Source organism: Malania oleifera, chromosome 10, assembly GCF_029873635.1.
Source record: "Malania oleifera isolate guangnan ecotype guangnan chromosome 10, ASM2987363v1, whole genome shotgun sequence".
Taxonomy (NCBI): domain Eukaryota; kingdom Viridiplantae; phylum Streptophyta; class Magnoliopsida; order Santalales; family Ximeniaceae; genus Malania; species Malania oleifera.
The window spans coordinates 45857858-45929946 of record NC_080426.1 but is presented as its reverse complement, the minus strand read 5'-3'; positions in this window follow the sequence as shown (position 1 = coordinate 45929946).

The window sequence follows — 72089 nt, the reverse complement described above, 5'->3', positions numbered from 1 at the left end:
TTGACCGTAGCGGGAAAGTACCGCTCGAAGAAAATCTTCTTAAGGTGACTCCATGTCATCGCTATAGGATCCGACCTCTACTCCTCCAGTACTCTCACTTACCTCCCCTAGCGCTTTGCCTCCCCAGTCAATTTAAATGTGGCAAATAACACCCTCTGCTCATCTGTACATGAGAGGACTGCCAGTATGTCCTCTATGTCCTGAACCCAGTTCTCTGCTATCCGTGGGTCTGCTCCTCCAACGAAAGACGGGGGTCGCATATGCGTGGACTGCTCGATCGTGCAGCTTTGCTCCCCCGAACTCCTGGCCATCTTAGCCATCACCTGCTGAGTGACGCTACGCAAAACAGCGTTAGGGTCTGCACCACCCATACTGGAAGGTCCTACTCCATCACCTCCCACATTCGTGTTACTGTTCCTTGGATCCATCTTGCAAAGGAAGCAGCTAATCTCAGCGTACAATTACTACCACTCAACCCATACACCGCTATAACTCTTAAATTACTTTTCTATCCACATCCTTAATCCCCATTAAAGATTCAGTCCTACCACTCAAAAACAAGACCCAGCGGTAGTATCCATGGTTTTCTTGAAATCGTCACCCCAGGAAAAACACAGAAACAACCCCGGTACCCCTGTCTCTAAGTCGCAAGATCGGACCCTAAATTCTAACCTCATCCTCAAACAATCACCAACTCACATTTCAATCTACCCATCACCTATTTTCCTTAAAATCCACTCCTATACTTTGGTATTGTATTCCACTGTCTACTAAAGTCTACAGAACCTAGCAACCTAGGCTCTAATACCAAACTGTAACACCCCGATTTTCGTATAATTTTTTTTTTCATAAACAATAATAAGTAAATAATTTACACGTCATCAATAACATCCACAAATCGGCCACGTCAACAACCCTACTAACATTTGTACGACCCGACCCGCATTGGGTACTGAGTAAAAAGTCATCTTATTTATAAAACCTAACAAAGACAATGTATTTATATCATTTAGAATACAATATCCAGAGTATCCACATACACACATATACATCGTTATCATAAATCCAAAAACTACTCAACTCTAGAGGAAATTACACACCCCCTAATCCAAAAACTCACCCTGTGTGTCAGGGTCCCAGGTCCCTATGATCACGGAGCTCTATCACCTGGTCTATCCCCGTTCCCTAAAAAATTTAGATAATTTGGGTGAGACACATCTCAGTAAGACGGAATAAATTATTTACAGTGTGTGGCCATATGAGTTCAGTTATAATACACTTTACTTTTCAAACCATCGTTTCATCTGAGAAAATACACTGATATACACATTCCTATAATCATATAGATATACAACACAAGCTTTTATAAGCTTTAAAACCATTTCTTAAATTTAATATTTTCCAACACATATTTACCGCGAAGTTCTTGAGAATAGGGAAGGTTACCCGCCCATATAGGTAGCTTCCCTCTGTCCTAACACGTTAGGCAGTCAGGAATGGCTACATCTGATACCTATCAAGGCACTCACCTTAGTCAGTAAGCCCTCAAGTGGAGAGTTTCACTTTGCCTCAATTATTTATTTTATAAAACACACACTCTTTAATTTCTCATAATCATTTCCTATTTTAACTCATTACATATCTATGTATACATAAATTCACATTTATGTACTTTACATAATACATTAGATCACATAATTCATATTCTCAACATATTCATGATTTCCATACTGAGCATGCCTCCCCAACGACATCAGTAGGAATCTCACACACATACACAGTCTCCATACTGAGCATACCTCCCCAACGGCATCAGTAGGAACTTCACACACACACACACACATAGTCTCCATACTGAGCATACCTCCCCAAGGGCATCAGTAGGGACTTCACACATACACACACACAGTCTCCATACTAAGCATACCTCCCCAATAGCGTCAGTAGGGACTTCACATACACACACAGTCTTCATACTGAGCATACCTCCCCAACGACATCAGTAGGGACTTCACACACAATTTTCATACTGAGCATACCTCCCCAACGACATCAGTAGCAACTTCATAACATAATTTTCATACTGAGCATACCTCCCCAACGGCATCAGCAGGAACTTCATACACACAATCTCCCGACTGAGCATACCTCCCCAACTGCATCCGTAGGAAAGGAATACCACCCACTCGCAATTATTGTGCGGTATTGGCATATCATCAATCATGTTTCAGTAAATCACAATTCATATCAATATAAATATTCTCATCATTTTCTGTGCACATTTTATCATCTCATAATAATATATATCATATTTCATGTGTTTCCACATTTTCCAAAATACTCATATCAGTAATTTGTACAAACTCATTTTTTAAGCAAATAATCTCTACTCACGCATAAATATCACATTTCATTATTTTTCACTAATCACATCCATCATTTTCGTTTCAATATTTTTTTTCAGAAAATACACATCGTTATATTCCACATTTTTTCAATATATGCCACATATCACACCGTTTTCATTTAATATTCACAATTTAATATTAGTCACATGCCACACAATTTATCTAATATTTATATCATAATAACTTTCAAGCAAAATACCATATGCTCAATTTCACATATTAATTAACACAGTAATTATAAAAATACTGTTATAATTTATTCCCATTACCTGACTTACTGAGAGTCTCATTAGGGCCCAAATTCTACGCTCTTGACGCCCAAAATTCAACTCCTGCAATTTGCATTTTCCCTAGATTAATTAATATATTTCTCCAAAATAATACTCATCTAACCTTCCCTAGGCTCCATAAACCTCAAATTAATATTTAAACTAATATTTAATAGCCCCACTTAATTTTCTAAATTTTACCCGCGGGTCCCAAAATTACACCCGCGGCGCTCACCCGGACCCTAAATTTCAGAAATCCTACTTCAACTCCAGATGCTCAACATTTTAGCATTTCTAAATTAATCCTAATTAATTAAAAATGAGCCCCTTAATAACCCCGTACCCCAAATTTGGCGTTTTTCCCACGACGACCCCACGAGAATTTCATCCCGCTATACTTGTAGAGAATCATCCCTAGATTCTCGTAATGGTGTCCATTCGTCGATTAGGCTTATATTTTGCTAGAAATTAAAGAAAAAATAGAAATTGACTTACCCCATAAGATACGTTTACGCCGCTCCTACCACCGATCTGCTCCGGTAGAATTGACGACAACGGAGAATGGAGTCCAGTGGTATCTTCCAATTCTCAATCGGGCGAAAATCCGCCACGAAATCGAGGAGAGAGGGAGAGAGAATGAAGAGAGAGAGAGAGAGAGAGAGAGAGAGAGAGAGAGAGAGAGAGAGAGAGAGAGAGAGAGAATATTTCAGTTGGGGGGGGGGCTCTGGAACCTATGAAGGGAAGAAGATGAATTTAATAACAAATTTCATCCCGAAGCTTCTTTGAAGCTTCAGGATGTCAATAATAATAATAATAATAATTAATTAATAATAATAATAATAATATATTTTATTAATAAAAATAAAAATAAATTTTAATTATTTTTTTTCTTTTTTTTTTTAAATCTAATTAATTAATTAATTAATTTTTTTTTTTGGAATCAATCCACTAATCTTCTATATCCCTTTTTGAGGTTATTACAAGAAAGGTATTAGATGAGTTTATGCTGATGTTTTGATGGGGGAAATATAATTTCAGGGTATTGAGCTGGGAGCACCATGGGTGCAGGATAGGTTAATTTGTGGGTTTTTCAATAAGTCAGGTAAGGGGATAAACTAAGTCATAATTTTTTATTAAATTATTTATTCTACAACATTAAATTTCAAGAATATACATATATATATATATATATATTATAGAATTATGTTTGGGAAATACTATTATGAACAGTGATATGATTTAAACATGTTTTATTAGAAATTATGATTTTGGAATAGATTTTACATTCAGAATGTTACCCATTTCTATGCGGCATGAGTTTAGATTTCCATATAATTATGTATATAAGAATAATATGTTTTTCTCAGATCAAGTATGATATGATAGTTTTCAGAGCAATTATAAAACAATACAGGAATCATGATTTTATGAATATAATGCTAAATAGTATAGAGAAATCATGTTCAGTATATTATGTTATGCCAGCACAGATATCGTGATTCATGCCAGCACAGATGTTGTGATTCATGTTGGCGCAGATGCCATAATCATGTATGATAAGACATAATTCATGAAATATTATTATGTCAGATATTATTACGAAATATGAAACAGTTATGTTCGGTATATGAAATATATTATTTGTCATCAGAACCGGAATGGTATGGTTTAATTCAATTTCAAGAGCACAATACTGTAGCTATATGTTCAGAATTATGATAATGCTACCACACGACCATTAGTGTGGGAGATAACAGTCGATGTGGCATCAGTATAGAGTGGAGTTGTTTCCCTAACAGTCTAGGACTAGGAGGGGCACACCTATCGTACTTACAGACTTATGATTAATCTAACATGGTTGACCGACCATTTCTAGATCCCGCCTTCGGGATGCACAACCTAGTCATGTGGGGGTAAGACATGACATCGGCTAGCTATCCATCATGGGTGTTATTTCAGTATTGTATAGTTATATAAGATGATTCTCATGTACATAAATCTAGTATGCCTTATTATGACATGACAAATCATGTTTTACTCAGTTTTGCTACAGACAGATTTTTACCAAATATGCTTATTATACTTTTTATATGTATAACATTAAAATACTCATGATGCCACACACTGATGTTAGTTTATTTTCCTTATTGAGAGGTGTCTCACCCCAGCATTTCAAACATTTCAGGAAATCCAGGTAAAGGAGCAGATAGAGCTCCACGACGGTAGAATCTGATTGAGCTACCATGTTAGAAGGGTGAGTTGTTGAGCTAGGGTTAGATTTATTTTTGGGAAGTGGCCCTAGGTTACTTTTTGACATTTTGATGGATGATTGTATATATATATATAACAGATTTAGTAGGACTCTGGTATTGTGGTTGGTTGGATGACATATTTGTAAATTACGTTTCCCACTGCTTAGAAATCAGAGTTATATGACAGGTTTATCCTTGGTACCCACGGGTCTAGGTTGTTCATTATTACATCACTTTAGTAGGTGTAAGAGTTACTATGAGTATTTTTTATGAAAAAAAATATGGTAAATTCGGCAGATCTTTACAGTTTGGTATCAGAGCTTAGGTTGCTAGGTTTTGTAAACTTTTAAGTGCAGCAAAAACAATACCAAAGTATAGAAAAAGGATTTGAGGTTTTGTTCTGCAGTCTAGAGGTAGGATTTCTGTGATGGTTTCCGTGCCTTTCCTGGGGTGACGATTTCAAAAAAGTCATAGTAAACTATTGTTGGGTTGTGTTTCTAAAGTGTAGGACTAAATCTTGAATTTAGATATGAATGACAAGATAGAGAGATAATATGAGTTTTTTTTTTACGTAAATTATAAGGACAGGGTTTCTAAGTCATGTTCCTATCTTTTCAAGATGGACCTTGGAGGTAGTAGTGCTCATGCGAGTGGCAGTGATGGAGCTGGACCTTCGGGTGTAGGCGGAGGTGATCCAGATGTCGTATTACACATTGTAGCTTAGCAGATTATGGCTGAGATTGCACGGAGCTCTAGAGAACATAGAGGCTCGTCTGCAGTCCAAGGGTGCATGATAGAAAAGTTCACCAAGATGAATCCTCCGCCATTTTTAAGAGGAATTGATCCTGCAGTCACCGAGAACTAGATGTAGGAAATAGAGAAGGTTTTGGTGGTGCTGCAATGTACTGAAGAGCAGAGAGTCTTATACGCCACTTATAAACTGACAGGGGGGGCTGAAAGATGGTGGACTATGGTAGTATTACTGGAGAATCAGAGGGTGGTGCCTATAGAAATGACTTGGTGCCGTTTTAAATATTTTTTCTTTGACAGATACTTCCTAACCACTGTCAGAGAGGCCAACGTGGAGAAGTTCCTTAATCTGAAGCAGGGACAGCAGTCATTCCAACAGTACACGGCGAGGTTTATCGAGTTATCTCGCTTTGCCTTGTTTATCGTACCCGACGAAGCAAAGAAAGCAAGACAATTTGAAAGGGGCTTGAGGCGTGAGATCAACATGCAAGTTATGGTGTTGAAAATATAGGACTTTGCTGAGTTAGTTGATAGAGCAGCTTAGGCTGAGGCCAATGAGCAGATGGGTGCAGAGGAGTAGGGACAGAAGAAAAGGTCCACACCTTCAGCCTTCCAGCAGGCTTTGGTCGGGGTTAGTGGAGGAGAGAAAACTATGGTAGAGGTCAGAGGTAGGAGATTAGGGGCCGTGAGGTTTTGGGTGTTCAGACCTACCATGTATGTCAGATATGTGGAAAGAGGCATCTGGGGGAGTGCCGAGCAGGGAGAGGTGTATGTTATTGTTGTGGAGGATCGGGGCATCTAGAACGAGATTGTCCTACACTAATTGGTATCACTCATACTCCTAGGCTTTTCAGAGAAGGTTACTAGGCGCCTCGTGGAGGTCAGTAGAGGAATGTAGCCCCAGCGAGAGTTTATGCTCTAACACCAAGAGATGCTGAGACTGCCACAGACGTCGTGACAAGTACCCTTACTGTTTTATCATGTAAGGCTATTGTTTTGTTTGATTCGGGTGCTACTCATTCTTTTGTATGTACGAATTTCATTAAATTGTCTGGAAGCGAAACCCAGTTATTAGATGTAGAAATGTCAATAGCTTCACCGACTGGTTCAGTGGTAAAGTGTCATAGGGCGCTCAGAGGTTATCCCGTAGAAATTTAGGGGAGAGTATTACTTGCTAATGTAATTGTACTTGACATGCATGAGTTCGATGTAATACTAGGTATGGATTGGCTGACAGCTAACTATGCTAATATAGACTATTATTTGAAAGAAGTGATCTTCAAACCACTTGGCAAGCAAGAATTTAGGTTTGTGGGGTCACAGGTGTGTTCCCTACCTCAATTAGTGTTAGCTATGCAAGTGAGAAGGCTTCTCTTGGATGGATGTCAGGGGTTTATGGCTTTTGTAAAAGAGATGTCAGAAAATCATTCGAAGCTTGACAACACACTAATGGTTATAGAGTTTACAGATGTTTTCCTAGAAGAATTTCCAAGGTTGCCTCCCGACCGCGAGGTAGATTTCACTATTGATTTATTTCTAGGGATGACACCGATTTCTAAAGCTCTTTACCGAATGGCTTCAGCAGAATTGGGAGAATTAAAGGACCAGTTGCAAGATTTGCTGGATAAAGAGTTTATTAGACCTAGTGTTTCGCCCTGGGGAGTTCTAGTGTTATTTGTAAAGGAGAAAGACGGGTCTACGAGGATGTGTATAGATTATACGGAAATCAATAAGGTAACAATCAAGAATAGGTATCCTCTACCCCGTATAAATGATCTATTTTACCAGCTTCAAGGTACACGGGTCTATTCCAAGATTGACCTCACATCAAGCTACCACTAGGTGAAAGTAAAAGCAGAAGATGTCTCGAAGACAACCTTTAGGACTAGACATAGGCATTATGAGTTTCTCGTTATGCCTTTTGGTCTGGCGAATGCTCCTACTGTATTCATGGATTTGATGAATAGAATCTTTCACCGGTATCTAAACCAATTTGTTGTAGTTTTCATTGATGATATACTAGTTTAATCGAGGAGTTTTGAGGAGCATAAGGCATACTTATGGCTAGTACTTCAAACGCTTAGGGAAAAGAGATTCTATGCCAAGTTCAGTAAATGTGAATTTTGGTTGGAGAAAGTGGCATTTCTGGGGCATGTTATATTAGGGGATGGAATTTCAATGGATCCTAATAAGATAAAAGCATTAGTGAATTGGGTCAGGCCAAAGAACGTTCATGAAATCAGGAGTTTCTTGGGGGTGGCAGGTTATTACCATCGGTTTGTTGAGGGATTCTCATCATTTTCGGGGCCTCTGACGCATCTGGCCAGGAAGAATGTCAAGTTTGAATGGGATGAAAGTTGTGAGCAGAGCTTCCAAGAGCTGAAATAGAGGCTTGTCACTGCACTAGTGTTAATCATCCCGTCAGGAGGTGATGGTCATGTAATTTACAGTGACGCGTCTTTGAAAGGACTTGGTTGTGTATTGATGCAGCATGGTAGGGTTGTAGCTTATGTCTCCCGATAGTTAAAAGTGTAAGAATCCGAACCGTAATAAGTGGGTCTAAATAAATAAGAGAGGGTAAAATGGGTATTTGAACAGGCTTCGTCGACAAAGCCAGAGTTCGTCGACAAAGGCCATGCATCTCTCTTCAACGAAGTTCAGAGGCTCGTCGACGAGGAGAAGCCAAGGAGTTTCAGGGACCGGTGATATCAGGGTTCGTTGATGAATCCTCCGTCTCATCGACGAGAGAATTATAGAGCCTTGTCGACGAGGACACCATCTCGTCAACGAGTTTGCCCAGGTCAAACGGGCTATAAATAGAATTTTTTTTACTTCAAAGCTAAGAAAACTCAAATATATATATATCTCTCTCTAGAACTCTCCCTACACATCCTCTCTCTAGATTTCTTCACCGATCGTCATGAGGATCATGAATCTGAAGTTACCACGAGGATCATGGAAGGATTCTCTACAAGTTCTACGGATTGAAATCCCGTTTCGGAGATTTTCAGGTTTTGGCAAAAAATCGAGGTAAGGCTCGGTTTTCATTTCTGATCCGGTAGTTTTGTAAGAAATTGCCTTGTGAGTATATTTTGTACTATGAATTGTAGGTTTTGGAACTCGGTTCGCTATTTAGGGGCCTTGGAGTTCAGGATTTGTTATTCGGGAAAAAGGTAAGGGGAACTGTGTTTATATCGGTTATTTTTAAAATCGGACTCGGTGGAACTGTGGTTCACGGTCCTGTGTGTGTTTTGGCTACTCATTTGGGGGGATCTAACGGGGAAAATTATGGGTTTTTAATTATTACAGTTTTGGGAAAAAATGGGCGACAAGCTGCATCCCTGGTTTTGTTAAAAATCGCGTGTATTTGTTGATTTATACTAGATTATTGGGATGGCCATGCCTTGACTTTTTTAAACTGTATTTTTTTGGAAAATCATGATTTAGATTACCAAATGGGTATGGTTTGTTTGGTTATATGAGCATGCATGTGTGTGCGATTGTTGAAATGCTAGTAGGAACGGGGTTTCGAATTGTTCCAGGTACTGAGAGTGTCCGGCTCTGTATCTGAGGGCGTGTGTTTATTACCTGCCACGTAGGCAAGAGTGTCCGGCTCTATATCTGATAGCGTGAGCCTATTCCGAAATATCAGGCCGAAGGGTGTGGATCCACCAGTTAGCGTTGATACGATGCCATGGGAGTCAGAGACTAGCCATGTGTCGGTGGCGCCGTGTTCACGGGTTGGCTACGGGCCAACGCCATATGTCGCGGGCCGGCTTTCAGGCCGAAGGGTGTGACGACACCCGGATTGCTGATCATGTGTATGTGTGCGTGTATACACTATGTAAAATTAGTACTGGACTGCATTTAACTGCGTGTATATTGTATCATGATAACACTCAAGTGCCACACACCGATATAATATGTGTTCTTCCTTACGGAGAGGTGTCTCACCCCTGCTGTACGTATATTTTTACAGGTCCTTCGAGTAACCGGAACTAGCATTCTAGTGTAGGGAACGTAGTGGCCGATGTACTGCGGTTAGCGCTTGGGTAAGTGCTAGGACTGTATTTTGGTGGGTTGCCATTTTGAGATGTTTTTGGGCACTTGTTTGTACATTTTTTATAAAGCCCGTGTTCTGCTCTTGTATAGACTCTGGTATGATACTGTATATATATATATGGAATGACCTTTTCCGCTGCGTATATGATTGTGTTTGGATGTGTTTAGGGTGCCTGGGAACCCCACAGGATCGGACCCTCATCCTTTGTACTGTATCTTTGGATGTTTTAATCGGATACAGGGACATGTTAGATTACATTTTCACCCTCGGGTCTCATTTTTTGGGTTCCGGGCATGATAGAAAGAGTATGAAAAGAACTACCCTACCCATGATTTGGAATTGGCTATAGTGGTACACGCGTTAAAGATTTAAAGACATTACTTGTACAGTAAGAGATGCGAGATAATTTTGATCACAAAGGTTTGAAGTACTTTTTTCATTCAAAAGGAGCTGAACATGAGACAGAGGAGGTGGTTGGAACCTATTAAAGATTATGATTGTACTATCAGTTACCACCCAGGGAAAGAAAATGTGGTAGCTGATGCTTTGAACAAGAAATTAGTGGGATCAGCACTGGCAGCTATGGAGGTTCAGCATCCGATCTAGATGGGTTTGGAGAGACTCGGTGTGAAGTTTGTAGAGAGTGATCCTCAGGATTTTATTGCCAATCTGGTTGTGCAGCCTACTTTACAAGAAAGGATTAAGACCGCTCAGATAGATGACGCAAAATTAGGAGAGTTGATAACTAAGGTTAAGGGCAAACAAAGGGAGGAGTTCAATGTTTTAGATGATGGAGCTCTTCGGTTCCGTACTAGATTATGTGTGCCTGTAGATGTTGATATTAGAAGGAAAATTTTAGAGGAGGCTCACAAGTCCCTGTACACGGTACATCCCAGTAGCACTAAAATGTAAACGGATCTGTAGGAGTCTTACTGGTGGAGCCGCATGAAGAGGAAAATTGCTGAGTTTGTGCAGTAGTATCTAACGTGCCAGCAGGTAAAGACTAAGCACCAAAGGCCAGCAGGCTAGTTGCAGCCTCTTTACATCCTAGAGTTGAAGTGGGATCATGTATCTATGGATTTCATGACAGGTTTACCGCTGGCACCGCATGGTCAGAATGTTATTTGGGTAGTCGTTGATAGATTGATGAAGACAGCTCACTTCATTCTTATTAAAGTCAACTACTCCATAGACAGATTGGCGGAATTATATATTTAGGAGATAGTATGATCACATGGTGTGCCAGTGTCTATAGTATCAGACTGAGACCCACGTTTCACATCATGATTTTGGAGGAGCTTGCAAGAGGTTCTGGAGTCTCAGTTATCTTTCAGCATGATGTTTCATCCTCAGAAGGATGGCCAGACAGAGAGGGTGATTCGTATATTAGAAGATATGTTGCGGGCGTGCGTGCTGGATTTTGCGGGTAGTTGGACCCAGTATATACCGCTGATAGAGTCTGTATACAATAAAAGCTATCAGGCCAGCATCAGCATGACACCTTATGAGGAACTTTATGGTAGGAGATGTCGTTTTCCTCTTTATTGGGATGAAATTGGTGAGAGGGGAGTTTTGGGGCCAGAAATTGTGCAGCAGACGTACGATAAAGTTCGACTCATCAAAGAAAGAATCAGTGCAGCTTAGAGTCGGTAGAAAAGTTATGCCGATACGCACCATCGGGAATTGAAATTTGAAGTAGGAGATCATGTGTTTTTGAAAATTGCACCTTTGAAGGGGGTTATAAGATTTGGGAGGAAGGGTAAGTTGAGCCTAGGTTTATTCGCCTTTTCGAGATACTTGAAAAAGTAGAGTTAGTTGCCTACCGGCTAGCTTTACCACCAGCTTTATTTGAAATTCACGATGTATTTCATATTTTCATGTTAAGGAAATATGTTTCAGATCCCTCCCATGTCATCATTTATTCCGAGTTAGAACTCAGTAACACTTTTTCTTATGAGGAAACTCCGGTGCAGATTCTGGATAGGAGAGAATAGGAATTACGTAGTAAGAGGATTCCATTAGTAAAAGTCCTATGGAGGAATCATGCAGTGGAAGAAGCTTCATGGAAGCTTAAGGAAGGGATATGACAGAAATACCTGCACTTATTCAGTGGGGATCAGCACTAAGTATACAAGTAAAGTAAATGTGGTATGGTGTAATTTTATGAAAAGCAAGGTGATATATGTATGAGTAGTATTGTAAGTTATAGAATGAGTAGTATTTTGGTTTTGGAAGAATTTTTTTTTATGTATTATAATCTCCCAGGACCTTGAATGTAACCATGGTATTCCTTCGCCACAAGTGAGGGTTGTAATAAAATAAGTAGCCCATTTTCTTTAAAGGATGATGTCAATACAGATAGTAAATTTCGAGAATGAAATTTTTATAAGGAGGGGAGAATGTAGAGACCCAAAGAATTATAGTAATTAAATAATAAAATAAAGGAGAGAAAAAGAATTTAAAAAAGGGATTTCAGTAGGGTCTCGTTGACGAGTGAAGAAGTGCTCATTGATGAGCAGGGCTCTTCAGCTCGTCGATGGGAACTCGTGCATCGTTGACGAGAAATTACTGAGAGAACTTCTTCTAGAGCCTAAAACTTGTCGATGAGAAGAAGGTATTCGTCAATGAGACTATCGCTTGGACTCATCGACGAGGAGATGTGACTCATTGACGAGGCCACATGGACAACAATTCTATAAAAGGCCAAGAAAGCACTTTTCCTGCGAGAAAAATTTTCAGAAGCTCTCTCTCTCTCTCTCTCTCTCTCTCTCTCTCTCTCCTATGTCTCTCTTTCCTTCTCTCTTCGATTACGGCTCCATTTTTTGCCATTTCGATGATCTGATGCCTCCATGTTACTCTTGGAAAAATTCTCTACAAATCTGCTGGAGTGATTTGTTGGCTAGGCCAACTTGGGCACCATCCCAAAATTTGGGTAAGTTGATTATTTTAATATTTATTAAGGTATTTGATATTTCGAGCCGAGGAAAGGTATTAGATGAGTTTATACTGAAGTTTTTTAAGGGGAAATATAATTTTAGGGTGTTGATATGGGAACACCATGAGTGTAGGATAGGTTAATTTGTGGGCTTTTCAATAAGCCAAGTAAGGGGATAAACTAAGTCAGAAATTTTTCATGAAATTATTTATTATTCTACAACATTAAATTTTAGGGATATATATATATATATATATATATATGTATATATATATATATATATATATATATATTATAGAATTATCTTTGGGAAATACTGTTATAAACGGGGATATGATTTAAACGTGTTTTATCAAAAATTATGTTTTTGGAACAGATTTTACATTCATAATGTTACCCATTTCTGTGTGGCACGAGTTTAGATTTCCATATAATTATGTATATCAGAATAATATGTTTTTCTCAGATCAAGTATGATATGATAGTTTTCAAAACAATTATAAAACAATACAGGAACCATGATTTTATGAATATAATGCTAAATAGTATAGAGAAATCATGTTCAGTATATTATGTTATGCCGGCATAGATATCGTGATTCATGCCAGCAAAGATGCTGCGATTCATGTTGGCGTAGATGCCATAATCATGTATGATAAGACAGAATTCATGAAATATTATCATGTCAGATATTATTATGAAATATGAAACAGTTATGTTCAATATATGAAATATATTATATGTCATCAAAACTTGGATGGTATAGTTTAGTTCAATTTCAGGAGCACAGTATTGTAGCTATATGTTCAGAATTATGATAGTGCTACCACACGACCATTAGTGTGGAAGATAACAGTCGACGTGGCTTCATTGTAGAGTGGAGTTGTTCCCCTGGCAATCTAGGACCAGGAGGGGCAGACTCATCGTACTTACAGACTTACGATTGATCTAACATGGTCATCCAGTCATTGCTAGATCCCGCCTTCGAGCTGCACAACCTAGTCATGTGGGGGTAAGATATGACATCAGTTAGCTATCCATCTTGGGTGTTATTTCAATATTGTACAGTTATATAAAATGATTCTCATGTACAGAAATCCAGTATGTTTTATTATGACATGACAAATCATATTTTACTCAGTTTTGCTAGAGAAAAATATGCTTATTATACTGTTTATATGTATAACATGAAAATACTCATGATGTCACACACTGATGTTAGTTTATTTCCCTTCCTGAGAGGTGTCTCACCCCAGTATTTCAAACATTTCAGGAAATCCAAGTAGAGGAGTAGATAAAGCTCTATGGCGGTAGAGTCGGGTGAGTTGTTAAGCTAGGGTTAGATTTATTTTTGGGAAGTGACCCTAGGTTTTTTATCTTTTGATGGATGATTGTATATATATATATATATAATAGATTTAGAAGGACTCTGGTATTTTGGTTGATTGGATGACATGTTTATAAATTACGTTTCCTACTGCTTAGGCATTAGAGTTATATGATAGGTTTATCCCTGATGCCCACAAGTACAAGTTGTTCATGATTACATCACTTTAGTAGGTGTTAGAGTTACTATGAGTATTTATTATGAAAAAAATATATATGGTAAATTAGGCAGGTCTTTACAAATACTGTGCCTCCATGTGATCAGTTGTGAATATTTTGTTTCCCTATTAGGCATGTGATTATTTGGTTCCACTTGTTGTTTGAATAAACATGAATGCTTGGTTTCCTTTACTAGCATGTGGTTAACCGTAAATACTTTATTTCCATTATTGATTGAATAAGGATGTTAATTGTGAATATTTTGTTTCCACTTTTTTTTTTTGAATAAACATATCTGTTTCTACATTTTTGAATAAGCAAGTTAATTGTGAATATTTGTTTCCCTATTTTGGGATAAGCATGTGTGTCACGCCTCGAACCTGTAGATGGGTCCAAGGTGTGAATATAGTAACCTAACCTGTCTCTGTATCAATTAAAACATATATGATACAATACAATAAGAGCGTCCGACCCCGTGGGGTATACAAATGCCTTATACACATACACATATACATTCATACTCATCCAATACGCAGCAGAAAAAGTTTCATCTATCCATATAACATACTATACTAGAGTTTATACAACACTAGAATATACAACCCATAATTACAAAGCATACCCCGAGTGTCTACAAAAACCTTCACGACAACCCAGTTGCAAAAACTTGTACCTAAATAGGCACTAACAGCATCTAACGACACCCCTGCTTCCAAATGTTAGGATGCTAATTACGGCTACCTGAAGGACCTGAAAAGCATTTGTACGTACATTCGGGGTGAGACACCTCTCAGTAAGGAAGAAAGCAGGTTATATCAGTGTGTGACATACCAGTGTTAGTTTACCTAAAACATAACACTATATGATACGATACAGTTCTAAAACATTTCCATACAGTTCCATACAGTTCCGGTATTTTCACAATTCCATTCCAGTACATATGATACCCAAAACATACGGTCAGTGTCGTCACACTAATATGCAACTACACTATGAAACTTGAAGCTTCACAGCGATTACATTGCTAATATGATGTAGCTCACACTAATACTCAACTACTCCATGAAACCCGAGGCTTCACAGCGATTACAATGCCGTTACAGTGTAGCTCACACCCCTCGGTGACCAACTGGGATACAAAGGATATTTCACACCCTCGGATATAGAGTTGGACACTCTCGCCCACGATTTTGATGATGGTACATGGCGCAGCGTACAGTAATTAGCTGCCACATAGTTGTTTCGGTGTACGGTAATTAGTTGCCCCTAACCGATTTCATAAAACCTGGAATCATTTTGGAACTCACGTTCCTATACTCATTAGCATATGGTAATTAGCCGCCACATAGCTATTTTACAAAATACCTGGAACAATTACATACAACTATACATACCACACTTATTTGGTTTACAACAAATCATATCGTTTTCCAAATTCAAGTATACAGTTTATAGAAATATGGATAACAATTATCTCAATAATACAGTTTAAACAAAACAAATGGTTTTCCAAACAAAGCAAAGATGATACAAACATACTCTAAGAAGAACCGACGACCATTTATACGCAACCTCGTTATGATACATACATACATACATACATTCCCTTACTTATGGCGGAGGAATACTGTGGATACATACATACACGGCCTTGGGAGCTCACATTACTACAAGAATCTCCCAGAGACTAACCACACAATACTACTACGATAACAAAGTACTACATACAAACATAACCATACCGACTCTATAATAACCCCAAAAAAAAATAAAAAATAATAATTAATTAATTGGTTAAACACTATTAAATTAATGAATTAAATAAACAAATAAAAAGAAATTGTATGAAAAAAATTAATTAAGAGTAATTAGTAATTAATTAATTAATTAATTATTATTAAATTGATTTAATTAAGTTAAGTAAAATGGTGATTATATATATATATAAGGATAAGATACATATAAAAGTTAAGTTAAAAATAAGTTTAAAAAAAAAAGAAAAAAGAAAAGAAAAGAGATAAGGAAGTTGAGTCCTTCACCTGAGACTTTCAGAGAGAGAGAGAGAGGGATCCTACGCTTCGTCACTCCTCCGTCTCCGTCTCTCTTTCTTCTCAGTTTCTTGGCAGATATTCGACCGATCAAAAAACGAAAGGTATCGTTTCTTGCCACATCCTTACCCACATGTTGTAATCCTTGTCTGTTGTACATATGGTTGACAAATTTTTTGTGTTGTTTTGTACTTTCTATATCCATTTAGGCAACCATATCACTTGGCCGATGTTTCGAAAAAGGCCAATTCATTTGTGAAAAATTCAAATTTTATCTGCCAAAGTACCCTACTAAGGGGAAAATGGATCATTCCCGAGACAATTAATGGATAAGGTTTTTCCCGGACCTCTGGCCAAATGATTATTTAGGTTGCGTTGCCTTCATGCACCTCATGCATAATTTCACGCATAGCCATGTATGATATACTCATCATTGTGTCACCAAAATTCTAAGATAGCCTAAATTTAATTTATGATAGGTCCAATGGCAATTCGCAAAGAAGGAGATTGCGGTCCAGACTTATTCTGAAGCTTAGCTGAACCACCACAGGGATAGTATGAATCATAGCTCAGAAAATAAGTTGCTAGTTTGAGTCAAACTGGATGTTAAAACCAATGACCTTAAGGAGATAAGGAAAATCTGGATTGATTGGACAGTTGAAAGATTATTGCGTTTTTCAGAGTTGTATTGTCACATAGGCTTCCTGCTACATATAACTATCAATCGCGATGTAGTGAACGTCCTAATAGAGTTTTGGAACCCTCCTTACCACTGCTTCACTATGGAAGGGGTAGACATGGCTCCTACTATCTCTGCTGAACCTGCCAAAGACCCACGAAGCTTATGTGCCTAATCCCACTACCTTATTCAAAAAGGAGCTAAGTAGGGTAATTAGTGTTAAGGCTCAAAGAGTGAATGAAAAAGTCAGAAAGGACGCGAAAGCCATCTCCTAGAAAGTATTGAAAGCTCTGGTGAAACCGGAAGAATCAGAAGAAAGTCATATGAGCATACTAGCCCTCGCCATCAATATGTTGGTGATCTTCCTGAAAGAAATAGGGGTTATTGATTAGGGAGTTGTCTCTTTTGTGGCCCAAGTTCAAAAAGGGGTCAATCTGCTGCCAAGAATTTTAGCAGAAACAATCTGGTCTCTGGATTATTGCCGATCTAAGGGAAAGGGCCAATTGAAGTGTTCTGTTCCATTGCTCTATGTATGGTTCATGAGTCATGTGCCATGCAAGGAGAACCATTTTCATCCTGTATACTCAAGACTTCGAATTTCATTGACAGACTTTGAAAAGGCTTCATGGGAGCAGCATTCAAGCAAAGGAGAATGGGCCAAAAGAATACGCGATTGGAAAACTAAAGAATCTTCTGATATGGTCTACCGGTGTGGTAACTTCCCGTGCATCCCATTACTAGGCCCATAAAGAGGGACCGTGCACGCTCCCCCTCATGTTAAGGAGGCAAGTGGGTTCTAGCTAGTTCATATCAATGACTCATGGGTTAAGTGAATCAAAGTTTGATTACAAGTAGGAAGAAGCCCATAAGTCGATTGGAAAATTCGCTACTACATGGAGAACGGTCTACATCATCAGTTCAGGTGAGCATTTGATGGAAACATGGGAAAACTACAACAGCTGGGTCACCAACCGAGTCAATCCTCAAGTCGCAGGAATCCTGCTAAGAGCATCCCCAAGTCAACTTGGGCTAGAAGAAGGACTCATGAAGGTGGAGCTCATCACCAAAAGTGCAAGGGATGGGGAACGCCAGATAAACCTTTGGTGCCAAGAAGACGTGAAGCGAAAAAAGACTCAGTGCATACAAGCCGAAGGAAAGATAATAGCATGAAGAAGGGGGCTTCGAAATGAGGCTGAGATTAACTCAACGTTGCAAAAAGAGGGTCCTGTGCATAGCTAAAAGGGATATGCTTGCAATGGAAAAGGGGATAGGAAACTTATCTATGTACTCATTTTGTGAATTAAGGAAGGCTTTTTTAATAATTTTGGCAACTCAATCATTTGGTGGCATACATTACACAATTCATCCTAATTACATCCATGTATGGAACATTCATGACATTACATATTCATGCACACATTGTCCTAAAGCATGGGTTGTAACGCCCCGAACCCTTAAACTCGAGTCCGATGCGTTATACCTGATCATATCCTGATAAATCATAATCCATAACATACGCAGCGGAAAACATAATCATAATCTCTATATAACATAACACCAGAGTTTACTAATTCTATCCATAGACCAGAATATCCTTCAACACCTGCATTTCCATAATTACATATATCTCCAAAACATTTCAGTATGTTCTCAAACATTCTTTACTTAACAACCTTAAAACATAAAGACATTAAATATTAATATTTACATTCCCCAAAATTAACATAGAAATATACCCTTTTCTTTTTCTATTTCCCAATAATGCTATAAATACCTCGAGCTTTCAAAGCTCGATCTCGAGGAAATCCTGAAAAAGGTAAATTCATATTTGGGTGAGACACGTCTCAGTAAGGGAAGAAACAATATATTAAACTCAGCGTGTGGTCATCATGAGATTATACTTATCATTTTATAATATTTTCAAATCATTAACATAATACTGAAAATCATTTTCTGAACCTAACAATCACATGCAAAGGTTTACCCACGAGATTACCCAAGGGTAAGGGTGATCACCCGCTCATACAAGTAGCACCCCTCTGCTTTGATATTTAGGCAACCCAAAGGTCACAGCTACAACATATCAGAGCACTCACCTTACTCAGTAAGCCCTCAAGTGATAAATTGATCTCGTACTCACACAGTTCATACAAAAGTTTACCGGCGAAGGCCCTAAGGATAGGAAAATCTACCCGCCCATACAAGTAGGTTCTCTCTGCCCTAGTCATTATGCGGCTACTGCCACATCTGCAACTACTAGTGCACTCACCTTACTTAGCAAGCACTGAGGCAAAAGGTACGCCTCGCCCAATCGTAACATGTTCTACGTACATACATACTTCTAATATCATAATACATCATTCTTTATATCATTATTCAATCATACACATCTGTTCATATTCATAACTTAACATTTCATTGCATTTCACTTTAAGTGACTCTTTCCCATTTGTATCATTCATGTTTCACATTTCATTTCATTGCATTGTCATTCCATTGTCATTTCATTGCATAACATTTTCATTTCATTCCTTTATACTACAACTGCTCTTTAGCCATCATCAGTTAGTCCACATAGAAATGAGCTAGATCTGCTAACATGGTTGTCTTTCAGTTGTGTTACATTTACATGGTTGCATTTAATATACACAGGCAACATTGTTCATATCACATTTTATTCTCATTGTTTTACTTACTTAACTTGCATCTCATACATTTAACATATATTTTCACAGAATCTCATGCCACACAGTTTAGCAGTAAAATTCATACATTGCCTATAAAATAAGTCAACCAACATTTAACGTTTATATACTAAAAATACCTTTCATTCCTTACATAATTACCCTGAAAATATTTTTCCATTTTCATCCGTTCAATTTCGCATATACATATCTAATAAACAACCCTAAACTTGAAACAAATACAATTTAAACAATTAGCATTTTACCCATACCGAAACATATACACGTACATATAACACAATTTATTTTTCCATTAAATTCATAAAAATTCTGATTTAATATATAATTTTCCCTTACCTGATTTCTTGCACTATGCCAACAAGAACCCCGAAAAGATGCCTGCGGCGCTCACTCGGACCCTGAAATTAAATTCCTAATTCCAATAAATTATTCCTGAATAAAATATTATTTAAATATTTCCTAAAGCCATAATTCCTAAATAAATATTAATACCAGCAAATATACCCAAATTGCCAAATTTCCTAAATCTCACTCTCACTTTGGAGTAGGGCCTAGAAAACCCCAATTGAAAATTTATCCACGTCAAAATGACGACAACCGTGATTAGGACCACGTGGTGGTACCTGATCGTCGATTTAACCGCATATTAATAGCGAAATTGGGAAAATAGGAAAAAATTACTTTTCCCCAGGAGCAGTGTCTAAGTCGTTCCCATGAAAAATTTGCTCCAGTAGAAATGTCAACAGCGAAACCAGGAATCCAACGATACCTTCCGTTTTCCGATCCGCTGCAAACTCGTCGAGAAATTGAGAGAAGGAGAGAGATGGAGACGAACGCACAGGAAATAAAATTTAGGGGGTGGGGTTGACCGCCTCTTTTCTGTTTTTCTTCTTTCTTCTTTCTTCTTTTACTTTATATATATATATATATATATATATATATATATATATAACTTTTAACTTATACTTATTTTATATATATACATATCTTATTTCAATTGGTTTTTTTTTTAAATCCAATGTAAAAATGTTTAATTTAATAACTAATTATTTAATTAATTAATTAATCTTAATTTAATTTAATTTCTTTAATTTTAATTTTTTTCTTATTTTTCCCACTCCATTCCTTTTATTTATTTATTTGTTATTTTATCTATTTTTTTATTATTTTAATCATTTTAATTTTTCGGGTCTTAAATGGGTTGTTTGTGCAGAAGCAGGAAACAAGCCCTGTAGCAACAATTGAGACTTCCATCCACATGTATGATACTCAGAGAAAAAAGGGATCATGTGGAGTCAGTTGGAAAGCCATGTAAGGGCCCTTGAGTAGAGTCAAGATAGGATCTACCGAGAAATTCAAGAGGTGAAGAATCAGATAGATAAGTTAATGGAAATAGTTGCCTCTTTAAGAAAGACCACGCAATCTCCGGAACACGCAATTGAGAGCGAGCCTCCATTTCCACCTGTTAGTGAGCATCCATCATCACCAACAAAGTTTCTAGCTGGTCTGGGCCCCAGCTTGCACACATTTGTCCTAGAGACTCAGGACCCGGGTTTCCAACTGAAAAGGGATGTCCATGCAATGCCAGAAGGGAAAGTGGCTGAAGAAGCAAGTAAAGAACAAACCCCCATTCCGGAAGTGAATCATGAAAGGAAAAAAAAAAAAAAGAGTAATTGCAAGCTTTGCAAGGAACAAGTATGTTCGATTCAGTAGACACTGGTAACCCTGGTTTAGTGTAGCATTTGATTTTTCCTTTGAAGATCTGAATCCCAGGCTTTGATAAATTTAGTGGGACCAAGCGCCCATTTGCTCATTTAGGAATGTATCTCCAAAAGATGGTTGCGTATGCTGACAATGATGATATGCTCTTCCATTGTTTTCAAGATAGCTTAACTGGAAAGGCTCTAAGATGGTGTAGCTGAGTGAAGGTTCTTACATGGATGGATTTAGCTCATCTTTTTATTGCTCAGTACAACAATGATATAACTCTAGACAGGCCAGCTTTACAAAATATGGAGGAAAAGGCGAGTGAATCCTCATATCAAGGGAAAGATATGACGACACAGAGTTAGCCTCTGGTTGGGAATGAAAAAGAAGTTTGTCCATTTGATGACTTCTTCAATGACTCGTGCATTGACTACATCCCTGAAAGCACTCCACAAAACTTTTCTAATTTGAGAATCACCATAAAGCAGGTTGAAGGGGCAATCAATACTGGAAAAGCGGAGTATACAACGTCTGAGCAAAGCTTGTCCGAAGGGGTTTTGCAAAAAGAAAGATGAAGAAGCCCAAATAATCCAAGGTAGACATTGTTAGAAGAGCCAGCATCGTGGGCCTAGAAACAATTTCAGACCCAAAACTAACTGGATAGCATGAGCAGGTGCAACGCCTCTGATTATTTCCTCTAGGGGTACACTCACCCACCCGGACGTTCAGAAACATGGAAAGGGTCCTAATAGGATCAAGCCAATTCCTATGTCCTATTCGGAATTATTCCCTCAAATTCTTGAAAGAAAGTTCGTCTTAGTCATCCCCAACATACCTGAACGACACCCCCTCCCGCAGTGGCATGATCTGGATGTCCGATGCGCATTTCACTCCAACACCCCTAGTCACACCATTGATCGCTGCTAGATGCTTAAGCACAAGGTACAATCACCGAGAGATGCAGGGTGTTTGGCATTTGATGATGAAGAACCTGGTATACACAAGGGGTCTGCGACCTAACCATGGTGGAGGGCATGGTTAAGGCCATCGGATTGAAAGACTGTTTGGAAATGATGTTGAAAAATGAGTCATATGCTAAGAAGGGTGTTTCTATGGGTCCCTTTTGTTTTAATCATTTCAAAATTTGAATTAAATGAAATGAATTTCAGTCTCATCCCATCTCCTTGTTTCAAATTTTATCCACTTTTGCTTGCATTTTGTGCTTTGACACAGGAAATGATTTTACCAGAATAAGGGACTTGGAGCCTGTAGTTAGTTGATTTTGTGAATCTATTCAAGAAGCAAAAAACAAAAGAACAAGAAAAAAAAATAAAGAACAAAAGAAAGGTGAAAAAGAAAAAAAGAGAGAAAAGAAGAAAAAAGGAAAAAAATGAAGGAAAAGCCTCTGTTGGAATTGGTGCATTCCCAAGAGGGGGGTGAATTGGGAATTTAAAAAATTCTTCTTAGGTTACATATATTCAATTTAAAATCAACAATCGGTATTACACAAACCTAGGGTTTTCTAAGCAATTTGCAAATACCACAAATATAATGAAATGCGAATATTTAAAATAAGCACAACAAATCAAATATAAATATAAGTGCGGAAAAATAAAGAGAGAAAAAGAGAGAGAGGGCGCAAATACCGAATTTTAACGAGGTTTGGAAAAACTACGTACATCCTCACCTTGGGCAAAACACCCAAGGATTCCACTATTTCGCTCCTTAAAATTAGGCGGAGCATCCTATTACAATCCACTGCTTACAAGAGGCGCAACTTCCTCCTAATCCATTGTTCACGAGGCGTAGCTACCTCAATTGGTTTACAAACCGAATCATAAATTAAAAAAGATATCGAATTTAATGCGTACAAGAAAATGCTTCTTAACCAAGCTAATTTGTAAAAGTAAAAACCTTAATGCACTCTCAAATGATTTTCAATTGAAGTTTGAGAGAGTATGATAAAACCTCTTTAAAATATTTTGCAATTAATTGAGTGACAGAATGGAAAAAATGATTTTCACAATATGATTGACCTTATCAATTATGAGAAGCCTTCCAAACAAGAAAATATTAGTGAAATATTGCTCAAAGATTTCTTCAAAAATCCAAACAATTTTTCTCCAAAAATATATTTTCTAATGAAAGGAGTAGGAGAAATGATTTCCTTCAAAATTGACCTTTTAAGAAAAATAGCAAGAAGAATTTTCAAGCAATATATATATATATTCCCAAGCTCATGTCTTGCTTGTAAACCCCAAAATAATTTCTCTGAAAATATTTTCAAGAAGAAGAGTAGGAGAAAGAAGATTTTGATCTTCAAAAATAGAGTATAAAATATGTTTGGCAAAGAGAGAATATGAAAGAATGCTCCCAAGAGTTTTTTTTTTTCTTTTTTCAAGTGGTTTAGGCTTTTATTTATAGGAAAAACCCATTACTTTCCGTTTTATTATCGTTGGAGTATTAAAATATAATTTAATTTGAAACCTAGCCATTTTTCGGCCGTTAGGGCACTTTCTGCACTGACACCATTCGATTTTTCAAACATAACTTTTCCTATAGAACTCCAAATTTGACTTTCTTAGTACCAAAAAAAAATCTAAGAGAAAATATCACAACTTTAATGTTGAACACTTTTTAAGATAAGGAGTTTTCGATAGAGAAAATTGCTCATTAATGAGACAAAAGAAACATGAAAGGAATTTTTTTTACTGCAGACACCCTTAAGTATTTTGAACATAACGTTTTATATACAACTCCAAATTGAACTTACTTGGTATCAAAAGATATCTAAGAGAAGCTCCCACAACTTTTATGTTGAACACTTTTTAAGATAAGGAGTAATTGATAGAGAAAAGTGCTCATTAATGCGACAGAAGAAACATGAAGGGTTTTTTTTTTTTTTGCTTTTGAAAAAACTGGTTTTGGAAAAATGTTTTCATGAAAATTTTAGGCCCCTAAGGTCAATCTAAGATCTTGGTTGAGCTTCAATTTAGATCATATGATACGCATGCACACATTAAACCTAAATAATTTTTACAACTTAGAAAATAATAAATATGGTCATCAATCCTTGGAATATGATCGTTGATGTGCATTAAGGGCTTCCATTTCCCATCTGTTACTCGTACTTAGAAAAATGAACTTGTTCATAAACTTAGCACACAGATGAGATACTATTGTTTGTCATAATCAAAACAACAATCAGACTCAAAAGGTCAACAACCTCCAAGCTAAAATTTGTCAAGGACCTCTTTGCAAAATAGAGACAAGGAGTTTTATTGATTGAGAAGACATAAACGACCTATCAAGCTTTCCATTTGCTCGATGAAATCAATGAACAAAGTCTCATGTCTTCATTTTCTAAATCATGATCGGTGTCTTAGGAGCATAATAATTATATTCTGATAAAATAAGGGGTGGCCATCTTTGGTCGACCTGTTTTTCCATAAAAAACCAAACAATAATTTACCATTTGTTAACCAAGTTGACCCTTAATGTTAAACTAGATTTTTCTTAAAAGTTAGTTTGCCAAAAATTTAACTTGGGTTTGGGTCTCTTGGGGTTTGACAAGTCATTTGAGGCGATTGTCACTACCAAAAGCATGAAAGGCCGTCTTTTTGCTACCCAAAAAGAAATTCAAAGAAAAACCCCTTGCTAACCCTTTTGAGCCTTAGAAAAAATTCATTTTTTGATTAACCCGTCAAAGGATGACACCCTACACTGGGGCGGTCTTAAAAGGATTAGTCCTAAATTGAGTCTAGATGAAAAAGAAGCTGGGATCCCTCCATGAAAGGAAAAACAAAAGGTGCAGTAAAAGAAGAAAATGCCAAAAAAAAAAAAAAAAGAAGGAAAAAGATAAAAAGAAGGAAAAAGAAAGAAAGAAATAAAGGACATACATTATATGTGATTCTTGACCAATGATTAATCGTGATAAAATCGACAACTTTAAGCCTTATCTAAATCCTTTTTCTTCTTTAACCAATACCTTCCGGCCAATATTACGATCCAAATGAAAGTCCTGACCTGATTGATGCATACTATTGTTTCAAATGATTTTTTAGACTCAATGTTGAGTCTGAACTACGTAATGACCTGATTCTAAAATGGTACGTAGGCAGCTTGTTCAAATAACAAATTTGGTCAATACTTTGCAAATGTTTCACCATAAACTGGGGTAGAAAATTCCATTTAAGGGAATGGGTTATTGAGCCTTAGTTTCCTTTCTCTTGTTGAAACCTAAATCCCTAGCCTACATTTCATCTTGTGTCTAAAGTCCACCCCGATGTTGGAATATTGATTTGATTACTTAATAGGACACTAGTTCTAATTCAAGACAAAAAGCTTAAGATAAGCAAGAAAGAATCTATGGACGATGATGCAATGGAGGAGTTATGGTTAGGAGGCTGATATAAAAATAATAAGAAAAAAAGAGAGGAAAAAAAATAAAAAAAAGGGGGGGGCGTTTGTTCATTGACGTGATTCCTTGAGCCAGTAGCAAAGCTACAAAGTTCAGGTAAGGTTGTTTCCTATTAAACAAGCACAAAAAAATTAGGCAAGCTTAAGCATTCCATTCATATCCCTAATGAGATTGAGTTATCTAATTGCATGTTCATTCATTTAAATTTCAAATCGATTTTAAACATTAAGGATGCAATCCAAAGAAAGCCTTTGTTTGGAAAATGCAAGATGAACAAGACCCATCACAAAGTGCATCAACTGGGCTATATTTCATGTCAAGTTTTAGGAAAGCCTGGAATTTGAAAATATGGCCAGGATCAGTTATAGATGCATGTAACTGGGATAGTTTTCGTGTTGAGTCTAATTGGAGCTAGGTCATGTACCTTTATATCAGAGTGGGAATTGAAAACATGGCCAAAGTTAGTGCAAATAAATGCAACTAGGGCAGATTTATGAGTTTCAGTTGAAACCATTCAGATGCTTTCATATCAGAGTGGAAGTTGAAAATATGGCCAAAGTTAGTGGTAGATAAATGCAACTGAGGCAGATTCCATGAGTTTCAATTGAACCCATTCAGATGCTTTCATATCAGAGTGGAAGTTGAAAACATGGCAGATGAATGCAACAAGGGCAGATTCCATGTTGAGTGTCAGTGGAACCCATTCATGCACCTTCTTATCATATTTGAATGTTAAAATAGGGTCAAGATCAAAGACGAGATTGGTGATCATAGGCGCTGGAAAGGAAGATTCATGCATCATCATGCATTGCATAAAGAGAAAGAAGGAAAAAAAAAAAAAGCTGCATACATATCCTTTCATCATGTGGCAGGCATACAGATCATACATATAGCAACATATCCCTGCATTTAGGCATCATAAGTAAGCAACATGCATACATATAGCAACATATCCTTGCATTTTGGCACCATAGGTAGCGGCATGCATCACGTAGCATCATCGATCATATTTGACATATTTTTTGCATCTATTGTTAATAAGCAACTTATGGTTAAATATCAATAATAGGGGCAAAATCGTCTCAGAAAAGGATCTCGGGATCTTGCACTCGATTGTTCATCCCTAGTGGAGTAACGTTTTAGGGACTTAAAGCCCCATACCAAAGGACGTTTGCCAAAAGGTCTCGGGATCCTGCACCCGATAACCCTTGTTCAAACCCAAGTACTCATTTTCAAAAATCTCAAGATCCTGCACCCGATTGATCATCCCAGTGGAGCAACCTGTTTTTAAGGACTTTGAATTGCACACCTAAGGAAACTTTCCAAAAGATCTCGGGGTCATGCACCTAATTGGATTTCCCCAATGAAGTAACCATTTTCAAACACAAGATTTCATATCTAAATAACTGAAAGCTGTAGCTCAGGTCATCGAACCCGCTGTGGGTCGAATTATCACATCCCTAGCAAGTCATTTGAGGAAAGTGTTGGCTCGGGTCATCAAACCCGCCATGGCTTAAATTATCACATCCATATCAAGCCATTTGTGGAAAGTTTTAGCTCAGTTCATCGAACCCGCTGTGGCTCGGGTTATCACATCTGTAGCAAGCCATTTGAGGAAAGTTTTGGCTCGGGTTATCGAACCCGCTGTGGCTCGGATTATCACATCCGTAGCAAGTCATTTAAGGAAAGTCTTGGCTTGGGTCATCGAAACCATAGTGGCTCGGATTATCACAACCGTAGCAAGCCATTTGATGAAATTTTTGGCTCGGGTCACCGAACCCGCCGTGGCTCGGATTAGCATCTATATCAAGCCATTTAAGGAAAGTCTTGGCTCGGGTCATCAAACCCGTTGTGGCTCTGATTATTACATCTATAGCAAGCCATTTTAGGAAAGTTTTGACTCAGGTCATCAAACCCGCTGTGGCTCAGATTATCACATCTGTAGCAAGCCATTTGAGGAAAGTCTTGGCTTGGATCATCGAACCCGCTATGGCTCGGATTATCACATTCATAGTAAGCCATTTGAGGAAAGTTTTGGCTCCGGTCATTGAACCCACTGTGGCTCGGATTATCACATCCGTAGCAAGCCATTTGAGGAAAGTTTTGGCTCGGATCATTGAACCCGCTGTGGCTCAGATTATCACATCTGTAGCAAGCCATTTGAAGAAATTTTTGGCTCGGGTCATCAAACCTGTTGTGGCTCAGATTATCACATTCGTAGCAAGCCATTTTAGGAAAGTTTTGCCTTGAGTGATCGAACCCGCTGTGGCTCGGATTATCACATTTGTAGCAAGTCATTTGAGGAAAGTGTTGGCTCGGGTCATCGAAACCACGATGGCTCAGATTATCACATCGGTAGAAAGCCATTTTAGGAAAGTTTTGGCTTGGGTCATCGAACCTACTATGGCTTGAATTATCACATCCGTAGCAAGCCATTTAAGAAAGTTTTTGCTCAGATTGTCATACCCGCTACAGATCAAATCGTCACATTCGATGCACACCCTCTTCAACCCATTGTGATTCTGTACTTCCCATTAACTGTTAAACCCCGCTAACTTCTAGCCAAAAAAAAAACTGCTAACTACTAACATCACCATAATAAATGCAACCTCTCATTTAACCCTGTCTGCCCTCCCCCCTTCCCTGATTGACAAGAACAACACTCGATTGTCCCATAAGCACTAAACAGTTGTGTGGCTTGGTTCAAATAGGTGTCTTTTATTTTTGCAAGCTTATTGCTACAAATAACGTAGGAGAGTTCGTACTGTTACATTGAAACTACGAATCCTACAAAGAGGGGTAGTTGTCGACACCCCAATTTTAACTAGGTCACCCTAAGAAAACCCAACAAGAATAAAAGTTGATTTCGAGCCTCGAAAATTGGACGACCCTTTTTGAGAAACCTGATTGAGTCCCAGTATGTATTCTATGAGTCCCAGTGTCTTCAGTTGAGTCCCAGTGTTTTTGCCGAGTCCCGGTACTTTTACTGAGTTCTTGTGTGTTTTCAATGAGTCCCGGTGTCTTTACCAAGTCCCGATACGTTTTCACCGAGTTTGGGGCATTTTAGAAAAATGGAGGCCAAGTCCTTGTATTTTCGGGAAATTAAGTTTTAATTTTCGGCTGAATCTCTTTTCAGGAGGATGAAGTTCGACGATAAAAACACAAAAAATAATACAAAAAAGGAAGAAAAATACAAAAAAAGGGGGGCTATTATTATTATTATTATTATTATTATTATTATTATTTCCTGATAGCACAAAAGAAAACAACAAACAAAAAGAAGAAACAAAAATGCAAAAAAAAAAAAGATTCCTATAAGGCCACTGTTCACGCACCAGAAGCACAGGGGGGATTCATTTCAGTCACAGTTCATTCGTCACCCAGGCACCATCCACTCTCCGCAGTCTCTCTCTCGTCTCCCTTGCAAACCGTCACCATCACCTTCTCCCTCACGCTCCCATATCCACCCTCAATTCTCCTCCGGCCATCAACCCACACTCGCACACACGGGGGCTCTCCATTCATTCTCCCGCGCCACCATAGACATAGTGGGGCTGGTTCTCCATTTCTCTTAACTCTCACTCTCTCCCTCCCCATTCCCTAGCCATCCTCTCCGCCAGCTCCTCTCTCCATTCTCTCCATTCTTATTCAGTCACCCCCACTCACCCTCAGGTCTCTTCTTGCAAGCCATCTTCGGCTACCCCCCTGCCGCCGTCACTAACCTCTCCATCTCTCACCAACCAGCCACAGATCCGGCGGAGCCCATCTCTAGCCACACAGAGCTCTCCAGCACGCATCAACCTCACGAGTCCGACCACCATCTTCACAGCCTCACAAACTCGTCCGAGCACAACCCCCTGCTACGAGTTGTATACTCGGACAGCTCACTCCTACGGCAGCCGTGAGCTCCTTGACGACCTCCAGAGCACCGGTTTCAACTCCCACATGCCAGCATCATCAGACAACACCTCACTGTCCTGATCCCGCTCACTCGTATCCCCCACACCGGCGCCGTCCCTGCTTCCCATTTCACCTCACTGGCTTCATCCCTGCTAGCACAACTCCAGCACCGCCGAGCACCACACCACCATTCGCATCTCCGCTCTCCGTTCTCTGCAGCCCCTCCTCAGTGCGGCAGTGCGTCGCGAGTCATGCACAGCAGCTGGTAGGCTCCCTTGGCCTCAACTTAGTTTCTTGTTCTCTCTCACGTGGCCGAGCCTCTTTACGTATCTCCATTTTCTAATTTTTTCTTCCGGCTTTGGGTTCGTGGATTTCCATCGGGTCATGGTAGATTGGAGTTTTACGATGATTATTTCATTTAATTTAAACCACTTCAATCTAACACCCTCATCCTTGCATGCTCTTGAATGGTTTTGTTTTTTCTTTTTAAAGCCTACCACCCGTTTGATAAAATGCCCAAACCAGACTTGTCTAGTTTTGGTTCTATGATCTCCGCGTGATTGAAAGGGAATTTGAGTTGACAACATCAATTGGGGGTTTGGGATCAGAATTTGATTTGGGGAGTAAGTAGGGTGTGGTGCCTTTCTCACTACACACACCATTACACACACTGTTCACCCACTGTTTCACACACTTTCACAAACTAACTTAATTACTTTCTTATATATTAACTTACACTAACTCTTACTAACATTTACTTGTTTATATATTAACTTATACTAACTCTTACTAACATTTATTTATTTGCATATTAATTTATACTAACTTTTACTAACATTTTATTTATTTATTTGCATATTAATTTATACTAAGTCTTACTAACATTTATTTGTTTGCATATTAATTTATACTAACTCTTGCTAACATTTTTTTATTTGCATACTAACCCATACTAACCCCTTTATTTACTTGCATACTAATCTTTTTATTTATTTGTTCGCATACTAACTAATACTATCTCATTTTAACTCATTTATTTACTTGTCCACTAACCCATCTACTTATTTGTTTGCATACTAACTCATACTAACTTGCATACTAACATTTACTTACTTGAATATTATTGTAATGACCTCAAAATTTATATAATCATTTTTTTTTTTTTTTTTTATAAACTGATCTGATACTCCCTACCATAAAATTCGGGCCCCAAAAGGCGCCAGGGTAATCCTGTGTACAATCATCATACCTAAACAGCAGAAACATAAATCATACAGTCATATATACCATACAATACCAAACAATCAGACCATAGTCATATAAAACAACTCTCCCCAGTATCACCTATCTCAAAAATATAAAACTCATTCACAAACTCACCCTAAAACCAGGGTTATCAAGAAATCACTCTATCTGCGAGCCTGATTTGCCACCTAACTGGCTCACCTCAAAAATGGTAAAGTAATGGGGTGAGACGATGCTCAGTAAGTAGAAATATGCTATTACTTGTGTGTGGCGGCTGAGTCATAAAACTATAATAATAGTATGTAAAACTGCATGATCTAGTAAATCTGTAAAACACATATATCACATGTATAATAGCTTAAAATATATGTATCATCTAAACTTTCTATCATTCATACTGCTAATATCATACTATATACAACGAAAGCTGTAAAATTGTATACATATACATAACTGTGCTATATGCCTGGAACTCTGTATCTCATGATTTGACCCCTCATGATAGGGTTGTGCGGCCCATAGGCAAGATTTAACCTAGTCAACCCTCCAAAAAAGTCATTATACTCTACACTACCTCAGTCCGGTCAAACTGCATACTCTCTAGGCGCGGGACTGGCTGCTACCTCGTCAAACTGGCCCCCTCAACCCAGCGAACTGGGGAGCTGCATACTCTCCGAGCACAGTTGACCGTACCCACACACTATCTGAGATATGTGATTACACTCTATTTGTATTAGCAATGATACCGTGCTATATATTCTGTATCTATATCTATATCTGTCTATAATCTTTTCACAAGGATCTGATACTATATATATACATATATACTCTTTTATTGTTTTCATTATGTTTCCAAAATAATCATAACACTATTAATTTGTACTGTAAATATTGTAATATCTGTAACATCTTGATGATATAACCGTATAATATGTCTGACTTTCTTCTATTTGTATACTCTGTGTGTTATGGCATATAGGAAAACATAACTTTCTATATACGCTGTAGATACTGTTCTGAATAAATATTTGTATACTGTTATATATATATATATATATATATATATATATATATATATATATATATATCTATATGTGTAATCATCTGAATAAAACTGTATATGTATGCATATTCTGTCTGTACAAAATTTGCAAATATCTAACTATATCTGTATAACTTAAAATACTAAAAAACCGCATAAAACTCCATATCAATATCATGTACTCAGGCCATACATACTTTAAAAATTCATATTCTTTATAATATCTGGTATACATGCGTATATATATATATATATATATATATATATAATTTCTAATAACGTCAGTAAATCTCCTAGCATAACATATTTCTCTTACCTTAAATTTGAAAAGCCTCTCACTAAACTCTAGCCCTTCACCCGCAGGGTTCTCTACTTAACACCCTGAAAACAAAATCCCCCAAAACAAAATATCAGTATTTTCTTACCTACAACATTTCTTATAACTATAAGGAAGGCATATTCTGAATAAAATACCTTACCCTAGATTTGGGATGAATTCCAAACCGCTTCCACCAATGATCAGCTCCAACAGTTTGGTAGAGAACTTCGCCAAGAGCATCGTGGTGGCTTCAGATCTTCAATCCGGCGAGAAATGGGGTAAGGATCAAAGAGAGAAGGCGAGAGGTGCGTTTTAAAGAGAGAGAGAGAGAGAGTTTGCGCTGAATTTTCATAAAAAAATTTGGGTTTCAACTATTTATAGGGTCGGATTCATCAACAAACCTGCACCCTCGTTGACAAGTTTCAGTCAGCCTTAAACCCTCTCTCGGCATCTTCTTGTCGACGAGACGTGACTTCGTCGATGAGGCATCCTTATGCCCTCGTCGACGAAATCCTCGTGTTCGTCGATGAGGCCCTGTGTAAAATTTTTAGGGCTATTACAATTATCTTATTTACTCACATGTATACTAACTCATTAACTAAATTATGTACTAACTTGTTTACTTGCTTATGCACACATTTACGCACACACTCTCTCTCACACACACACATGCACGCATTAGTCCTTACACACATTCATACAAACATTTACACTCACAACCATACACGCTTTCATATACCCACATGCATATATACATATATCCATGCATGCGCACATACATCATCATCCATGACATTATTAATTCATGCATGTATGCATATGCATGCCCATTCACGCGCCATACATACACCATTCGGGAAATTGATAACTGCATAGAAAGACTCTAGGTTGCAAAATATAGTATGTAATTTGAATTTAACCTAAGAATATTTTTAATATCCAATTCATCCCCCCCCCCTCTTGGAAATACACCATTCCTATCAATTGGTATTAGAGTCTCGGTGCAAAAAGTTTAACCACATATGCTAAAAACACAATGGCTCTTAGTGGTGTATCCCCATTCGATGAGAAACAGTTAGTTACTAGGCCTCCAGTATTTTGTGGTGTCGATTACACCACCTAAAAATTAAGAATTAGCATATTTATAAAATCAATGAACTGGAGGGCCTGACAAGTGATTGTTAAAAGAATTTATATGCCTGTAAATAAAAATGATATTAATTTAATGCATTCAAATTCACATGTCATGGATTTACTGTATTGAGCTTCAGATTTTAATATATTTTTTTTGATATTATGGCATGTAAATGTGCGAGAGATATATGGGAGGAGTTAGAAAAGAGGTATGGAGGATCTAAGAAAGAAGAGACCACCACTTGGGAGGCTCCAAGTTCAAATGATCCAAAAGTGGTGAATCATCGGCTAAATGCTTTAGCCATGTAGGAGGTATACATATCTCGATTTCCTTTATTAAATTATTCATGTGATGCTTATTGTGAGGATTCTCGTGCCAAATTCTGTGTGTTAGACATCGTAGCCCATGGGATATATAAGTGTACCCCGCAGTGGATATACAATGTAGAGTTAGAGGAGGGTGAAGGACTCTTTTCGCGTATATTAAATTTCTCTACCAAATAAAATCTCTCGGCAAGATACAAGAAATTATATCACAATATAAATATAAATCATGTTGGAGATATAAAGTAAAGAGTGTAACGGAGCGAAAGAATAATACCAGTATTTTTATGTGGTTTGGCACCAAGCCTACATCCACGCCTTAGCACCCAGCCAAGGATTCCACAATCTACTATCAACGCTCCTTCCTCAGCAGAGTAAGCTTTACAACTTGGGGTACAAAACCTTATTTTCGAGAACAAATCCCTATTTTAGGGAATAAGATGATGGAAATACAAAGGATGCTCCACAAATGAGCTGATATAAATTACAAACCAAACCTTACACACTCTCTCAAGGATTGTATCAAACAAGATTGGAGAACAAGAGAGTTTGAGCACTTTTGAATAAATGAACTAAATGCAAAGTGCCTAGGTTTTGTCATCAAAGAGATTTTTCACTAAATGCTTGTATAAATCACAAAAACCATTGTTAAACAAGTCTAAGGACTTGTATTTATAGCAAAGTGGACTACTAACCATTTTATGGTCGTTGGCCATTTAAAAAAATAAAAAACTATGCAAACTAACCGTTTATAGCCGTTGGGGTGGAAATCCCAACGCAAACCGTCGACGGTATTCCCAAAACCGTCGATAGTTTTCCTTAAACCGTCAAAGTCATCAACATGTGAGTTGTGGGATTTTTTCTTAACTTTCCATAGACACCAATATCGCCCTTTTTGAATTTTTTTTTTAGCAAATGTTATGCCCCAAATACCGAAACGTGTTCAGGAAATTTGATAGGTGCATAATTGAGGTTTTAAACCCAACCAAAAAGTCTTTTAATCACTTAAAACATTCTTGGAAAAAATTATATAAAATATATAAAGTCTATTGAAGATTAAAACTTGTTCAAGTGAGTTTTTCCTTAAATATAAGATATGTTGATTTACGAAACACAATTTGAAGATCATTTGATATCTTATATACTTAGAATGTCCTTTTACAAAAATATACTTAACTTTCTTAAAGTTTTAGGACATTAAAGATGCTTTGACAAAACCGGGACCGAGAATAAAAATGTTCTTAAAGCTAAGATGTTAAAATTTTTCCCTTTGAAAACATATTTGAGTTAGGATTCATTTGACAAAAGCTTAAGTTTAACGTTGAAAACCATGAAAGTTGAGTTTGTGATTTTAGTATAATCCTATAAACTCATATGTCCTAGTATGCATGTGCAGTGCTCACTCTTGCTCAGAAATCATGCAAGAAACAAAATGCAAGAGTTACAACAAGTTCTTACCACACACACACAACCCTTATTACAAATAATTCAACAATAATCTTGGGTCCTTTCTGAGTACGTGTCCATTTGATCTTCCTACTCGACGTCAACTCAGTCTGATCTTTGCCTCTGATCTTAGTACTTCATGTAATTGCCACTGAACCTGTACTAAACATTATCTAAAAAGATGGAAAACACTAGAAACCACATATAGGTTAATATCATAAAAACACATAAATCATGATAGTGTAGCCACCAAGACTAACATTCTCTCCATTTTTTATGATGTTTAACCTATTACTATTTTACTTAATCTTTGCATTTGTAATTATAATAACCATGACTTGATATGCAAAGATAGGCTTACCTAAAACCACTAATGGGTTGTTATCATCAAAACAAGACAATTAAGTTTACATAGCCTCCAAGGCTAACACTCTTCCCCCTTTTTGATGATGGCAAACCCTTGGTGTTCTTTATAGGGTATAAGCTCCCCCTCAATTTACGCATATTCTCAAATAAGACTAACATTTGCTCCCCCTTACTATAGGCATATAAGATGTAAAAATATTTAACTATATTTTTCATATCTATTAGAGCTTTAAACATGCATACTATGAAATAGAAAGTTCATGTAAGATAACACAAGTAAGCAATTAGAACTTTCATATTATCTATGAATTACCACATGCATACCACACATGTATTTTCCATGCATTTCACTTCTCACCCACACATAACACCACACAACATTCTCTTAACAAAGAGGACACCAAAATATCTTCTCCCCTTTCATCATCATCAAAAAGAGAGGTACTAATAATTTTTCTAAAAAATAATTTCTTCCCCTTAATATATGCTTCCATGGTGGTGAGGTGAGTGTGTGCTAAACACATAGGCCAAAATAGCTAAACCATAACACTTGAAAAATCAAGAATGGCTTTCTTGCTAAAACTTGAATGATGATTTCTAATGATTATACCATATGATGTAGATCAATCATTCAATTCAAATTTTTTAGAAGTTGATATGATTAGCTTACATTAAAGCTCAAGTCAATGTATGAGATATGTTTTGCAATGCTCTTAAGAAATCTACTATATATCCAAGTTAGAGCATATAACATCAAAACACATCATAGCATGCTTTTGAAAAAGAAAAATCAAAACCTTAGAAATTCACTAGAGAAAACAAGGTTTTTCCAATTACCAAGCTTGGAGCAAATGTTATTTCATCCCATAAAGTAATAGCCAATATTTCAAAAGGAGGTTAACCAATTTTCAAGATAAAAACAATTAAAGCATTATATTGGTTTTAATCAAATAAACTCATTAATATTGGCATGATTCTCAAGAGATTTCCAGCAAAAAAAAAATTTAATACAAATTAAAATGCAAAATATAGAATTTTCACATTTTGAGCTCAATCCATAAAATAAGTGTTTTTAAGTTATCACAAATGACGATTTACTTGGTCAACACCTATTCATTTCACCTAGGTGTGGTTTAAATCTACCTAAACCTAATTCCTAATCCTAGGTCCTAAGGAAACAACTTAAAGAGCACATGTGTTTCCTTTTGGTACCCATTCCTCCTTGGGTCCCAAGGGGTTGATTTTTTTTACAACCCATTCCATTTTTCTTTCTTTGCCTCTAGCTCCTCTAAATGAGCAAAAATATCTAATATGACCATTTCTTTCACAATATAGACAAATCTTGTTTTCATGTGAGGGTCTTGACTTAATTGCATTTTTTTGCTTGTTGAGACATAATGATGTGATTTAGAAAAAGTTTTAAAATTCTTTTTGTAAGATCACTTTTCTTAGTTCCCAAAGAATTTTTGGAGTTTTCTTTCCCTCTTATAGCTTTGCCATGATTTTCAGCTTTATTTTTTAAGAAAGTATTTTCTTTCAAGATATTTGCAACTTGGTTTGTCAAAATTCCTACTTCCCTTTGAAGAATTTCATCGTCTTTTTGAGCTTTTTCCATAAGCTCCTCATTTCTCCCTTTTAAGAAGATATTTTCTTCTTTCAAGATAGAATAAAGACAAGGTTTCTTGCCTTTTGATTTTGAAAATTTTCCTTCCAAATTTTCTATCTTTACTTGCCCCTTTTCAGAATTTAAAACGGACTCCTCATTCTTCTTTTTAAAAGAATTATTTTCTTCTATCAATGAAGATTCCCTATGTTTGGACAAAGTATGCTCTTTCTCAATATTTTTGTTCCTTCTTTTTACTAAAACTAATTCATCATATAATTTAGCAGAATTTTCTATTACTTCATCATAAGAGGATGCATAATCCTCCTCATTCGAACTTACATCATCTTCTTGCTTGTTAGCCATTAAGCATGGATGTGCTTCTTTCTCATTTTTGCTTATTTCTTCTTTCCTAAAGTTTTTTTTTTCTTCAAGGAATTCCTAAAGTCTCTTATGAGTGATTCCATATCATCCTTACTATCCTCATTGTTTTCTAGCATTTCTTTAGATTTTGGACTAGATGATTTAAAAGCAATACATTTGTCATTTCTAGGCTTTTTAGGATTTGAAGTAAAATTTTTCTTAATTTCATAGGCCATAAGTGACCCAATCAACTCATCAAGTGTGACTTGTGTTAGATCCTTTGCTTCTTCAATGGCGGTTGATTTAGCATGTCATGACTCAGGTAAAGTTCGTAGAACTTTTTGGACATTATCCTCCATATAATAAGTTCTACCAAGTGTTTTTAATTCATTTATAATGTGCATGAACCAAGTGAACATGGAAGTGATAGATTCTCCCTCGTCCATTTTAAACATTTCATACTCATTAACTAGCATGTAAATTTTGGACTTCTTAACTTGAGATGTCCCTTCATAAGTGATTTCAAGCTTATCCCAAATTTCTTTACTGGTATCACAACCACAAACCCGATTGTATTCATTGTCACTTAAAGCACAATAAAGAAAATTTTTGGTTTCAAAGTTAGGCTCAACTAACCTTATTTCGGTGTCCGACATCTCCTCAAGTGTTTTTGGTTCACCTTTGGCATTTTTGAATTCCTAATTTCCCTCTAAGATGAAACACCATATTTTGAGATTAGGTTCTTGGATGAAGATGGTCATTCAATTTTTCCAAGCCAGGTAGTTTGAACCATTAAACAATGGCGGTTTAGTCACGGATTGTCCTTAGGAAGAGGTGCTCACCAAATACTCTATTTGATCTTTTACGCTCTGGATTTTACTCCGATAAATTCAAGTGCTCTCTCCGATACGACTTGTTAGACATCGTAGCCTGTGGAGTATATACGTGTGCCCCGCAGCGGATTTACAATGTAGAGTCAGAGGGGGCTGAATGGCTCTTTCTGTGTATATTGATTTTCTCTACAAAAAATACAAAAAAAAATCTCTTAGCAAGATACAAGAAATTATATCATAATATAAATATAAATCATGCCCAAGATATACAGTAAAGAGTGTAAGGAAGAGAAAGAACAATGCCGATATTTTTATGTGGTTTGACACCAAGCCTACATCCACGCCTTAGTACCTAGCCAAGGATTCCACAATCCACTATCAATGCTTCTTCTTTGGTGGAGCAAGCCTTACAACTCGGGTACAAAACCCTACTTTTGGGAACAAATCCCTAAATGCTCACAAAGAGCTTTCAGCTCTTATGAGATGATGGAAATACAAAGGATGCTCCACAAATGAGCTGATATAAATTTCAAACCAAACCTTACACACTCTCTCAATGATTGTATCAAACAAGATTGGAGAATAAGAGAGTTTGAGCACTTTTGAGTAAATGAACTAAATGCAAAGTGCCTAAGTTTTGTAATCAAAGTGATTTTTCACTAAATGCTTGTATAAATCAAAAAAACCATTGTTAAACAAGTCTAAGGACTTCTATTTATAGGCAAAGTGGGCTACTAGTTGTTTTATGGCCGTTGGACATTTAAAACAATAAAAAAACTATACAAATTAGTTGTTTATAGTCGTTGGGGCAAAAATCCCAACACAAACCATCGACGGTTTTCCTTAAACCGTCAATGTAATCAACATGAAAATTGTGGTATTTTCTCTTAACTTTCCATAGACACCAAGATCACCCTTTTTGAATTTTTTTTTTTAGCAAAAGGTTTGCCCCAAATACCGAAGCGTGTTCAGGAAATTTGATAGCTGCATAACTGAATTTTGAACCCAACCAAAAAGCATTTTAATCACTTAAAAATTTCTTGGACAAAAGTATATAAAATATATAAAGTCAAATGAAGATTAAAACTTGTCCAAGTGAGCTTTTGCTCAAATATAAGATATCTTGATGTATGAAAACACAATTTGAAAGATCATTTGATGTCTTATATACTTAGAATGTCATTTTACAAAAATATGCTTAACATTCATAAAACTTTAGGACATTAACCATGCTTTGACAAGCCAGGACTGAGTATAAAAATGTTCTTAAAACTAGGATGTTAAAATTTTTTCCTTTGAAAACATATTTGAGTTTAGGATTCATTTGACAAACTCTTAAGTTTAACTTTGAAAACCATGAAAGTTGAATTTGTGATTTTAGTGCAATCCTATAAACTCATGTGTCCTAGTATGCATGTGCATTGCTCACTCTTTCTTAGAAATCATGCAAGAAACAAAATGTAGGAGTTACAACAAGTTCTTACCATACACACAACCCTTATTACAAATAATTCAATAATAATCTTCCTTTGGTTGTGCTTGGGTCCTTTCTGAGTACGTGTTCATTTGATCTTCCTGCTCGACATCAACTCGGTCTAATCTTTGCCTCTGATCTTAGTACTTCATGTAATTGCCACTGAACTTGTACTATACATGATCTACAAAGATGGAAAACACTAGAAACCACATATATGTTAATATCATCAAAACACATAAACCATGATAGTGTAGCCACCAAGACTAACATTCTCCCCCTTTTTGATGATGTCTAACCTATTACTATTTTACTTAATCTTTTCATTTGTAATTATAATAATCATGGCTTGATATGCAAAGATAAGCTTACCTAAAACTACTAATGGGTTGTTATCATCAAAACAAGACAATTAAGCTCACGTAGCCTCTAAGGATAACATTTTCTCCCTTTTTGATGATGGCAAACCCTTAGTATTCTCTATAGGGTATATTTTAAAACTCCTCCTCAATTTATGCATATTCTCAAATAAGACAAACATTATCTCCCCCCTTACTATATCCAGAAGTTGTTATGATTAGCTTACATTAAAGCTCAAGTCAACGTATGAGATAAGTTTTGCAATGCTTTCAAGAAATCTACTATATATCCAAAAGCATATATCATCAAAACACATCATAGCATGCTTTTGAAAAAAAAAATCAAAACCTTAGAAATTCACTAGAGAAAACAAGAATTTTCCAATTACCAAGCTTAGAGCACATGCTATTTCATCCCATAAAGTAATAGCCAATATTTCAAAAGGAGGTTAACCAATTTTCAAGATAAAAACAATTACAGCATTATATTGGTTTTAATCAAATAAACTCATTAATATTGGCATGATTCTCAAGAGATTTCCAACAAAAAAATTTAATACAAATTAAAATGCAAAATCTGGAATTTTCACATTTTAAGCTCAATCCATAAAATAAGTGTTTTTAAGTTATCACAAATGACGATTTACTTGGTCAACACTTATTCATTTCACCTAGGTGTGGTTTAAATCTACCAAAGCCTAATTCCTAATCCTAGGTCCTAAGGAAACAATTCAAAGAGCGCATGTGTTTCCTTTTCATACACATTCCTCCTTGGGTCCCAAGGGGTTGGTTTTCTTTACAACCCATTCCATTTTTCTTTCTTCGCCTCTAACTCCTCTAAATTGGCAGAAATATCTAATATGACCCTTTCTTTCACAATATAGACAAATCTTCTTTTCATGTGAGGGTCTTGACTTAATTGCATTATTTTTGCTTGTTGAGACATAATGATGTGATTTATAAGAGGTTTTAAAATTCCTTTTGTAAGAATCATTTTTTCTTAGTTCCCAAAGACTTTTTGGAGTTTTCTTTCCATCTTATAGCTTTGTCATGATTTTGAACTTTATTTTTTAAGAGAGTATTTTCTTTCAAGATATTTGTAACTTGATTTGTCAAAATTCCTACTTCCCCTTGAAGAATTTCATGATCTTTTTGAGCTTTTTCCATAAGCTACTCATTTTTCCTTTTTAAGAAGCAATTTTCTTCTTTTAAGATAGAACAAAGACAAGGTTCCCTGCCTTTTGATTTTGAAAATTTTCCTTTCAAATTTTCTATCTTTACTTGCCCCTTTAGAAAATTTAAAACAAGCTCCTCATTCTTCTTTTTAAAAGAATTATTTTCTTATATCAATGAGGATTCCCTATGTTTTGACAAAATAAGCTCTTTCTCAATATTTTTGTTCCTTCTTTTTACTAAAACTAATTCATCATATAATTTTGCACAATTTACTATTACTTCATCATAAAAGGGTGCATAATCCTCCTCATTCGAACTTACATCATCTTCTTGCTCGTTAGCCATTAAGCGTGGATGTGCGTCTTTCTCATTTTGGCTTATTTCTTCTTTCCTAAAGTGTTGTTTTATTGAAAGAATTTCCTAAAGTCTCTTATGAGTGATTCCATATCATCCTTACTATCCTCATCATTTTCTAGCATTTCTTTAGATTTTGGACTAGATGATTTAAAAGCAATACATTTATCCTTTCTAGGCTTTTTAGGATTTGAAGTTAAATTTTTCTTAATTTCATAGGTCATAAGTGATCCAATCAAATCATCAAGTGTGACTTGTGTTAGATCCTTTGCTTCCTCAATTGCTGTTGATTTAGCATGCCACGACTCAGGTAAAGATCGTAGAACTTTTTGGACATTATCCTCCATAGAATAAATTCTACCGAGTGCTTTTAATTCATTTATGATGTGTGTGAACCGAGTGAACATGAATGTGATAGATTCTCCCTCATCTATTTTAAACATTTCGTACTCATTAACTAGCATGTAAATTTTAGACTTCTTAACTTGAGATGTCCCTTCATAAGTGATTTCAAGCTTATCCCAAATTTCTTGACCGGTATCACAACCACAAACACGATTGTATTCATTGTCACTTAAAGCACAATACAGAAAATTTTTGGTTTGAAAGTGAAGCTCAACTAGCCTTATTTCAGTGTTCGACATCTCCTCAATTTTTTTTGGTTCACCTTTGGCATTTTTGAATTTTTAATTTCCCTCTGAGATGACACACCACATTTTAAGATTGTGTGCTTGGATGAAGATGGTCATTCAATTTTTCCAAGCCGAGTAGTTTGAACCATTGAACAATGGTGGTTTAGTCACGGATTTTCCTTGGGAAGAGGTACTCACCAAATACTTCATTTGATCTTTTATGTTCTAGATTTTACTCCGATAAATTCAAGCACCTCTCTCTGATACCACTTGTTAGACATCGTTGCCCGTGGAGTATATACGTGTGTCCCGCAGCGGATATACAATGTAAAGTTAGATGGGGGTGAATGACTATTTCCACGTATATTGATTTTCTCTACAAAAAAAAAAAATCTCTTGGAAAGATACAAGAAATTATATCACAATATAAATATAAATCATGCCCAAGATATAAAGTAAAGAGTGTAAGGGAGAGAAAAAGCAACACCGGTATTTTTACGTGATTCGGCACCATGCCTACGTCCACGCCTTAATACCAAGTCAAGGATTCCACAATCCACTATCAACACTCCTTTCTCGGCGGAGCAAGCCTTACAACTCGGGTACAAAACCTTACTTTCGGGAACAAATCCCTACATGCTCACAAAGAGCTTTCAGCTCTTACAAGATGATGGAAATACAAAGGATGCTCCACAAATGAGCTGATATAAATTACAAACCAAACCTTACACACTCTCTCAAGGATTGTATCAAACAAGATTGGAGAACAAGAGAGTTTTAGTACTTTTGAATGAATGAACTAAATGCAAAGTGCCTAGGTTTTGTAATCAAAGATATTTTTCACTAAATGCTTGTATAAATCACAAAAACCATTGTTAAACAAGTCTAAGGACTTGTTTTTAAAGGCAAAGTGGGATACTAGCCGTTGGGCATTTAAAACAATAAAAAAACTATGCAAACTAGTCTTTTATAGCCGTTGGGGTGGAAATTTCAACGCAAACTATCGACAATTTTCCTTAAACCATCAATGTCGTCAACATGAAAGTTTCGGGATTTTTTCTTAACTTTTCATATACACCAAGATCGCGCTTTTTGGATTTTTCTAGCAAACGTTATGCCCCAAATACCGAAAAGTGTTCAAGAAATTTGATAGGTGCATAACTGAGGTTTTAAACCCAACCAAAAAGTCTTTTAATACTTAAAACATTCTTGGACAAAAGTATATAAAATATATAAAGTCTAATGAAGATTAAAACTTGTCCAAGTGAGCTTTTCCTTAAATATAAGATATCTTAATTTATGAATACACAATTTGAAAGATCATTTGGTATCTTATATACTTAGAATGTCCTTTTACAAAAATATACTTAACTTTCTTAAAGCTTTAGGTCATTAACCATACTTTGACAAAACCGGAACCGAGTATAAAAATGTTCTTAAAACTAGGATGTTAAAACTTGTCCCTTTGAAAACATATTTGAGTTTAGGATTTATTTGACAAACTCTTAAGTTTAACTTTGAAAACCACGAAAGTTAAGTTTGTGATTTTAGTACAATCCTATAAACTCATGTGTTTGAGCATGCATGTGCATTGCTCACTCTTGCTCATAAATCATGCAAGAAACAAAATGCAAGAGTTACAACAAGTTCTTACCACACACGCAACCCTTATTACAAATAATTCAACAATAATCTTCCTTTGGTGTTGCTTGGGTCCTTCCCGAGTACGTATCCATTTGATCTTCCTACTCGATGTCAACTCAGTCTGATCTTTGCCTCGGATCTTAGTACTTCATGTAATTGCCACTGAACATGTACTAAACATGGTCTGCAAAGATGGAAAACACTAGAAACCACATATAGGTTAATATCATCAAAACACATCAACCATGATAGTGTGGCCACCAAGGCTAACTCTGCAATATATTATATGATGAATTATTTATTGTTTCTTATGATAATACTGCATGCATCGATTCATATGAATGTTATCGTGATAAATCTTATGATGAATCATGCAATGAATTCAATGACGAAAGCATGGCCTCTAACATAAAACTAAAAAAAGCCTCATTTAAAATACATAATCTTCTAGTTAGGATGTCCAATAAGAAAACCTTCTTAAAAATTGAAAGTAAAAGGCTTCTAGAACAATTAGAAGATTTAAAATATTATCATGTTAGCTTGGAAAAGAAAAAATTGAGAAAGTTTTGAAAATTACCTACTTGGAGGTTAAAAAGAATGATCATGATAAACCCTTAGGAATTAATAGACTTAAATCTTTCGAAAAGGGTTAATTTTTCAAATCCCATAAGCATTCTTATGCCTCATCAAATGGAAATAGAACAAATAAGCATAATCTATCACATACATATAAATTTTTCTTATCTTGTAAAATGAAAGGGCATACCCAACTTAGAGGTGCCAGAGGCACAGACAAAGAAATGATGCTAGTAATCATGAAGGCAAACCCTTGTGAACCAAAGGAAGAAAGGATCCCCATTAAAATTATCTAATTATTTAATTTTTCCTTAGATCTTAGGACTAGGTTTAGGGATAGTGATGACTAAGAGGCTTGAGAAGTGGTTTGGGCCTAAAGTGTAAAATCTTAGTATATGCACTCACTATACAAAATTTTGCATACTAAGATTCTTACAAGAAATTTTAGCCAATATGAAAATTCAAGTTATATATCCAATATAAACTTAATGCATATATATCATTTTGATTGGTTAAAATATGAAATTATTGGCTATAACATGCAAACATCTTTTTGAGATGGAAAACATAAATTCTTTCTTGTATAATATCTCAGAGGCATGTTTAAGTTAAATCCACTTCCAAATGGACAAGACATCTTTGCCTGGTAAATAAATCTTATTGCTTAACTCATGCTTAAATATGAATATCATAAGTTAAGAATATTTTTGTCCATTACAAGAGCTTGAGTGTTAGGGAATCAATCTTGCTACATATCATTATATACCCTAAGCTCACATCTGAACATAAAAGCCTTGATCAAAATTTTAGACATCGCTCTAGGTTTTAGCACTGTTGATCATAAATTTATAATATTTTAAAGTGCATATTGAAAATAATCCTTCTTGATCAAATTAGGGGTTTCTTTCAAGGGAGTTGAGTTAAATCAAAATTATTCCTTTTGTGCTTTAAATGCAAAAATTTCCTAATTTCGATTTAGGCAATGTTCTCCTCCATAGGAAATCTTTGCCATTTAATGATCACATTCGGCAAAGACTCTACCTATCCCTTGGTTTGTGTCCTTGTTCCATTTTGTGATCATATTCAAAGGACACCCTCCAACTATGGTAGATTTGTAATAACCAAAGAACATTGTTAAAAAAATATTAATATACTCCCACTTGATCTTTACCTAAATGTTAGGACATATTAGTTAGCACGAAAACATTTTAAATAATGTCCTGCCTCTCCTGAATACTCTTCTAAGCTTAATAGTGTTTTAACCTTTAAGAGTATTTATCTTTTCTCCGCTCGTAAGCTCCCGTATTCAAATCAACTCAATTAGAGCTTTAGATCCTTAAAATGAAGTTAATTGACTAAGATGATTGCACTAGGTTTCAATTTTGAAGAAGACATAAAGTTTAGAGAAACTTATGCACGTGAAGTTAAATGGAAAGTCATTCTAACTTGAGCCTCTCACACGCATTGAGATTCATATGAAAAGAGGCAAAGTAGGCTTAGTACATCTAAAGAAAAATTTACTGTGACTTTTTGGTCCTCTAAACCTAGGCATTCAAAACCAAGTTTAAATCATTGAGAATCTTAGGGCACTTGGCTAAAGAACTTGAAAAATTGAAAAGAAGAATAAGGCATCAGATGGTAAAGTGCATAATTGAGGGGGAGCATGTCTTTTTATGTTTTTATGGGTCTAAATTAAATGCTCTCATGATTATATTTTTATGCTCATATGCCTTGATGAGAACAACAGTGTAGCATATTATCCATAAATTGCTGATTGTTATCATTGCACTAAACTCTTACTATCCACTATTGCTTAATGTTTATACTATCTGATGGATAGTTAATTTTTTTTTAAAATGCTTTTGATTACTGGACCGCATGCTTAAACTAGAATGCCAACTGCATGACTAATGATGTATTTTGAATTGCATGCTGGTAGTGATTTTATGTTATTGCATGTTTAAAGTGAATTAGTTGCTGAAAACTGTTGACCTTATGGGTCATATCCCATTTTTATCATGACAAATACCTTGGTATTTAATTAAGGGGGAGCATGTCTTTTTATGTTTTTATGGGTCTAAATTAAATGCTCTCATGATTATATTTTTATGCTCGCATGCCTTGATGAGAACAACAATGTAGCATATTATCCATAAATTGCTGATTCTTAAAATTCACTTGATGGATAGTTAGTTTCAATCATTGCACTAAACTCTTACTATCCACTATTGCTTAATGTTTATACTATCTGATGGATAGTTAATTTTTTTTTTTAAATGCTTTTGATTACTGGACCGCATGCTTAAACTAGAACGCCAACTGCATGACTAATGATGTATTGTGAATTGCATGCTGGTAGTGATTTTAGGCTATTGCATGTTTAAAGTGAATTAGTTGCTGAAAACTGTTGACCTTATGGGTCATATCCCATTTTGATCATGACAAATACATTGGTATTTAATGTTTGCCGAGTTTGTATGCAATATCAGTCTTGCATGAATTGGCAAAGGCATACGATGACTCGAAGAATTTGAAGAAAAATTGTTTACATTTGTAATTTATATTTCATTCATTCGAGTCTGTAATTTCTAATATGTCATGGTCTGTAATAATTAGTATATATCATGCATGTAAGATCTGTAAGCTCAGTAATGCCATAAATAGACCATAGGTTAATCAAATGACTTTAGGGCTGACTTTGGTCGACCGACGCTAGGTTTTTAGGCGTACTTGAAAAGGCCTTAGAAAAGACCCTAGGTCCTTACACTTACACTTAGGAAAGTCCCGATTTTCATATATGCTTTCAGGGGAAATCATTTTTCAAAAACGGGACTTAAATGTTAAAATACTAAGGTTTTGGGCAACTGAACCTTAGCATTAAAAACGCCTCGGTCGACTGAACATGGGGAAATCAAACTGTTGACCTGACTTCGAGCAACTGAACCAAAATGAACGTAGTGTCCTCGGTCGACCGAACCTTAGAGTGGTCACTTTTCACCTTCCCTGGGCGCCTGAACTTCACGTTCAAAATACCCTCGGGTGACTGAACATGTGAGTTCGATAAACCGAACTTAAGACCAGGCAACCGAACCTTGAACAAATTGGAAAATCGCCTTGGTCAACAAAGCGAACCCTCATTCAAGAACCCAACAAAAATCACCTTTTCTGTATGTGAGTGTTTGGGCAACCAAACCTATAGTTCGGTCAACCGAAACTCTCAAGTTGGGCTAATTCTTACCGAGGTTAAATGGGGTTAAACAGGGTTAATTTTCTTAAACTCTTTTAAAATAAATTTAATAATTCTCTATGTATCCCCCAACAATTATAAAATTGGTCAAGTCTATAAATACAAGTTCATTTGCCCAGATTAAGGATTGATTAACATTTTGATTAGTTGAAAAATCCTCTAAAAGTTTTCAAAACCTATTTTTCATAGAAAGTCTATACTCACTCGTACAATCATTCCTTTGCTAAATCAATCTTTGTGAGAGCTCCTTGAGTGATTATACATTGTTCTATCTTGCTAGAAACTCTCATCGTATTTTTTTTTATTTTTTTTTTCATATTGAGTTAAGCAAAGATTTTTTCCCCGATTTTATTTAATAAATATGTGTATGGGAAACATCTTATAGCGAGTGAGTCTTTGTATCTTCATTACAAGACTCATTGAGCTTGTATTTTTGAGTATGCAAAAATCTTTGTCACAAACTCATTTTTGAATAACTCTTTGTGCTTGAATATTGATAAAATATTTTTAGAGATATTTAGAATACTCTTGGTAGAAATCTTTGAAACCCTAAACTATGATTGAGATTTACATCTATACATAATTTCAAAGATTAGCTTATTGATACATTCTTGTACTTGATTGGATATAGTCATTACTTTGAGTGTTGATTGCACACATATAGCACTGAACTTATTGTTCTTATATTATTAGTGTGCATTGATTATACTGTGCTAAATTGTTGTACAAATCTGTTTGTATTAGAAGCACTTTTCATTGTATGAAAAAATTTTATCTGATTGTAATCTAGGCGTGGCCTGAGGGGGCATTGATCCGGCCAGCCCATAAGGATTGGTAGGGTCTTCTCTGCCCGTAAGGAGAGTGTGTAAAGGTTGAGATCAGCCCTATAAATTTGACCTAGTTATAACCAGTACCGCTCCATCCGTTAAGTGAGCAATAGTAGTAATCCTTGGGCTTGCGAACTGAGGTGGGGACATAGGCAGTATTTGTTGAACTTTGATAACATATCATGCGTGTACTTTATATTTTCAGAACTTTATATTCCTACACGTGTATATTATATTCGATATATTGTGAATGTTGTGCATGATTTAATTTTCGCATATTATTTGTGCAATTGGTATATGCTTAGAAAGACCCTAAATTGTGAAATACTGTTGTTGGATTAGCTAAACGTAGGAAGAATTTTTAAATACCCAATTCAGCCCCCCTCTTGGGAATACACCAAAGTCAACAAAAACGATCAAGTTTTAGCGTATGTCTCTTTGGAAAATGTTCTATTTACATTCGGCATGTTGCCTAAATTTCATTAGATTTTTCCCAAAATATTCAAAGTCCATAAAACATGTGCTAAAAAGATTATGAAATGATGCATGCTAAAATATTTTTGAAAGGATGAGTGAATATTAATTAAAATCTGTTCGAATTGATGTGGTCCCAAGAGGGGGGTGAATTGGGTTTTAAAAAAATTTTCGTCTAATTTAAACGTTTCATCGATTCATCACGTATCATATCCCACTCAACATATACACGTGTATGTAAAATGATTTTAACACTGAAAGCAAACATACACATGCGCAATGTCTTATTTAAATCAAATGTGTGTATGCAAATAATCATGACATTAAATAAACATTCATACACATGCTGAAATTAAATTACAGGAATTTAAATAAGATATAGAGAGCGATATCGGATTTGTTATCGAGGTTCGACCAAACCAGCCTACATCCCTACCTTGAGCATATCCCCCAAGAATTCCACTATACTTGCTCACTTAACCGGACAGAGCAAAATTCTTTTACATCCTCTTCTTACGAGGTAAGGAAAACCCCAGTTCAATTTTCAGGATGAATCGAACCGTTCTCACTTACGGGGCTGAGACTCCCCAATTCAATTTTGAGCTGAACCAAATCGGACTCATTTATGAGGCTGAGACTCTCAAGTTCAATTAACGGGATGAACCTAAACATTACAATAAAAATATTTGTGTACATATGAAAAAGCTTCTAAATACAAGCATAGATGTACACATTAAACTCATAAAAATACACACTCCAATGATGTGAAATAATGCTCACGGAGTAAGACTGTGTTTCTAAATAATCAATGCACAAATATATGTATGAGAATATTAGTATTATTGTTCTCCTATAAATATTTTTGCAAATAAATAATATTTGGAGAATCTAAGAATTTAAGCTCAAAAAAATTTGTGCAATAAATAATTTTTCTCCTAAAAATATTTACCAAAGAAATAACTGGGAGAAAAACCTAAGCAATACTCTCAAAATTATTTTTTCAAAGATAAAAGTTATGTGAGAGTAAAAGCAATTAAAATGCCCTAAATAAATTAGTCTCCTCAATTAAATGATTTTGAAATAAATGCATGAAAGAGAGTTGGAGAGACTTGTATAAATTATTTGGCCCCAAAAGAGTGATTTAAACAATAAAAACATTTTAGGGGAACTTTGACTATCAATGGATTAGAGAGAAAATTTGGGTTAATCAAAGTTTTTAATCTAGAGTTATGAGGGGGTATTTATAGAACTTTTAGAAAATCTGACCGTTAGGGACATATTAGATATTTTTGCAAAAGTTTAAATAAGGTTAATAAAATTTTAACTGTGTTTTAACCTCAATAAAACTCGCCAACCCGAGAGCACCGGTCGACTAAACTCTAGGTTCGGTTGACCGAGTGATTGGGTTCGGTCGACCAGGAGAATTTTGAACTAAGAAGATGATCAACCGTACTTAAGGGTTCAAAGGCAATTTTCCAATTCCACGTGGTTCGGTTGACCAGGTCATTTTGAACTAGGAGGTTCAGTCAACCGGGCGGTTGGAATCTTCCATGTGGGGGTTCGATCGACCAGGGCGTTGCCCATACAATTTTAGTCAGTCGACCGGGAGGTCAACTTGTTGACCGAAGGAGGTTCGATCGACCAGGTCTTGCCTGTATATATCTGGTCAATCGACTGAGAGGTCAACCTGTTGACCCGGTGGGAGTTCGGTCGACTGAACATGTCAATTTAGTCATTTTCAGTCCTTTTTCTCTTATAAAATTTTCCCTATTCATATGATGATTAATGTTAAGACTATACGACATATTTTAATGAAGTATTAAGGGTCTTAAGGTCAATCTAAGGCCTTTGAGAAATAACTCAAAAAAAAATTAGCGTCGATTGACCGAAAGGTGTCCTAAGGTCATTCGGTCCCTATGGTCATTCTACGGTCATTTGAGCATTTAAAACATATCATGCAAGATGTATGCATTATTACAGACCAGAGATATGAAAATAAATGCAATACAAATAAAACAAAAATGTCTTCTTCTTTCTTTTTTGCTCTTTAACCCTATGGAATACGCCAGATATGAGCTTTGAGTCGTGCCATGGCTTCTATGTTCTCTTGATCTTATGTGTGACCTGAATTATACCTGTTCACGCACTTAAAAGCACACATAAGAACCACTTGCGTTTGTCAACATCAAAACGGAGATTGGACTCAAAAAGCCAACAAAATCTGATCTTCATCCTAAATTGATAATGCATGCATGAGAACATATATGGGGGAGTTGAATATTGAGGTTCTTCTAAAAACCTTGAATATCATATCCAGCTCTTAAAGCTCTATGAATAGATATGGGTTGTTCTTGGTTATGTGCGCTATATTTTGCCTTAATATGTATTTTCTTATGCATGTGTAGTCTATAGAAATAATTATACCGGTTGCATAATAGTGTGCATTAATCTTGATCCAGAATATTCTTTTTAAGACAACTAAAATGTTTGCTTATACTGCTTGTTGTGCCTAATGAAATTAATCTTTTATTAGCATAAGCAATTGTTTTTATCTATGCTAGGACTCAAATCTAAAGGGGGGCGGGCATCTAAAATTAAATTTATATCTTGTTGTGCTCACCAACATTTTTTAGCTTATATTTGTTTTCAACTCTCTATGGCTTATGTGCTTAATTATAACGTTTTTATTGATTACTTTAGATGAAAAATATGTTGCTTAGCCACAATTATTATTAGGTTGCCATATGATCCCCATTTAAACTCTTTGATGTCTTTAGGATCTATATGGTTAGTTTTCCTAGCTAAAATATAAATTGAAATGTTCTTAAATGCTTACCAAAAAAACATCGTTGGCTTGAACTTTATACAAAAGTTTCTTTTTCAGTAAACATCGCCCTCGATACTTTTTGAAAATCTCAAAGGGGATATTTATCTTACGACAATAAATATTTTCAAAACTAAAATTCTTTATATCTTGCCTTATTGTTTATATATATATATATATATATATATATATATTGATGAGTCCCTAAGAAAAAGAGGCTCTTTCAGTAATCATCGTCCCCGTTCTTGTGCTTTCCGCATAGATTAAATGATCATTCAGTTGTACCTCCAGTCGTTAATGACATACGATTTGAATACAAAGGACTGATCTTTCCACCAAGCTTCAACTTGTACATCCCTGCTTATTTTAGAAGCAATTTATTTGTACAAAAATATTATCTTTGTATTCTAGGCATGGCATGAAGAGGGAGACTCGCCCTGTACAGAATCCCGGTTTGGCTCGAACCCGGTTAGGTGAGCTGTGATTTGCACCTTCTCATAAAGTGTGCACAGTTTGGCTCAGCCTGGTAATTGAGCTGAGGTGTCTCCTCCTTGTAAGGAGAATTGGTTGTGGCTCAACCCCATAATTGAGCTGGAGAGTCTCCACCCCGTAAGGAGAGTGTAAGTGGCGTCACTTCGCCTGATTAAAGTGAGCACTTAGTGAATCCTTGAGCTGCTGACTTAAGGCAGGGACGTAGGCAGGATTGGTCAAACCTCGATAATAAATTTTGTGTTGCGATTTCTCTTTCCCTACACTATTTAATTTCCGTACTTGTATACTAATATTTAACTTGTTGTGAATGTCATATCTGTTCTTAAATATTTGCATATTTATTTATTCGGGAAATTGGTAACTGTTTAGAAAGACCCTAGGTTGCAAAATACCATACGTAATTTGAATTTAACCTAAGAATATTTTTAATACCCAATTCACCCCCCCCCCCCTCTCTTGGGAATACACCATTCCTATCAACATGCATCTTAAGTCTTTATTCAACTTCAAGTGGATTTTATGTCACCCTTCTAAGACAAAGTAATAGATAGCCTCAATATTCACCATAGTATGAGTGCTCTTCTTATCGATCCCTAGATCCACAAATATTAGCCTTTTAGGTGGGGAAACCTTATGTCATTTTGTTTGCCTTCCTAACTGACCAAATTGTACCCATCCTTGGTGTTTTCCCCTTATCCTCTTATTATCCATGTAATCCCTCCACAATGGAAGCTTTTAAGGCATTAAATGATTTGATTTGTGATGGCAATTGATGACTCTATAAGGGCTAAACATAATAATTAGGCAATCTTATCCTCACCATCGAAAGTGTAGAAAGCCCGAGATAAGGATGCTTTTTTTTTACTTTTTATGAGTTGATGCCTTAGTATTAGCTTCCCCACTTTTGAGTGTTGCTCATTTTGAAAGACTTTTTTTTTTTCTATTTCCACTCAATGAACCACTCTTTTTAGGTGGTGGGAAACTTTATCTAACATAGTCAATTAATCATTTCATGGTAGCCTATTCAATAGGCTAATAATGAACCCTTTGTTGATGAAGTTCAACCCTTGTTCAAAGTTTCAAACCTTTAATGAAGTAGAACAACTTATCTTTCTCTAGCATGTTATGATGTCCAACATCAAATTTAAGAACTATTTTACATATTCTCTTATCAAGTGTGCTTGAGATCTTGCAGTTCGCTCCAATCATTGTACTCAATATTTTTTTTTTAAAAAAAAATTAGGTCTTAATCTCTCTCTCTCTCTCTCTCTCTCTCTCTCTCTCTCTCTCTCTCTCTCTCTCTCTCTCTCTCTCTCTCTCTCTCTCTCTCTCTCTCTCTCTCTCCAAGGCTATCCAAGTATCAATTACATGCCTCTCTCATCCTACTTGGTAAGCCACACAACTTTGCGTTGAACTTTAGTATATAGTAGCTATGGATACTTTCACCTCCTCCAAGTCGACTTTAATCACACTAAAGTACTGCTCCATCTTAAATAAGAAGTTTTACAACTCCTTAGCCTCATGAACACCGTTATATGTTCTTGGTTCCAATAGCCTTGTTCTCCTTTATGGAGTTAGAGTTCTTGAGAGCATGAACCTTTAGGATCACCTTGGTTGTAAGCTTAACCATATGATGTTGTAGTGCTTCTAGCATACCACAAAATTCTATTTGTTAATAGACCAATAGTTCTATAAGTTGGGTCATCTTCATAGCCATATGGTTGACAGTCTCAACATACTGTTGTATCGCTTCAATTTTCTTGATATAAATGGTGGCATGATTTTCCCACTAATGTTTCACAAAATCCTACAATCTAAAAGTAACCAAATCACAAAGCAATTACCAACATTGATACCAATTGTCATGAGTCTAATAATTCACATTGTATGAAGTGTTGTGCAATACTTGTTGTAGCACACAAGTTTAAGGAGTCAGCTAAAAGTAAATCACAATTTCACTCAATGAACAACCATTAAATATAAATTAAGTGAAAGTAGTAAACAATAATAAAATTAAACATAAGTCAAGTGGTAAATTGTAAAGAAACAAATTTTTTTATCACACCTCCGTAGGATAAATGTGTTTAGAAAATGAAGCCTAGACACATTTAAAATTGCTATTGGGTTTGTTAGAATAATGAACATTCACCTTTTTCTAAAGAGCTTTCCATGCATTTCATAATATAACACTAGAAAAAATCATTTTGAGTAGGGCTGCAAACGAGCTAAGTCTAGCTGTAGCGACCCTAATTTTCTTTAACATAAAATGTAATATAATACATAAATGGTCAACCCGAACCCGTGGGTAACGGGGACACCTGTCATCCACAGCGGAAACCAAAGTAGCAGTAAAAATAAATAAATTCTCAAACATCCAACCACAAGACATAATACCAGAGTTTACTATATCATCAAAATACTATTACTATATACAACCTCCAAAAGTCAAAATAACACTAGGATCAAATAACAAAAACTCCCGATCCTAGTTCAATGCTTACCCTTCTAGTAGGGAAGCAACAATCACTCAACGGCGGCCCTGGCCCGCCGGTCTCTCTAGATTTCCTGAAAATCATTTAATGTTCGGGGGTGAGACACTTCTCAGTGGTAACATGAATATTTAATGCAATTATACATATACAATACGTTCATAATCGGGAAAACATTCATCATATCATACTGAATAATCATAAATTTTCATATTTTCTAATAACTCATAATGTATATAAAACATCCATTATATCTGTAATACTAAAAATATATCCAGGATGAATAGCTAGCTAGTGTCATGCATTATCCCCCATGACGGATTGTGCAGCCTAAAGGCGGGACCCGACAATGGCTGGCCGAGCACTGCCGAATCAAATATGTCTGTAAGTACGATGGGCCCGCCACACCCTGGTTTGGACTGCCAGGTGGACGTCCACACTCTATTGAAAGCCACATCGACTGTCCATCTCTCATCCCCTCGTGGGATGGTTAGCACTAATCTGACGTAGATATCTGATTTACAATATAGCTACGGTATCGAGCCCTTGAATTGAACTAAACTAACATCCTGATTGTGATAACATATAATATATGACCATATATAACATTATTACGGCCTCGTGCTGAAAATATAGTAATTACAGTCTCGTGCCGAATATAACATAATTACGACCTCGTGCCGAATATATCGTAATTACGGTCTCGTGCCGAATATATCGTAATTACGGCCTCGTGCCAAATATATCGTAATTACGGCCTTGTGCCGAATATATCATAAATATGGCCTCATGCCAAAATCGTTTCAGGTACATACATTCTGAAAATAATTCAGTTTATCATACATTTCAACATCACAAAGTATTGTATACTTTCATAATTTTCGAACCATACTGCGTTCATGTCATTAACATATCATAATATTTTTTCACATAAAATAATATTCATGCCACACATGTGCTCTGCAAAATCATACTTCATATTCTAAAATCATGATTTTCTAACATCTCATACATACATATACATTTTAACGTCATAGCAGTATATTCCCAAAACGTACATTTCATTCATAATATACTAGTATAACATAAGCTTTTCTGACAATAAATTTACTCGTAATTAATAATAATTTGCATGGGAAAAATAACTGTTTTACTTTATTCCCTTACCTGGCTATTGAGAAAGTCCCTAAAATATCCTAGCCTGACCACCGTAGGATTTCCTGCTCAATACCCTGAAACTGAAAATTTCCAGTATTAAACCTCAGTATTTTCATGCGTACATCATTTCCTATAACTATCACAAGACCAAATTTGGCTTAAAAAGTCTTACCTCAACTCAGGGATGATTCCCAACTTCGTTTTCCCAACGATTCACTCCGAAAAACTCGCAGAGAACTTCGCCAGTAGTGTCGTGGTGACTTAGGATTGTCGATCTGGCGTAAAACTGGCCCGGAATCGAAAAGAGAAGTAAGAGAGAGTCGTAGAGAGAGGGATGGGAGAGAGAGAGGGGCACTGAAAATGACAAAATATCCCGGTTTTTCACTATTTATACTACCAGATTCGTCGAAGAGACACGTCACTTCGTCGACGAATCCTTCAGTAAATTCGTTGACGAAGCCCTGTGTTCGTCGATGAAATTCAGAACAACCCAAACCACCTCTCAATATTTTCTTTTCGACAAAGCCCTGTGTTCGTCGACGAAATCATGAAAGCCTTCATCGACGAAACCCTATGTTCATCGACGAAGCTTGGTAGTTTTTCTTCTGTTCTCGTTTCCATTTTTCCTCCCTCTTTATAATTTAAATTCCATTTTCATTCGGGTTGTCACATTCTCCCCTCCTTATAAAATTTCGTCCTCAAAATTTGAAATTCATGTAATTAATCATCCCTTAGGCAAAATGGTCTACTCGTTTTATTACTTATCCTCACTTATGGCGGAAGAATACCATGGTTACAATTCAAGTTCTGGGAGATTACATATATAAAAGAAAATTTCTCCCAAAACTAAAATATCTCATGCTATCTAAAACATTACATGTACCTGTACAAAAACATTACATATTTACTCACATTTCTAATTACCTTTAAACTTCTTGGAATAATTGCGGATATTTCTGTCTAATTTGCTCTTCGAGCTCCCAAGAAGCCTCTTCTATCGCATGATTCCTCCATAGAACTTTTACCTGAGGAATCTTCTTATTACGTAGCTCCTATACTTTCCTATCCAGAATCCGTACTGGTACCTCCTCATACCCTAGTGAATCACTAAGCTCCAACTCATCATAACTGATAATATGAGAGGGATCTGGGACGTATCTCCTCAACATCGATACGTGGAATACATCGTGAATTCTGGATAATGAAGGTGGTAAAGCTAACCTGTAGGCCACTAGTCCCACTTTCTCTAAAAACTCAAACGGACCGATAAACCTAGGGCTAAGTTTACCCTTCCTACCAAATCTCATAACTCCTTTTAATGGAGCTATTTTCAAAAATACGTGATCACCCACGTCAAACTTTAAATTCCTGCGGCGATTGTCAGCATAACTCTTTTGTCGGCTCTGAGCTGCACTGATTCTCTCTCTGATAAGCCGAACTTTTTTGTATGCCTGTTGTACCAGTTCTGGTCCCACAACTCGCCGCTCACCTATCTCGTCCCAATATAAAGGAGATCGACATCTCCTACCGTATAGTGCCTCAAATGGTGTCATGACAATACTGGATTAGTAACTATTATTATACGTGAACTCTACCAGTGGCATGAACTGAGTCCAACTACCCCCAAAATCTAAAACGCATACTCGGAGCATATCCTTTAATGTCTGTATCGTCCTCTCAGTCTGCCCGTCTGACTGAGGATGGAATGTCATGCTAAATGATAACTGAGACCCCAAAGCCTCCTGTAAGCTCCTCTAAAATTGAGAGGTGAATCGCGGGTCTCGATCTGACACAATAGATACAGGCACCCCATGAGAATGAACTATCTCCTAAACGTAAATCTCTCCCAATTAGCTGAGGGAATAGCTTATCTTGATAGGGAGAAAATGGGTGGACTTGGTCAATCGATGTACTATCACCCAAATCGCATTCTGATCATGTGATGTCGATGGCAGCCCTGAAACGAAATCCATGGATATATGATCCCACTTCCACTCTGGGATAAATAGTGGCTGCAACTAACCTGCTGGCCTCTGGTGCTCAGCTTTTACTTGCTGACACGTTAAGCATTGAGCTATATACTCGACAATCTCCCTCTTCATTCCACTCCACTAGTAAAACTCTCGCAGATCCCTATACATTTTCGTACTGCCGGGATGAATTGTATACAAGGATATGAGAGCCTCATCCAAAATAGTCCTCCTAATGTCAGCATCAGCAGGAACACACAGTCTGGAACGGAACCGTAAAGCTCCGTCATCTGAAATGCAGAATTTCTCTCCCTGACCACTCTGCACTTTGTTCATCACTTCTAATAATTCTGGATCTTCTTTCTGGGCAGCTTTAATTCTTTCCTGTAGTGTAGGCTGCACCACTAAATTGGCGATACATACTGGAGTATTACTCTCTACCAACTCAATGCCAAGTCTCTCCAAATCCATCATGATCGGATGCTGGATCTCCATAGCTGCCAACGCAGATACCCCAGACTTCCTACTCAGTGCATCAGCTACCACGTTTGCTTTCATTGGGTGATAACTGATAGTACAATCAAAATCTTTAATCAACTCCAGCCACCTTCTTTGTCTCATATTCAATTCCTTCTGGATGAAGAAATACTTTAAACTCTTGTGGTCAAAGAAAATCTCGCACTGCTCACCGTACAGGTAATGTCTCCAAATTTTCAATGCGTGTACCACTCAGCCAACTCAAAATCGTGAGTAGGGTAGTTCTTTTCGTACTCTTTCAACTGCTAAGACGCATACACCACTACCCTGCCATGTTGCATCAATACACAGCCAAGTCCCTTTAAGGAAGCATCATTGTAAATAGTGTACCCCTTACCCCCCAAATGGGGATGATCAATACAGGCGCTGTGACTAACCTCTACTTTAACTCCTGAAAACTCTGCTCACAGTTATCGTCCCATTCAAATCTAGCATTCTTCTTCGTCAGTCGTGTCAGATGCCCTGATAAGGCTGAGAACCACTCGACAAAACAACGATAATAACCAGCTAACCCCAAGAAACTCCTAATCTCCTGGACGTTCCTCGGTCTAGCCCAGTTCACCACTGCCTCAATCTTACTGGGATCTATAGAAATTCCGTCTCCTGAGATTACATGCCCCAAAAAGACAACTTTCTCGAGCCAAAAATCACATTTACTGAATTTTGCATACAGCTTCTTCTCCCTAAGCATCTGCAAAACCCGCCTCAGATGCATATCGTGCTCCTCATAGCTCCTCAAATAGACCAATACATCATCAATAAAAAAAACTGACAAACTAATCTAAGTATGGATGAAAAATCTTAGTCATCAAATCCATAAATATCGCAAGAGCAATCAGCAGACCAAATGGCATAACCAGAAACTCATAATGTCCATATCTAGTCCTGAAGGCCGTCTTCGATACATCCTCCGCTCTTACCTTTACCTGATGGTAGCCTGACCTGAGATCAATCTTGGAATACACCCGTGTACTCTGGAGCTGGTCAAACAAGTCATCGATACGGGGTAGAGGATACTTGTTCTTGATGGTAACTTTATTAATCTCTCTGTAATCTATGCACATCCTCATAGTTTTGTCCTTCTTCTTCACAAACAGCACTGGAGCTCCCCACGGCGATACACTACGTCGTATGAAGCCCTTATCAAGCAATCCTGCAACTGGTCTTTCAATTCAACCTACTCTGCCGGCGCCATTCGATACGGTGCTTTAGAGATCAGCGTTGTACCTGAAAGTAGATCAATGGGAAAATCTACTTCGTGATCAGGTGGCAAACCTGGTAATTCATCTAGGAATACATCCGTAAATTCTTTCACCACGGGCGTATTGATAAGCTTCAATTCATTTTCTGACATTTCCTTCACAAAATCCACAAATCCCAGACAGCCATTCTGAAGCAGTCTCCTCGCCTGAACATCTGAAACCATCTGAGGTAAGGATTGCACTCGTGACCCTGTAAATCTAAATTCTGGTTTCCCCGAAGATCTGAATATCACTTCTCTAGCACGGTAGTCTATAATAGCAGAATTAGCTGCTAACCAATGCATGCCGAAAATAATGTCAAACCCATGCATATCTAATACCACCAAATCAGCAAATAAAATCTTCCCCTAAACATCAACTGGACAACCACAGAGTACCCTATTACATCTCACCACTGACCCGGTCGGTGTAGCCACTAATAACTCGACATCTAATGATTGCGTTTCTGCCCCACATAATTTAACACAGTCCAAGGACACAAACGAGTGTGTGGCACCAGAATCAAAAAGTGCAATAACTTTAAATGAAAACATACTGACAATACCTGTCACCACATCGCCAGCGCCTCAGCGTCGCCTAGCGTCACAGTGAAAACTCTGGCTGGGGCCGTATTCCTCTGCTGGTCTCCTCGTGGTGCCTGGTAACCCCCTCGTGTAGGTATAAGAGCAGGAGCAGGAGTAGGAGCAGTACCAGTCTGTGTCGGACACTCCCTCATCACATGCCCTGGCTCCCCGCACCTATAGCAGACACCTCGCCCGGCACGACACTCTCCCAGGTGCCTTTTTCCACAAGATGGACAAGCTAGAGATGGCTGCACATCCTGGAAACCGCGATTCCCGGTCTCCTGTCTCTGGTCTCTATAACGGCCACCTCTCTTCCATGCAGCACGGCCGACTCCCTGCTGGGAACCGGAAGGTGCGAATCTCTTCTTCTGTCTCTGTTCCTCCGCCTCCATCTGCTCTCCAATATCTGCTATAGTGGCTTTATCCACTAGCTCAGCAAAATCCTGCAACTTCAGAATCAATACCTGCTTATAAATTTCTCTCCTCAGGCCTCTTTCAAACTGTCGTACCTTCTTCGCCTCATCTGGAATGATGTACGGGGTGAAGTGAGATAGCTCGATGAACCTCACCGCGTACTGCTGTACTGACAGCTATCCCTGGTTCAGATTCAGGAACTCCACAATCTTAGCCTCCCTGGAAGAGGCTGGAAAATACCTGTCGAATAATATTTCTTTAAACCGCTCTCACGTCATCTCTACAGGTACAGTCCTCTACTGCTCTAATAATCTCACCGCCGACCACCATCTCTCGGCCTCTCCAGTTAATTTTTTTGTAGCAAATAGTACCCTCTCTTCTTCAAAACACTACAGCACTGCAAATATCTTCTCCATCTCCTGCACCCAGTTTTCAGCAACTGCAGGATCTGTCCCTCCTAAAAAGGCTGGAGGACTCATCTTTATGAATTTCTCAATCGTACTACCATGGCCTACAAACGGACCACCCTGTTCCTTCGAACTTCTGGCAATCTCTACCATCACTTGTTGTGCTACACTGAGTAAAACGATATCTGAATCACTACCCGCAGTGCCTGAGGGTCCAGCACCCTCACTCCCACTAGCATGGGCACTATTGCCACCAAGGTCCATCCTGAAAAACATGTAACTTAACTCAAAACCTCCTTCTCTATACATATCACTCAACTCACATAATATTTTTCTCCTAATTAATTCATCTCTCTTGATCTCAATTCAAGGCTCAATCCTGCAACCTAGATACCCAATCCGACGATAGTTTACCATGACTTTTGTGAAATCGTCACCCCAGGAAAATCACGCAAACCACCATGGAAGTCCTGCATCTAGACTACAAAATCAGACCTCAAATTCCCTTATCTTATACTCTGGTATTATTATTGTTGCACTCTAAAGTCTACAGAACCTAGTATCCTAGGCTCTGATACCAAATGTAGCGACCCTAATTTTCTTTAACATAAAATGTAATATAATGCATAAATGGTCAACCCGAACCCGTGGGTAACGGGGACACCTGTCATCCACAGTGGAAACCTAAGCAGCAGTAAAAAAAAATAAATTCTCAAACATCCAACCACAAGACATAATACCAGAGTTTACTATATCATCAAAATATTGTTACTATATACAACCTCCAAAAGTCAAAATAACACTAGGATCAAATAACAAAAACTCCCGATCCTAGTTCAACGCTTACCCTTTTAGTAGGGAAGCACCAATCACTCAACGGCGGCCCTGGCCCGTCGGTCTCTCTGGATTTCCTGAAAATCATTTAATATTCGGGGGTGAGACACTTCTCAGTAAGGGAAAATAAACTAAATACAGCTGTGTGGCAACATGAATATTTAATGCAATTTTACATATATAGTACGTTCATAATCGGGAAAACATTCATCATATCATACTAAATAATCATACATTTTCATATTTGCTAATAACTCATAACGTACATAAAACATCCACTATAACTGTAACACTAAAAATATACCCAAGATGAATAGCTAGCTGGTGTCATGTATTATCCCCCATGACGGGTTGTGCATCCCGAAGGCGAGACCCGACAATGGCTGGCCGACCACTACCAAATCAAATATGTCTGTAAGTATGATGGGCCCACCACACCCTGGTCTGGACTGCTAGGTGGACGTCCACACTTTATTGAAAGCCACATCGACTATCCATCTCCCATCCCCTCGTGGGATGGTTAGCACTAATCTGACGTAGATATCTGATCTACAATATAGCTACGGTACCGAGCCCCTGAACTGAACTAAACTAACATCCTGATTGTGATAACATATAATACATGACCATATATAACATCATTATGGCCTCGTGCCGAAAATATAGTAATTACGGCCTCGTGCCGAATATAACATAATTACGGCCTCGTGCCGAATATAACATAATTACGGCCTCATGCCGAATATATCATAATTACGGCCTTGTGCCGAATATATCATAATTACGGCCTCGTGCCGAATATATCATAAATATGGCCTCGTGCCAAAATCGTTTCAGGTACATACATTCTGAAAATAATTCAGTTTATCATACATTTCAACATCACAAAGTATTGTATACTTTCATAATTTCTCGAACCATACTGCGTTCATGTCATTAATATATCTTAATATTTCTTCATATAAAATAATATTCATGCCACACATGTGCTCTACAAAATCATACTTCATATTCTAAAATCATAATTTTCTAGCATCTCATACATACATATACATTTTAACGTCATAGCAGTATATTCCCAAAACGTACATTTCATTCATAAAATACCAGTATAACATAAGCTTTTCTGACAATAAATTTACTCGTAATTAATAATAATTTGCATGGGAAAAATAACTATTTTACTTTATTCCCTTGCCTGACTACTGAGAAAGTCTTTAAAATATCCTGGCCTGACTACCGTAGGATTTCCTGCTCAATACCCTGAAACTGAAAATTTTCAGTATTAAACCTCAGTATTTTCGTGCGTACATCATTTCCTATAACTATCACAAAACCAAATTCGGCTTAAAAAGTCTTACCTCAACTCAGGGATGATTTCCAACTTCGTTTTCCCAACGATCCGCTCTGGCAAACTCGTCAAAAACTTTGCCAAGAGCGTCGTGGTGACTTCGGATTGTCGATTTGGCGTAAAACTAGCCTGGAATCGAAGAAAGAAGTGAGAGAGAGTCGTAGAGAAAGAGAGAGGAGAGAGAGAGGGGAACTGAAAATGACAAAATATCCCGATTTTCCACTATTTATACTATCAGATTCGTCAACGAGACACGTCACTTCATCAACGAATCCTTCAATAAATTCGTCGACGAAGCCCTGTGTTCGTCGACGAAATTCAGAACAACCCAAACCGCCTCTCGGTATTTTCTCATCGATGAAGCCCTGTGTTCGTCGACAAAATCATGAAGGCCTTCGTCGACGAAACCCTATGTTCATCGATGAAGCTTGGCAGTTTTCCATCTGTTCCCGTTTCCATTTTTCCTCCCTCTTTATAATTTAAATTCCATTTTCATTTGAGTTGTCACACTAGCTTTGGAAAACTCAAGCTTGGCTCGTTTATTTAAAAGTGAGCTCGAGCTCAATTTGAGCTTAAAATTTTGTGTTCAAGCTTGGCTAGTTTAGCATATATAACTCAAGCTCAACTCAACTAAAGCTTATTTCACATATAAACGAGGCAAGTTCGAGCTCGAGCTCAAGTTGATCAAGCTCAAACTGGACTCGATTGAAACTCATTTCATATTAATAAACAAATCAAACCACTAACTAATTAAATTAATTGATAACTAATAAGTATAATTTAGGAAAAATATATGATAAAGCAAAAAATTTAAAATCAAATATTTAATGTGATTTATATTGAGTTTGTTCACGAACCTAATATTAAGCTAGTTCATAAGTTCAATATCAAGTTAGTTCACAAGTTATTAAACAAGCAAGCTCATAAGCTAATAAACAAGTCAGCTCACGAGTTGATAAACGAGTAAGCTCGCGAACCCAACAAGTCAAGTATGAACCACCTTGAGCTCAGGTTGTTTAGTTGACAAGCTCGAAATGTGGGCTCAAGCCCGACTCATTTAACTTAATAAATGAGTTCGAGTGAACTATTATCTAGTGGAGCACCGAGCAGCTCACAAGCGGCTTGACTCATTTGTAACCCTAAATTTTAAGTGAGGAGTTATACTTGCCTTAACTCTGTCTGTGATGCACTTAATGTCCTAATTTTTTCACACACTGCCAGTCCGAAGCCTGGGTAAAGGAGGAGGGTTGCGTTAGGTAGCTGAAAGCCAATGTAAAATTTGTTAGATCATTATGATATGAATCCTTACAGAATATTTGCTGGGGCGTCCCCTACGAGCGACGCTTTGCACTTGAACCACCCGGGTGTGGCGAAAAGTGGGTGAGGGTGGGCTAGGTCGTCGCCCTAAAGCGATGTGCTGTATCCGTGTCCGGGTACAGTGTCAAATATACGAGGGTTCCTGCATCATTCTGGACATGGGTTGGTAAAGACCTTAGTTCAGGAAACTAGGAATAGATTAGCAACTTGGAATATAGGGACACTTACAAGTAAAAGCATGGAAATTGTGGATACAATGATCAGAAGAAGAATTAATATAATTTGCCTTCAGAAAACTAAGTGGGTGGGGGGGAAAGCTAGAAAATTTGATAAATCAGGATTTAAAGTTTGGTACATTAGAAAAGAAAAATATAAGAATGGAGTAGGCATTATTATAAACAAAAGTTTAAAAGATAGCGTTGTGGATGTAACTAGAGTAGGTGATAGAATTATAAAAATCAAGATGGTATTAGGACAAGAGATAATAAATATTATTAGCACTTATGTTCCTCAAGTCAGCTTAGCAAAAAAATCTTAAGAGACAATTTTGGGAAGATATGGATAGTATTATACAAGGCATACCAGGGACTGAGAAAATATTTATAGGAGGGGATCTGAATGGACACGTTGGAAGAGATAATAAAAATTATGAGAGGATACATAGATGATGTGGATATGGAGACAAAAATGAGTCTGAGAGATGATCTTAGACTTTGCTATGTCATATGATTTTAGTATAATGAATAATTGCTTTAAGAAGAAAGAGCACTTAATAACCTTTAAAAGTGGACAAAATAGAAGTCAAATAGATTATTTTTTTTTTATCTAGGAGGGTAGATTGTTTATCATGCAAGGATTGTAAAGTTATTCCAGGTGAAAGCCTAACCACACAACATAGAGTCTTAGTATTAAATATATGTATTAAAAAATGGAAGAAAAAAGATAAAATATACCAGTGTAAGAGAACTAGATGGTGGAACCTAAAAGAAGAAAATATAATAAAATTTAAAGATAAAATGATCAAAGATGAGGATTGGACCATAGAGGATGGGATAAATACAAATATTATTTGGAATAGATTAGCTAGCTCTATTAAAAAGATAACAAAAGAAATTTTAGGTGAATCAAGGGGAAGATTCTTGAATAGTAGAGAGAGTTGGTGGTGGGATAAGGATGTATAAAAAATCATAAAGACAAAAAGAATTTGGTATAAAACATGCCAAAAATGTAGAAACATAAATAACTTTGAAAAATATAAGGAGACAAGAAAAGATGCAAAAAATATCGTTAGTGAAGTTAAATATAGATCATTTAATAGTTTGTATAATAGATTAGGTACAAAAGAAGGAGAAAGAAATATATTTAAACTTGCTAAAGTTAGAGAAAGGAAGAGTAAGAACTTAGGAAATGTAAAATATATAAAAAGTGAGGATGATATTATCTTGGTTAAGGACAAAAACATTAAAGAAATATAGCGAAGTTACTTTAGTAATTTGTTTAATGAAAACCAAATAGAAGGCTTAAACTTGGAATTGTCAAATGATGAAAAGACTAAAATATGAAATTTATTCACAAAATTAGAGTTAACGAAGTTAAGTTTGCACTAAAAAAGATGAAAAATGGGAAAGTTTTGGGACCAAATGATATCCAAATTGAAGTTTGGAAATGCTTAGGTGATAACGGAATTATATGGTCAACTATTTTATTTAATACAATTGTAAAAACTAAGAAAATGCCAGATAAATGGAGGAAAAGCACTTTAATACCTATATACAAAAATAAAGGAGATATTTCAAAATTGTAATAACTATCGTGGAATTAAACTTATGAGTCATACGATAAAACTATGGGAAAGGGTAGTTGAACAAAGATTAAGGTTAGAAATGAAGGTCTCAAAAAATCAATTTGGTTTTATGCCTGAAAGATCTATCATAGAAACTATTTATCTTTTAAGAAGATTAATGGAAAAAATTAAGGAAAAGAAGAGAGACTTGCAGATGATATTTATTGACCTTGAAAAAGCATATGATAGGATACCTAGGGAAGTTCTATGGATCTTTTTTGAGTCCTTACCTTTTTGCTTTAGTGATGGACCAATTGACTAAGAGTATTCAAAAGGACGTTCCATGGTGTATGTTGTTTGCAGATGATATTGTATTAATTGACAAAACTAGGGATGGAGTAGAGGTTAAGTTAGAATTATGGAGAGAAACTTTGAAATCTAGAGGCTTTAGGATAAGTAGAAATAAGACAGAATATATGAAACGTAATTTTAGTAATGATAGAAGGAATATTGGAGACTAATTTAAACTTAATGATGAAGAAATAAATAACACTTGTAGATTTTGATACTTTGGATCTATTATGCAAGCTGAAGGAGAAATTGAAGATGATGTAATGCATAGAGTTAAAGAAGGTTGGGTAAAATAGAGAAGTGCTTCAAGTGTGCTTTGTGATCGTAGAATTTCCTTAAAATTGAAAGGGAAGTTTTATAGGATAGCTATAAGACCAGCTATGCTCTATAGATCATAATGTTGGGCGATGAAGAAACATAATATCCAAAATGTAAAAGTTGTTGAGATGAGAATGCTTAGATGGATGAGTAGTATAACATTGAAAAATAAATTAAGGAATGAACATATTCGTGGTAAGTTAAGTGTAACTCCTATAGAAGATAAGATAAGGGAGGGATGATTCAGATGGTATGAACACTTGCAACGTAGGCCACATAGTGCACCTGTGAGGAAGAGTGACTTAATTACTGTGGGGGGCAGTAGAAGGGGTAGGGGTAGACCTAAAATAACTTGGGAGGAGATAGTGAGTAAGGATTTATTATCCTTGAATCTATCGAAAGAAATGGTCCATGATCGCATAAATTAGTGGAAAATGATTCATATAGTCGACCCCACCTAGTGGGACTAAGGCTTGGTTTTGTTGTTGTTGTTGTAGTAGTTATACTTGCCTTCTTCGTCAAATATTATCCTACTTAAATAATAAAATCTACTTTAGTATTTACATAATTGTTACATACTTGATGTGTACAAAACAAACAGTCACATACAGGCATAATGCTATAAAAAAGCTTTACTCATGACACAGTCCCACATGGTAGTAGGTGACTAGAGGAGAGGGACATGTTACCTATGTATCATCATATATTATTACTTTTTTTTTTCGCTTAATTCATACAAAAGTATTACATTGCTTGTGGTTTCCACATAATTTAATAGAAATAAAATGACATGAAAACTTAAATGAAGAATATATAAATATCAAGTGATAAGTTTGATTTACATTTTATTTTTACGTGTTGTTTGGTACAAAGAAATGAAATGGGATTAGGAATGGAATAGAATGAAAAATTATGCAATGAACATCTAAAAATACATAAACTAAATTCATTCAATTCTTGTGGTCTAAACATTAGTTAAGGGATTGTTTGGTATGATTGTCAGAAATTGCAAAATAAAAAATCAAAATTTAGAAACAGAAATTAAAAACTAGAAACCAGCAATTTGTTTGGTTACTATTTATAAAATTATAATAAATTGAAGACTTAATTAAAATTGCTCATTTTTGGCTTTCAATCAAATAGTATTATAAAATATGATTAAAACAATAAAATTGCATAATAACACACATTAAAAAAATAATGTAATAAAAATAAAGTTTATTATAAATATTTTATTTAATTGTTGTACTTTCAAATCTTACTTTACAAAAAAAAAAAAATTTCTTGGACATGATAATTGAAAAATGGTAAAAATATTTTGTAATTTGCTTTATTATTACTTTTTGAAATTTATGTGTTGACTCTTTGAGTCCTATCTCATTTTTTATAATGACAAATATAAGGTATTTAATGTTTGCCCAGTTTATGTGCAGGATCAAATTAGCAAAATCATGTGGTGGCACATGATGACTCAAAGGAAAAATGAAGACCCAAAGTGTTTTATGTAACAACCCGAAAAATAATGGTATTTAAATAATAAAGAGAGTGTGAAATGGAAACAGAAACAGAAGGAAGCAGGAGGCTTCGTCGACGACATTGCACTTTGAAAATAATAACTCGAAAGATTTTTCCACAAGTCCTCATCGACGAACACAGGGAGTTCGTCAACGAGCACATAAGGGGACCTCGTCGACGTAAAGATACTGAGAAGGGTTTTTGGATAGTTTGAAATTCGTCAACGAGGGAAGAAGTTCATCGACGATATTATCAAAGGACTCGTCGACGAGATGATGTGTCTCGTCGACGAAAACGCCTCTATAAATAGTGAAAACCCAGATTTTTGATGAAATTTCAGTGCAAGAAACCCTCTATTTCTCTCTCTACATCCCTCCCTCCTTCTCTCTTCGATTCCGGCCCTGTTTCACACCAGATTGATGATTTGAAGCCACCACGACGCTCCTGACGAAGTTCTCTGCAAGTCTGTTGGAGCTGATCGTTGGTGGAGTTGGTTTGGATTTCGTCCCAATCTCAAGATAAGGCATTTTATTTAGTATTTGTTTTTCCCTCAGTTATAAGAAATACTGATGTTTTGTTATGGGGGATTTGATTTTCAAGGTGTTGAGTGGAGAACCCTGCGGATATAGGGCTAGAGTATAGTAGGGACTTTTCAGAGATAAGGTAAGGGAAATATGCTATGTTAGGAATTGTTATAATGTTAACAGAGATTTTACACATATGTATATACCAGTTTTTTACCCAGTTTTACAGAATATGAGTTTTAAATGCTTGTGTGATCTAAGTAGATAATTATTTGATGAAGAACTTATCTAGTTTCTACAGTATATCATACTATACAGAATACACAGATATAGACAGTATATTACAGTTTTATTCAGATCAGTATGTTATAGTTTTATACAGATCAGTATATTAGAGATTTTCACCCAGAACAGTACATTGCAGTTTTACTCAGATCAGTGTATTACAACTTTATTCAGAACAATATATATAGTATTTATAGTTTACCATGGTTCTTATTACCATAGCATACAAAGTATACAAACAAAGTATATAGACAGAGTATACATGCAAATATATAGAGATAGCATCAAGATGCTACTGATACAGAATATAGAGATTACAAAGTTACAGTACAAAAAGATAGCGTTGTGGTAATTTTGGAAACATGATGAAAATAATAAAAGAGTATATATGTATATATATTGTATCAAATCCCTGAGGAATGATTACAGATAGATACAGATAAAGAATACAGAGCACGGTACCGTTTCTAGATACAGATAGAGTGCAACCACATATCTCAGATAGTGTGTGGGTACCGTTGACCCTGCTCGAAGAGTATGTAGCTCCCCAGTTCGCTTGGTGGAGGGGGCCGGTTTGACGAGGTAACAGCTAGTCCCGCACCTAGGAGAGTATGCAATTTGGTCAGGCTGAGATAGTGTAGAGTATATTGACTTATCTAGAGGGCCGACCAAATTAAGTCCCACCTACGGGCCGCACAACCCTGTCATGAGGGGTCAAATCATGACATACAAAGTTCCAGGGATAAAGTACAGTTATGTATATGTATACAGTTTTATAGTATCTGATGAATATAGTATGATATTAGCAGTATGAAAAGTAGAAAATACAAATGATACAGTTATATTTTAAATTGTGAAAAGAAAGATATGCTTTACAGATTTACTATTGTATTATAGTTCAGTTGTTATTTAAACAGTATTCCTAACTTAGTTACCACACAACTAGTAATAGCATATTTCCACTTACTGAGCATCGACTCACCCCATGACTTTAACATTTCTTTTCAGGTGAACCAGTTGGGCGAGTAGATCAAGCTCGCGGATAGAGAGTATATTGGTTACCCTAGTTTAGAGGGTAAGTTTGTGTAGGGTTTTGTACTTTGGGACAGATATTTTGGAGCGAGATGTATTTTATATAGTTATGATTAAGAAACACAGATACTTGATTTTGTATGATATGTATGGATTACTTTTCCGCTGAATAGGTATGATTATATATTCATATTAACCCCGATGCCTTCCGAGGCTCGAGTTCCATAGCAGGAGGTATTAGAACAGTTAATATATATATATAATGATTTAAATTTTGAGGTCGTTACATTTTAATTGTTGTAATTTTTATTCAATTCATTGGCTCTGTAATAATAATTTCAAGGTCTATAATAATTAATGCATATCATGCATGTAGGAACCTATAAGCTCAAGACCATAGAATGACCTTAGGGATAGACCCTTGGTTCTTGCACTTACACTTAGGATAGTCCCCATTATCACATATACTATTAGGGGAACTTATTGAATTAAAAACAGGACTTAAAGTGTTGAGTTATTAGGGTTTCAGGCGACCGAACTTTGGTGTTCAAAACACCTCAGTCGACCAAACAGTTGAATGGTCAAAAATTTGACCTGACTTTGGGCGACCGAACTTAAATGAACTGAGTGTCCACGATTAACCGAACTTAAGCCTTTACTTTTTCCAACAATTCGAGCGCCCAAACTTCACGTTCAAAATACGCCCAGGCGACCGAATGTTCAAGTTCGGCAGACCAAACTTGAGACCAATCGACTGAACCTCGAACAGATTGGAAAATCGCCTTGGTAAACAAACCAAATCTCCATTCAAGCACTAGAACTTCAAAAATCACATTTTCTGTATGTCAGTGTTCGGGTGACCGAACCTATGGCTCGGTCGATCGAAACTCTTGGGTTGGCCAAATTTTTATCGAGGTTAAATGGGGTTAAACAATGTTAAGTTTCTTAAACTCTTTTAAAATAAATTTAATAACTCCCTATGTATCCCCAAAGGTTATAAAATTGGCCAAGTCTATAAATACAGGTTCATTTGCTCAAATTAGTAGGCAATTAGCAAATTCGATTAGCAAAAATCCTCTGAATTTTTTAGGACCCTTTTGCAAAATACAAAGCCTATATTCTCTCATACACTCATTCCTTTGCTAAACCAAACCTTGTGAGAGTTATTTGAGTGATTATACATTACTAGAAACTCTCATTGCATTATTGTTGTTTGATTTTCATATTGAGAGTTAAGCAAAGATTTTTTCCCCGATTTTATTTAATAAATTTGTGTGAGGGAAAAATCTTATAACTAGTGAGTCTTTGCATCTTCATTGCAAGACTCATTGAGCTTGTATTTTTTAGTGTACAAAAATCTTTTTCACAAGCTCATTTTTGAATATCATCTCTTTGTACTTGAATATTGAGAAAATATTTTTAGAGATATTTAGAATTCTCTTGGTTGAAATTTTTGAAACCCTAAACTGTGATTGAGATATACATCTTACGTAGTTTCAAATAATAGTTTGTTGATACACTCACTGCACTTGATTGAATATAGA